The sequence below is a fragment of the Syzygium oleosum genome, unplaced genomic scaffold (genome assembly GCF_021117445.2).
Source record: "Syzygium oleosum isolate NSW1041296 unplaced genomic scaffold, Sole_v2.1 Sole_v2.02, whole genome shotgun sequence".
NCBI lineage: Eukaryota > Viridiplantae > Streptophyta > Magnoliopsida > Myrtales > Myrtaceae > Syzygium > Syzygium oleosum.
Window position 1 is genome coordinate 8,906,778 of NW_026607486.1, and position 70,816 is coordinate 8,977,593.

The 70,816-nt window shown below is 39.7% G+C and overlaps 5 protein-coding genes and 1 non-coding gene across 8 annotated transcripts; 2 read left to right on the forward strand and 4 right to left on the reverse strand.

Moving 5' to 3' along the window:
* The first annotated feature begins 10,486 nt into the window (after positions 1-10,486).
* Positions 10,487-15,777, forward strand: LOC115689498 (beta-galactosidase 5-like). The gene is made up of 18 exons (XM_030615570.2): positions 10,487-11,010; positions 11,147-11,242; positions 11,354-11,466; positions 11,553-11,619; positions 11,739-11,831; positions 12,093-12,236; positions 12,331-12,419; positions 12,513-12,618; positions 12,771-12,858; positions 13,005-13,123; positions 13,280-13,444; positions 13,866-14,044; positions 14,157-14,266; positions 14,374-14,483; positions 14,595-14,705; positions 14,795-14,908; positions 15,294-15,496; positions 15,596-15,777. The coding sequence occupies exons 1-18, from the start codon at positions 10,840-10,842 to the stop codon at positions 15,711-15,713; spliced, it is 2,196 nt and encodes a 731-aa protein (XP_030471430.1). The 5' UTR covers positions 10,487-10,839; the 3' UTR covers positions 15,714-15,777.
* Positions 15,778-16,704: 927 nt separating this feature from the next.
* On the reverse strand, positions 16,705-16,777 carry TRNAE-CUC (transfer RNA glutamic acid (anticodon CUC)). Its single transcript has one exon. It is a non-coding gene; the product is annotated as a tRNA-Glu (tRNA).
* A 6,694-nt stretch (positions 16,778-23,471) lies between these two features.
* Positions 23,472-29,036, reverse strand: LOC115689517 (uncharacterized). The gene is made up of 12 exons (XM_030615582.2): positions 28,731-29,036; positions 28,529-28,635; positions 28,234-28,303; positions 27,835-27,982; positions 27,628-27,765; positions 26,323-26,462; positions 25,855-25,902; positions 25,144-25,254; positions 24,870-25,051; positions 24,661-24,782; positions 23,996-24,072; positions 23,472-23,911 (listed from the first exon to the last, which is right to left on the reverse strand). Exons 1-12 carry the CDS (start codon positions 28,977-28,979, stop codon positions 23,801-23,803), a joined length of 1,503 nt encoding a protein of 500 aa, XP_030471442.1. The 5' UTR covers positions 28,980-29,036; the 3' UTR covers positions 23,472-23,800.
* Positions 29,037-34,999: 5,963 nt separating this feature from the next.
* On the forward strand, positions 35,000-37,403 carry LOC115665499 (probable cysteine protease RD19B). The gene is made up of 4 exons (XM_030587375.2): positions 35,000-35,504; positions 36,062-36,181; positions 36,533-36,779; positions 36,913-37,403. Exons 1-4 carry the CDS (start codon positions 35,025-35,027, stop codon positions 37,188-37,190), a joined length of 1,125 nt encoding a protein of 374 aa, XP_030443235.2. The 5' UTR covers positions 35,000-35,024; the 3' UTR covers positions 37,191-37,403.
* A 1,005-nt stretch (positions 37,404-38,408) lies between these two features.
* On the reverse strand, positions 38,409-44,752 carry LOC115665500 (DNA replication licensing factor MCM4). The gene is made up of 18 exons (XM_056306642.1): positions 44,644-44,752; positions 43,843-44,550; positions 43,137-43,265; positions 42,982-43,063; positions 42,172-42,304; positions 42,024-42,095; positions 41,804-41,923; positions 41,610-41,723; positions 41,292-41,504; positions 41,102-41,200; positions 40,652-40,812; positions 39,933-40,029; positions 39,684-39,845; positions 39,510-39,590; positions 39,345-39,423; positions 39,108-39,244; positions 38,929-38,982; positions 38,409-38,810 (listed from the first exon to the last, which is right to left on the reverse strand). Exons 1-18 carry the CDS (start codon positions 44,657-44,659, stop codon positions 38,736-38,738), a joined length of 2,532 nt encoding a protein of 843 aa, XP_056162617.1. The 5' UTR covers positions 44,660-44,752; the 3' UTR covers positions 38,409-38,735.
* A 2,011-nt stretch (positions 44,753-46,763) lies between these two features.
* Positions 46,764-53,053, reverse strand: LOC115664832 (coatomer subunit alpha-2). 3 transcript variants are annotated; one of them, XR_008814839.1, is made up of 4 exons: positions 52,616-53,053; positions 50,805-51,299; positions 47,393-50,440; positions 46,764-46,994 (listed from the first exon to the last, which is right to left on the reverse strand). XR_008814839.1 is itself a non-coding variant. In XM_030586715.2 (3 exons), exons 1-3 carry the CDS (start codon positions 52,821-52,823, stop codon positions 47,484-47,486), a joined length of 3,660 nt encoding a protein of 1,219 aa, XP_030442575.1. In that variant the 5' UTR covers positions 52,824-53,053; the 3' UTR covers positions 47,230-47,483. The 3 variants fall into 3 exon arrangements, 1 of the variants encoding a protein (XP_030442575.1); XR_008814840.1 differs by lacking the exon at positions 46,764-46,994 and adding an exon at positions 47,022-47,127; XM_030586715.2 differs by lacking the exon at positions 46,764-46,994 and having other exon boundaries at positions 47,230-50,440.
* Between the last annotated feature and the right edge of the window lie 17,763 nt (positions 53,054-70,816).

Below are 70,816 nucleotides of genomic sequence, written 5' to 3' on the forward strand. Positions count from 1 at the left end.
GAGTTAAAGCTTTCTAATTAGAACTTGGATTCTTGAAATTGCTTCACATGATCAAGAGGGGACATTCTTGGAAGACTTTCAAGAAGTATAGAAGGATAAAAATAAGTAACTAAGGTTGAAAGTAATGATAAGCTTGAGTTAAAAAAGTAAGTGTAAAAGAGAGGGATAGATGTTCCAATTCATAATCTACAAGTGGCTATATTGAAGGTGAAAATATGGAGAGATTTGATTGGAGAGAGAGAGAGAGAGAGAGAGAGAGAGAGAGAGAGAGAGAGAGCATCGTTGGCCAAGCAATGAGATGTAATATTTGAGTTGTAATCATTTCAAGTATTAATGAGAGATAGAAGGCCTTGACTTGTGTTTCTTCTTACTTAAAAACAATACATTTTAGTTGACTAAGGTTGAAAGCTATGATGACATTGAGGTTAAAACACTTGATGGAGAATATAAAGAGATGTACACAAATTAAAACGTTACAAGTGGCATAATTTGAGTAGCTAAATGAATATAATGATTGGAGATAACATAAGATCGCATAATTTGAGTAGCTAAATGAATATAATGATTGGAGATGGCATAAGATCGCTCAAGTAGATGCATGAATAAGAATCATTATTTGATTTGTAATTATTGAAGCAAAAGGGTGAGGTCATGCATCATGTAAATCTATAGGTTAAACTTATGGTTGAAAATGAGGGAGATGTGGAGAATGAATGAGGACTCTTGGCTTGCAAGCTTAAAGAGCATTAATGGGCTAAAGTTAAAAGAAGTGATGTTAGGAATGATGTAATTTACAGGTAAGAAACTAAGTGATAAACCAAGGAATGTGGCAATCACATTAATGAAAAGTGACTAATAAATTGTGGTTATCAGAGACAAAGAGAATCATGTGACAATTATCAATGCCAGCATGGAGAAATATAAATCTTATTTCTATATAAAATAATATATGTAATATATACAATAAAATTTAGGATGTTACACAATGATTTTGGCTAACCAATGTACTATGCAGAAGCACGACCTCGACCTCGCAGCCTCTGGCAAGGGTTGCAAGGGGCTGGGTCAAGAATCGCCCATGGCCAGCGAGGCTCGGCCCTCGCCAAATCCGATGAGGGCAAGCCTTGCCAGCCCAGCCGCTGGCAAGGTCAACCTTGCAGCCTTCAACCTCGCTTAGTGATTGGGCGAGGCACGACCTGAATAGAGATTAGGCCTCGCCCATGGCCGAATCTAACAAGGTTGGGCCTTGCCGATGGTCGACGAGGCTCAACCCTCGCCAATGGCTGGGCTAGCGAAGGTCGCCAGCAACAATTAAAATACAAAAAGAAAGAGAAAATAATAATAATAATAATAATAATAAATACAAATTTTAAAAAAATTTATAAAAATTATCAATGCCAGCAGAGTCATGTCAGTGTTTTCTTATCAAAATTAGCCGGATGGATTGAATTGGTAAATTATCAAAAGGTTTAGGACTAAATTGGTCAAATTAAAATATTAAGGATTGAATTGACACAATTGCAATAGGTTTATGACTTTTTTGGTAATTTCCTCGTGGAGATACAAATGGTTACCTAATACTCACGACTTTCAAGTGAAGGCAAGCTTAAAGGTTTAACTGCTCAGCCAAACGTTATTAACCTTTTTCATTTTCTAATTTTATTAATCAAAACCCTCAACCTTTTTATTTCTTCCTAATTACCCCTCTTGATGACTAGCTGCTACCTTTTGGCTAGATTGTTCCAGGGGATGAGAACGATTTGAAAACACATGTAAATCCTTTCATGCTCAATTTTTTCAACCATCAAACTAAGACGTGTCTGGAAATGATTGCTACCAGAAAGGGCAAAAATGAACCTTTTGCCTATGTCAAAAGGTGGGGATAGACCTAATTTCAAGAACCCATTATCAAAGGTGCCCCATGAGGTAATATGTATTATTACACAAAGTATGAGGACTTCCCACAATTTTTTTTCTTCTTTCCAAAATATTCTCAATTAATTATCTCAGAAATATTCTATGAACGAGCAAAAACATAAACTCTTAATTATATCTTATCTCTCATGTAGTTTAAGCATTTGAATATTTTCAGTCTTATGAGCAGCCTTTACAAACAAAAGTTCAAATATTGGATAGTTTTCTCTTTCCCCATGTATATGTACAATTCCTTCGTACTAGCAAATGTGCACAAGCGTGGCGAATATGGCAAAAAAAATTTTAAGGGAAACCGCTTTGTTATGAAAATTTTGAACGATTAAATGCTTAGAGGAATTAGTGATAAAAATACACAACAGAAAGAAAGTTTATAACATTATGTGGAAATACAATAACATTTTCAAGATTTGAATTACTTTAGGAATGTTTTGTAGAATAGAAAAGATATAAAATTTAATATTGACACATGAGAGGGATTGAATGAAATTAATAATGTACACATTTGTGCAAGAATGCAATATTTGGAAAGTACGTAGCTGAGGATATGTAGGGAAGAAATGGAATGATTGATATCTTAAAAGTAGGACGTTCTCTTTGCTTCATGTATTAGTATATATTGTGTCAATAATTCCCTCCATTAATCAATGATTCAAGTTTATGGTAATAAGGTGATTTTGCAAAAATATTTTAAATATCAATTTGTTTTGTATACACGCAACACATGTGCATTTTTGCTAGTTAATATAAAACAGAGGCAATAAATTATGAGAAATCAAACTTAACTTAAAAAATTTCTGAATTTGGTGACATATCGAAGTTGAAATGTAACTTTCCATGATTTGTAATTTTAGCTATGTACGTAAATAATTAGTTAGTGTGCTTACCATGTTTTATTTTGTTGTACAAAAGATATCAAATTCAAAGGGCTTAATAGTAATCCATATGTCTATTTATCTTTTTTATCCACTCATTCGCACTCATTCTTACTACTTCCAAATTAATGAAAATGTAATTATAAAGTAATTTTCATTTTCAATTTTAATTTCCATTATGTCTTTTGAATTGTGTTTTACCTAACTATGTGAATACATCTAGGTAGAAATATGTTTTGCACTAATTTTACACAATTGTGCTACTTTTTTAATTTTCTCCTTTTTATCTTATCCTTTAAATATTTGAATGATGAATGACGTATTGTACACTCATTGCACTATTTATGTTGAAGAATAAATATAAAAACGTGCATTAGTTTTATTTAATTAGTTAAAATGGGAGTCAAAACTATTATTGAGCGATAAAATTGTAAAGGTATAACGAGCAGTTAGATATGATAAGCATAGTTTAATGAAAACGATGTAAACAAACATTTATTGTTAGGTGTAACCAAACACCACTTTCGATTAAGAAATGCCAATCAAATTTAAATGATTTTATTGTTTATAAATGAAAAAAATAAATGTATCCAAAACGGCACCTTAATCATGCAATGTTGTTAAGCTTTCAACTTCTCTCCCAAACAATACTTAAAGATGCATTAAAACGACTAATATCGTTCTTCATCTATATATTGTCGAGTTATTCTGAGTATAGTATGATAATGATAAGTAGATTACACTCAAGAGAATTAATTGAGACTTTTTTAAAAATGCAATAATCGATACACTAAACATTATTAAAACATCTGATTAGGGATCAAGTCAAGATATCGAATTCCCATTTTTCATAGATAAACGTAAATCACCACTAATTTTTTTCCACCACTAATATATTTACGGTTCTTGAAATTACGTAGACAACTCCAAATAGCGAAATGATAAAAAGATTATGTTATCTCAAGAATATATTCTAAATTTGAAAAATCGCATCTAATTTTTGGAAACTTTCCGTCAGTGGCATATTAAAATTTCACTAATAATAAATTCGAAAATCCATTCAATCGTTTACTATTTTGTCCTCGTTTTGCAGAGACCTCAAGTAATTTTCATACAAGGTAAAATTCTCACTCTTCTGTTTTTTCACTCATGCCAAATGATTCGTATGAACCGTACCCACCATAATTAGACGTTCTATTTTGCTCGGCATGTAGTAGAACACGCCAAACTATTTTATTGGAGAGAAAATTGCAAAAAAAAAAAAAACAATAGTAAAATCGATTCAGAGTCTTCTAAGAATATTGACTCATCTTTTGGAATTGAAATTACTTTTGTTTGCTCTCAAGTTGTTAAAGTATCTCATATCGCTTCTATACAAGATTTATATTCTCTTACTCCACTTGTAAACTTAAAATTTTGCGTTGTACTTTTTAAAGATGGTATTAGATCTAGGTTTTACCCCAATTTACTATCCTTGTTTGTCAAATTTAACGTGCCCTCTTGTTTATGGGATTTATATACTCTTTATAGCTTATATACATGCGATATCTCTCTATGTACAAGTTAACGCTTTTGAATTGAACCTTCTAACATATATATCTTTAAATTAATCATCAAAGAAATGGGAAAATTTCCCAATTAGTCATAAACTTATTCTGTAGATGCCAATTCATTCCTAAACTTATTAATTTTGCCAACATAGCCCTAAACCTTTGTGTGGAATATAAATGTAGTCATTTCGGTTAATTTTCGTCGGAAACCACCGACGTTGTGGTCCAGTCATCGTCGCCCGTCCTACGTGGCACGCCACCTTGTCGGCGATTTCCAATGAAAATTAGCCGGAAAGACTTCGTTGAAATTTCGCGCAAAGGGTCAGGACTAAATTAGCAAAATTAAAAAGTTTAGAACTGAATTGACATCGTTATAATAAATTTCTAAAGAAGACAGCATTAGAAAGTTGTTTGCATCAAACAATGAGCAAGCACTCTCACCTCAATTATCAAACATTCTCATCAGCTTCTTTCTCCTCCTAATGTTGATGTGGAACCAAAGATATGGCGGTTAGTACGATTTTTTTTTTGAATTTCTTTACCAACCGGCCATTAATAAACTCCATAAAAGAGTTGGCCTTGGCTAGTCCGGCACGCAGAACTAGTATAAACAAACCGAAACGAGACCTACCCACAAAAATAGAATATATTTCTCATGCACCAACCATAACAAATTTTCATTAACCTAATAGAAATTAATACTGCAAGTTTGCTAGCTGTGATCTAATTCACATAGCTGAATTGGTAATGCACAACGAAAGTATAAAATACATATGATATTATTAGCCCTTTTTTTAATAAAAAATAAGTGGTGGGCATAGACTATTTCGGATGATTATAAAGCGACACGTGGAGGGAGTGGATAGCTCTAATTTCTTTTTTTTTTGGGGTGTCGGGGGTCTTTGAGCTTGGTAGGTTGTGCTAAGATTAATGAATGATTGATTGATATGATTTGATTTTTTTTTTTTTGACAAATGGAGCATTGCCCCCCCTTCAAATAATCAAGCTTAAGGAAACGTGGGCCCCGCACGGTGTGCCCACGTTTTTGACATATGGAAAGACGATGACGTCATCGATGACGTGGATGGGGACCACGTCGTCATCTTGTTTTTTTGGGGCTTGGTCGTCTCTTTATGTATTTTCATTTTCACGTATTCATGAAGAGAAAAACCATGCCACGAGATCGTCGCTCTGCGTGACACGTGGACACGAATCCGTCCGACCAAATCAAACACCGTCCAAACGCGGGGGGAGCGGTCGATGCTGGCGACGGTGGGCCAACGTGAAGCTTTGTGAGTTCCGTCGACGACGAGTGCAAGAGCTCGAAAACACGTCTTTTCGGATTTCCGATGAGTTCGCCACTTCCCCGACGAGCTCGGGGCCCCCGCTTAGAAGTTGGGAATGGAATCGCGTAGTTAGCACTGGTCGATGGCCTCGTCAAGTCGACACGCGTATCGGTTGTTTCGATCCTGCCGGCAGGTTATCATAGCAGAAGCTAATATCTCTCGGGGCAAGTACGTACAGGGGAGTCATTGCCGAGAAGTTCGTGATGATGTCGGGGCATTAGAGACATTAGTTTTCGCCGGATCTCCGTGCTAAACAAAGAATATTACATGTTACACATTTTTTCCCGCGCTTCATTCAATTTATCATGTAATTCTCAAAAGCGTTTATTTCATATACGTCCATTCAATTCGGCAGCCAGAGTTCTATGTTGAAGAAGCTTTTCTTTCCCTTGTGGAATTCGAAAAAACAGAATGAATTTTGGGTGGGTCGATTCATTTAATAGAAAACAATAAGGTTAGTTTGTGGCTAGTTTCCTCATCATCTTTGCCATTTTTTCTCCTCACAAGGTTCTTGCTTAGGGGCCCAGTCTCGACCACTCTATTGCTCCTTGGCCCAAGTTTAGTCCTAGTGTGCATACCACTCGGCCCAATCCATGCCTATGACATCTCATCCTTTGAATGGGCTTGAGTTCCAAAATAATCCCGACTTTAGATCGAATCCCAATTATACCCCGAACTTTTTTTTATTTAAAAAGAAAATTTACCTTTCATTCTAGTCCCGAATCTGCCAACGCGTCCAATACTCGCTACAAACTTCTCCAAAATTATCAACATCAGGATGCGCCAGAAATTCATTATCGGAACATGTATTTTCAACAACGCCCTCGCATTCGTATAGAACAACAACTACCTCATAATGTTGATAATCTTGAAGATATTGATAGCGATTCTTAGACACGTGGGTAGATTTAGAATTAGAGCGAAAGTTAGGGATTTTCTCGGGGTAAAATTGGGATTGGATCAAAAATTGAAGATTTTTAAGAGAATTAACCCCATATATATATTTATTTATTTAGTGATACCTGCAACTTCACCTAAAGCATTCGGCCCCATCATTTGCATGCTTAAAATGGAAGAATACATACGACCAAGAAACAAAGTTACCAACACTCATTTAACAAAATCTGCCAAAAAGTACGTCGGTCCAAAATTAGGTTAAACCCACATCTCTCTCTCTCACCAACCAGTGGAATTTTGCCTCAACCAGGTAAAAGCCTATCTTCTTTTTTTATGCATTTTAAATTTATTTTATTCTTTCGCGAGAAATTCTGACTTATGGATCTTATTATGCTAAATCTTTCAAAGTTGCGAAAAAAGAGTGATTATAATTAAGGGTTAATACCACGAAAAACTCTGAATTGGTATACCTATAACAAATTTACCCCAAACTAATTTTTTGACCATAAAAAACCACAAACTGGTACACATGTGACAAATTTCTCCCAAAATAATTTTTTGACCACAAAAAACTCTAAATTGGTACATTTGCGACATATTTACCCTCTGTTAGTTTTCGTTAAATTGGATTAATACAACAAAAAATCTCAAACTGGTATACCTGTGACAAACGGGGGATAAAACACCAAATTGGTACATCTGTCAACCATCGCGTGTCATTTAACAAAGCAATTTGATAGTAAGATTTAACGAAAACTAATGGAGGGTAAATTTGTTATAGATATACCATTTTGGGGATTTTGGTGGTAAAAAAATTAATTTAGGTTAAATTTATCAAAAGTGTACAAGTTTGAAATTTTTTGTGGTATTAACCCTATAATTAGTAAAGTTTTTGCTATCGATGTAGAAGATAACTTTGATTATTACAAATATCTTCTAGGACTACATAGATTCTTAGGATCTTTTTCTTATAATCGGTAAGTAGTATATACTTAATCTTCATGTACAAAAATTTAGTTTCACCTTGATAGTTAGAGCACAAAAGTTCCTTCCTTGCTCTTGAAGAATTGCGACGAAACCTTATGTTCGGAGCTTTGTTAGTGAAATACTTGTACTTTACATGAAAGGATACATAAATACCCGATGTTTAGAAATACCGGACCCCTAGCAAGTACATTAGGGTTCCATATACCGCGCACTATATAATTTTCGTCCCGTATATCGCTAAACGAAATTTGGAGCTAATGAGGCAAACTAGGCACGGCAAAACCTAAACATATAGTAATTGGCGAGCTTGAGCAATGTTTTCAAGCTTGATGAACGTGATAACAATGATCTGTCCATTGATTGAATCTATCTAATTGGCCGGCAACTGACCTACTGGCTCTTTTTGGAAAGGCAAATTGTGGCCAGGATCAAGGTCCATCCTAATCGTCGTTCGTGTAAATTCCATATATAAAATGATCGTGATAACACTGATCTGGAGACCGAGATCCAAGCAAAAAGACTCAAGTGGGCTCATGGTCTAAAGGGCAGATTTAAGACACTCAAGTTCTATTAGGACAAAAATATGGGGGAAATTACCAAAAAAGTTTTAAATATATTGAATTTGTACTGATTCAGTCCTAAACCTTTTAATTTGGCCAATTTAGTCTGACACGTTTTGACAATTTGTCAATGCAGTCCATCCAGCCAATATTGGTCGGAAACCACCGATGTGGACGTCGGTCGTCCTATGTTGAACCGCCAGTGTTGACGTAGACAATTTTTGCAATTTTTTATTATTTTATTAATTATTTTTTCTCTTTTCCCTTTTTTTTATGTGTTGCGCCATCAAGGCGATGAACCTCGCCAAATCAAGGCAAGGCCCGCCTCGTCCAAGAATATAGGGGAAATTACCAAAAAAATCCTAAATCTATTGCATTTGTGCTAATTCAGTCATAAATCTTTTAATTTGGCCAATTTAGTCCTAAAAGTTTTGACAATTTGCCAATGTAGTCCATCTGATCAATATTGGCCAAAAACCACTAATGTGGAAACCGGTTGTCTTATGTGGCATCGCCAGCGCTGAATTGGACAATTTTTTTGCAATTTTTTTTATTTTTATTTTTTATTTTTCTTTTCTTTTTTCTCTTTTCTTTTTTTCTTTATTGTTGTTGGCGAGGCAATGAACCTCGACAGATCTAGGCGAGGCCCCCTTGTCCAAGTCCTCATTGACCGCAGGCGAGGCGACCCTTGGCCCAATCTGGCGAGGGCCGCCCTCGCGAACCACAAGCAAGGCCCACCCTCACTAGATCGGGCAAGGGTTGCCCTCACCCAGACCTCACCGGCCATCACCTGAGACTAGCCACCTGCGAAAAGAAAAGAAAAGGAAAAAACAGAAAAAGGAAAAAAAAATCCAGAAATATTTTTAAAAAATTGTCCACGTCCGCATCGGCCACGTCACATAAAATGGCCGACATTGGCTAGACCGCCACATCGGCATTTTCCAAACAAAATTGGTCCAAAGGACTATATTGACAAATCGTCAAAAAGTTTAGAACTGAATTGGCAAAAATGCAATAAGTTACGACTTTTTTTATAATTTTCTCCCGAAAACATGTGGAGAATTGATAGCGAAAAAGGAGGGAAAAGTCACGGGAAGAAGCCATGCCTTTCTACGGTTGTGCGTGGTGGGTGATTTATGGGCATCGGTGCTCTCCCATGTGTGGGCCAGACAGCTCAGGACAAAAGAGGGTGGATTGTCCGTTTTTGTCAACGAAAAGGAAAAATAAAGCTTCGTGCATGCATCATGGGGCAGAGCAGCCGATGTTGGGCATCCTATGTTCTTGTTCCATCACTTTCCATGGCTGTTCTTGTTGACATTTAATGGTAGAGACAATTAAGCAATCCGGCTTCCATCGGTTCATCTCTCCCTGCCTAATGGGATTTGCCATTTCTGATCCATGCCAAACTTGTGATATTAGGTGGCCATGGAAGTAGCTTTCGCGCGCGCCCATGATGCTATTGGGGACAAAGATTGCAAAGACCGTAATCTGTGGACCATGCACGATCACAACCGCCGATCTTTTTGAGACCCACATGGGTTCCCCATGACAGAGGGTTGTGATTGACCTGGCCGATGCGAACATGGATTTGGACATGTCTAGTCCCGTAATGAGGCCCCCCAAAGATGGATTCGAACGCTTATTGTTTCTCGTGAATAAGACTTACATGGGTTCTACTGCCTCTTCAACGTGATGAGATCCCCCATCGGTCATGCAAAAGTTGTGCCTTTTGATTGGGTTATGCTCAAGATCTTCGTGAAGTTTAAGAGTCCATCTTACGTGATTTGGGACGAATCTTGTTGACAAGTGCTCCTAACTCGGCAAACATATTTAATGAGGAAATATTGGATTCTCAAAGTTTAAGCATGATGCGAAAATAGTCAGCTGCATTGCGAATTACATTATTTATTCACATGATTATTTAGCACTTTTTAAAAGAATCCTTTTGTGACAATACTAGGTACTTTTTGACATCAATTTATCAGTTGTCCTGTTGCTGAAATTATGGCATGGCACATATATCACTCCTAGATAATAAGTTAAAGAAAAAAGCCTTATTACTTGGAGTTGTCTATTGAAAAAAAAATAAAAATACCAAATTACATAAATTCAATTTTTTTCATAAACAAGAAAAAAAAAGTACTATCCATCAAGGCCAAATTGTTTCAGGACAGAGCAGCACAAAAGTATGGTTTGGACTCAAAGGAGCCTTGTTTCTATTCGAAGTGATTTCAGCACATTTTCTTCCTGCAAGGGGGGGACTTTCCCCCTTTCACTCTTATCTCTGCAATCACGGAAAAACTACTTTCTAGCAACAAATTGAGGATCTGGCCCTCAAAAAAAGAGAAAGAAAATGAAGAAACTTGAGCTGAAAAACGAAAAAGATCAAAGAAAAGCTTCATAATTCATTGTCATACTCTCCACAGAGACAGAGAGAGAGAGAGAGAGAGAGAGAAATGTGGTCGTGGGTTCTTCTTTTAGATTATTTTATTCTATCTAACATGCAGATGACATAATCTTCTAGATGATGATTTCCATATAGAGGCTTCTTCAAGACACAGGGATTGTACTAAAACCCCATTTGTCCTCCACAGATTTTCTTTTTTTTTCCAGATTCTTTGCTCAGTGTCTGTCACTACAACAACCTTCTCTCTTTCCCTTTCCCTCCTCAGGGGGAAAAGAACCAAACCCAATGGCAGCTGCCTCAGCTCCCAAGTGGTTCTTGCCCTGTGTGCTGCTGTGTGCGACTCTATCACTGACACATTGCGGCGATGTCACTTATGATGGCAAGGCTCTCATCATCAATGGTCAGAGGAGGATTCTCTTCTCTGGCTCCATTCATTACCCCCGAAGCACCCCTCAGGTTTGTACACTTTGCCTCTCTTTTTTTTTTCCCCCCATTTTTTCACTTTTTTATTTCTCTTTGAGCTCAGTTGATGATTTTATAAATGTCTGGTGTTTTGTGAATATTTCTTGAACATTATGTTCAAACAATGCAGATGTGGGAAGGTCTTGTGCAGAAGGCAAAAGAGGGTGGTTTGGATGTTGTTGACACCTATGTGTTTTGGAATGTTCATGAGCCTTCTCCTGGCAATGTACTTCTTTCTTTACTTACATATTCTCTCATATTAATCTGGGTTTACGCACGTTCATCATTAGGTTCGATTCATTCGTGCTAAGTGATTTTTACGTGCTGAGTTTTGTAGTATAATTTTGAGGGGCAATACGATTTGGTTCGGTTTGTAAGGACTGTCCAGAAAGCTGGCTTATACGTCCATCTCCGCATCGGGCCTTACGTTTGTGCAGAGTGGAATTTCGGGTGAACGGTCACAGTTTCTTCTTCCTTTTGTGAAGATTTCGCGCTTGTTCGATGTAATTTGTAATGTGTTTCCTATGACATTTCAGGGGATTACCTGTGTGGTTGAAGTTTTTTCGGGGCATTAGCTTCAGAACAGACAATGAGCCCTTCAAGGTGTGTATCAGTGGATGCGCGTGTGCACGCATGGAGAGAGAGAGATGCTTCTCGAATTAGTTTTATCGGAGGATTTGGCTCACTTTTATAATGCTTGATTGCTTTCTTACATGCTGCAGTCGGCAATGCAAAAATTCACTCAAAAGATTGTCCAGATGATGAAGAGTGAAAACCTGTTTCACTCTCAAGGAGGCCCCATCATCCTATCTCAGGTGCTACCTCTGATCTCTGTCATTGGACGACACGAAATATTTTCGAACCTAAAATTTCTTTTTCAAGCTTCCGAATCACCCTCTTGATGCTCGCTGGTATGAATTTTGCCGCAATGGAATCCATAGACATTTGCTCGTCCTCATCGATGGCAAAACTCCTGCATTATATAGTGTATTAGTCTAATTTCTCCAATGGCTTATGTGATATATCCTTTTATCTGATCTGGCCAATCTTCTTGGTAATAATGTCCTTCATAACAGATTGAGAATGAGTACGAGACAGAACGCAAGGCTTTCGGAGCTGCCGGTAATGCCTACATGAATTGGGCGGCGAAAATGGCTGTAGGAATGGGCACAGGAGTGCCGTGGGTGATGTGCAAGGAAGATGATGCTCCTGACCCGGTGGTAAACACGTCATCTTTGTTTAGCAATATGCGAGACGTCTTGTCGACCGCTAATTAATTAGTTTTTCGGGCTCCCGCAAAACTTTATGTGGCAGATAAACACATGCAATGGCTTTTATTGTGATTACTTCTCTCCCAACAGACCATATAAACCGACATTATGGACCGAGGCTTGGAGTGGATGGTAATTTCACGAGTACCCAAGTCTCTGAAACTTTCGATGTTCAAGCAGTGTTGTAGAGTAGACCGAGCTGAAATTTCCCCTTAAACTGCGCAGGTTTACGGATTTTGGCAGCCCGGTTTATCAGAGGCCGGTCGAGGATTTGGCATTTGCAGTTGCTCGTTTCGTCCAAAAGGGAGGCTCCCTCGTTAATTACTACATGGTCAGTGATATTGATGCTCCTGCCATGCTGTTATCAATTTCGGCTCCTTCTAGTCACTTCCCAGAAATGCAGTCGTGCTTTTACCGATTTCGGCTTTCTGATTTTATGTCCAGTTCAATGCCTCTAAAGCACAGACATACTTGTTTTTGCAGTACCATGGAGGAACCAATTTTGGCAGAACCTCTGGAGGCCCCTTCATTACCACAAGTTACGATTATGATGCTCCGATTGATGAATATGGTGAGAGTAGACTAAAGCAGATGCACGGTCCAGTCTGATTTTACTTTTCCTGCACAAAGTATTGGACTATAAAAGTCGTTTTTCGTTCCATTCATTTGTTTCTTCGGCTATTGTCTATTTCTCACGATGTGGTGATTGATTGCTAGGACTGATCAGGCAACCTAAGTATGGTCATTTGAAGGAACTACATGATGCCATTAAGAGATGTGAGAGAGCCATTCTAAATGCTGACCCCGTTGTGCAGTCCCTCGGGAACTATGAGCAGGTACAGGACCTTCTTTGAGCGAATGGTCTGCAAACACTGAAAAACCAGTGATACTAGTTCATATCATATGATTGAAGATCAAAGGGACCATCTTTTATGAAACAATTTGGCACTTCGCCACTTCTTCCGCTTCATGGAAAAATATTTGGTGGGCAGGCGCATGTTTTTTCGTCTAATTCGGGAGGCTGCGCGGCGTTTCTCTCGAACTACCACACAAACTCAGATGCAAGAGTGACTTTCAGGGGAAGGCACTACGACTTGCCGCCTTGGTCCATCAGCATTCTCTCCAACTGCATCGATGTCGTCTTCAACACAGCCAAAGTAAGTAGAGTGGTAGTGGCTTGACTTGCATTGTCAAAGGGAAACCATTTGAATCTAACCTTATCCCCACAAAAAGAAAATTGACCTGCAGAATGCAGATAACAGTAGTTTCTTAACTAGAATGAAGCAATTATTTTTGAGGATGGAGTATATGCAGATGTGTATGTAGTCATATACAATAGTGAAATTAAGTCAAGCTATAATATACATTTTCTTACGCTGAGTTTTTAGAATATCCAGTGTTGACTGTTATGGTTGTGAGTCTTGTAACTCATAATGCGATCTCAACAATGAGCGCGATTATTATGGAAAGGGGGAACTGAAAGGCCAAACTCACGAAGAGACGTAAACTCCCTATCATGTCTTGTAGTTTAGTGCACGTGCAGAAACTAATAAGCCCTTCGACATCCTAAATGCACAGGTTCAGCATCAAACAACTCAAGTGCAAATGTTGTCCACTAAAGCAGGACTCCACTCTTGGGAGACATTCAATGAGGAAGTGTATTCCCTCAATGAAGACTCCACCATCACCGCGACTGGTCTCCTCGAGCAGCTGAACATAACAAGAGATGCTAGTGACTACCTCTGGTACACAACCAGGTGAGATCAAATTACTACGCCGCTCAAACATGATGATGGGAAAAACATGAATTGGAAAGATTGCTTTCATCTTTCTGTGAACATTTTTGCTTGTTTCCCGTGTTGGCTCCAGTGTCCATATTAGTTCGTCCGAATCAATACTAAGAGGAGGGAAACGCCCAGTTCTCAAAGTTCAGTCCACGGGCCATGCTACGCACATTTTCGTCAATGGACATCTTTCAGGTGCATTTTCTTGTCTCATTTCTTTTTTGCTCATGAGAATGAAAATAGAATGGACGAAATGAACTTTGCTGCTATGCTCACTGATACATTGGTGGCCTGTAATGTAGGTTCTGCATTCGGCACTAGGGAAAAGAGGAGATCTGATTTAGCAGTGGACATCGACTTGCGAGGCGGGACCAACCAAATTTCACTTCTCAGCGCCACTGTTGGATTACAAGTTGGTCTTTGAAAACTTCACTTTAGAATTTTGTCCAATAGTAGAAGCTTTCTGAATGTGCACTTATCCTAAATTGCGCTATCACATTTTGCGTCGCCCTGGTGATTCTAGAACATTGGCTCTCATTTCGAGACATGGAGCACCGGCATCTTGGGACCAGTGACATTGGTAGGGCTTGATCAAGGGAACAAGGACTTGTCATGGCAAAAGTGGTCGTACAAGGTACAAACGTATTGACTTCTCTTCTAGTTGCAATTAGTTATCAGACTCGAGAACTTGGTAAAACCTCCACCTGGCAAATGCTTCTTCAGATCGGGCTTAAAGGAGAATCGATGACCCTGTATTCTCCGAGTTCCATTCAGTCAGTTGATTGGACAAGAGAGTCATTAGTCTCGGTGAAACGACAGCCTCTTACTTGGTATAAGGTATGAGTTACGCTATTTCGGTGCATTATCAATTGAGACACTATTAATGTTCTTCGTGCTGAGGAATGATGGAGGAGGCGCATGATAGTATGCATATGGGAAGAAAGAAGCTACTTATTAATGTCGTCATATACCGTAGTCAAAATTCAATTTCGATTTGTGAAGCATGTCTTTTCTGTTTTTTCTTTTTTTCATTGTTCCCGAATCTGATGCAGTCCACAGAACAGCTCGCAGTTCTTCTAAACTCAAAGTTGCATATCACTTGCAACAGAATGTCATGTAAATTTGTATGTTTTGTTTCCCTCAAATCAACCGGGATAGAGAATTTCTTCTTGCTTCAGTTGTTGAGAGCATTTGCCATTTAATTTTCTGCTCGAATGTGCAGGCCTATTTTGATGCACCAGAAGGAGATGAACCTCTGGCCCTCGACATGGGAAGTATGGGGAAAGGTCAAGTTTGGGTCAATGGGCAGAGCCTTGGAAGGTACTGGAGTGTACGCGCCAACGGAGATTGCCGCGGATGCAGTTACTCCGGCACGTTTCGGCCCATCAAGTGCCAATTCCGATGTGGACACCCCACTCAACAATGGTAAAAACATCCCCATGAAACCATAAAACCAACGTGACGAGAGGTCAGTGAACTGAACATTAGGACTTTGATCATCTAACCGCTACTCGTGTTTTACAGGTACCACGTTCCGCGGTCCTGGTTAAGACCAGCCAACAATTTGCTGGTAGTTTTCGAGGAAATTGGTGGGGACGCTTCGAGGATCACTCTCGTCAAAAGAGTGGTGATTGGTGAATAATAATCGAACTGAGTTGCACTCCAATATACACGTTTTCAGGATTTATATATTTTTTCAAGACTAACTACAGAAGTCGTTATATGATTAGCACAGACAACGAATCGCCTCATTTTGCAGCATTTGTGGGTGTGAATTAACACCCCAAGACCATTCAAAATGGTCACAAGGAAACTGTCTATGCTCATTTCCAAGGCCTGTATTGTCTAGCAGATGAGATGGCCTATCAGGCTTCACCCTAGAAATCTTTGTATGTAGTCTAGAGTGAGTATTATATAAACCCCAGCAATTAAAGTGCGAGCGAAAAGATGACCCGCATTCTGTAAAGAGACAGAGAACGAACTCGGAAGTCGGGCAATCTATTGCCGGAAGAATTACTGCATGAATGACCAAGATCATGTTACATTCGATGACGGAACGCTCGTATAGATCATACCTGTGCTCTGTGCACATCTTTTCTAGAGATGATTGGATCGTCTTTCCAAGCACGATGCGTTGTTAAGGGAAGTCCCGAGTAGTTGGAGACTCACGAACCGCAATGGGCCATTAACAACATTAAGGGCAAGAGCTTTCGAGACTGGTCACCAAGTTAGCTCAGAATGATACTCATTTGTCACCTTCAGTATACCGGGAACAAAGTCATTCGCGAATCTGGCTTCGTCGTTTGCAATGAGGAAGTTCTTTCTTGTACCCAGAGCGACTTACCCTATCCGTGTCGGCTTGAATTCAGCAACTTTCTTTGCTTGTGCTGTAACTCCATCTTACAGCTGCACATCAGTAGATGGAGTTTCATTAGAGGGAAGCTCTTGCGAATGGGATTTATGTTCCTGTGTCCTCCTTAGAGAACAAGTATTGCATTAGGACCACCTGCTTCGCGTAATCCACACAGCTTCTTGCAAAAGACAAGGGAGAATTATTGCAGAAGGCAGAAGATATAGTAGCCCACCTTACAAAATTCAAAGACGCAAAAGGAAGGAGACAAAAAAAGAAAAAATTCCGTTGCCGGGACTCGAACCCGGGTCTCTCGGGTGAGAGCCGAGTATCCTAACCAACTAGACTACAACGGATTTGTGTTTACTTCGCTCTTTATGAAATATATAATCATAAATTGTTGTGATACTCTCACAGGAAAATGATACAAATGATCTTTGAACTTTAACCCAATAGCAATATGGTCTATAAAATTTTAATTTATTCAATATGATCCTTAAAATTTTGGTATATGTTCAAATTAATCCCTAGACCATATGATAATGTTCAATGTTGTCCACAACTTAAATTAATTGAAGGATAACATTGGAGGGACTAGTTTATACATTTATAAAAAATTGAGGAATCATATTGAACAAATTGAAAATTTAGGAACGACATTATACATTAAGCTAAAGTTCAGGGATCACATTGCATATAAAGGGACCGTGTGTGTCGTTATTCCATCATAATATGAATGCATGGCAAATTTTTTGAAACGAACAAATGTGATGACATGATGGATTATCGATGGCCTTGGATGTTTTCTAAAAGTAGCGACGACCTATACAACGATGACTAACGCCACGTCACGATTCCCGCTGTGTGGGATCCATTATACCGATCCCGTTATGCCATTGAGCTCAATTCTGTAGATCCATTATACCGTCCCCTTTCATCTCTTTGTAGGTTTCCCATGCACCAGCTCGCATTTCTATCTCCGGATTAAGACCAAGTTATCAAAAAGTGAATCTCTCGTCTTATCCTAAATTAGAGTAGAATTTTCGTTTCTGCTACACTCATTTTGTTCACCTATTAATTGCTTAACTGCCCAACCCTCTGTGCCATAGAACATTGCTATTATCGACTATCAATCTTACAGAATTTTCTTAAGATTAAGTGCGCTAGAAGTCCTATAACTTGCAGTGAAAGTGCAATTGATCCTAAAACTTTCACAAAATGCAATCAAGTCTTAAAATCTATCCAATTTGTACAATTAAGTACTTCCCATTAACGCCGTTGTGCACCTATTAATGCTTAACTGCCCAACCCCTCTGTGCCATAGAACATTGCTACTAACTATCAATCTTACAGTTTTTTTTTTATAAGTAGCATTTGATGAATGTCCGAAACACCAGACACATCTCCACTTCATCTTTTCTGTTTGCACCCTGTTGGTGAGATCCCTTTCGAATTACCCGTCCTTTTGCGACACCAAATCCATGATAGCAAAACCATTCACTTCTCAATCTTCAATTCACGCTACCGTGCCATTCGAACAATTCATCTATGGAACATTATACCGTCCACAAAGGGCACCAAACCAAACAAAAAAGGAAAAAACCGAACAGAAACCGAGCAACCAGAACAACTAAATTCGCATGGCCCCAGAGGACGACTAAATGAGAATGGAGCACCTGTGTTCTGCATCTTTTCCATCTTCCAGACATATATCTGAGATAATCTTCATTGATAAATAAAGTATTCTCATAAGCTGCTCACAGATAAAAAGCATAAAGCCAGTGCTTAGTGACATTGGGGAAAATAAGAAAACAAAAAAGTAGAAAAACTGAAGGAAGTAAATCGGTGATTCTCAGTGACATTGAGTACAAATGAAAAACTAGAGGAAAGTTTATAAATTGCAAAAAGTTTCAACTCAATATCATATTGTCGAGCTGTAAATATCCAGATTATATGGCTGTAAATATGTAGGAAAATTGACTGATTGAGAGGAGTAGATTTTTTCCTATTTAGGAGTTTTTTTATTCTGGTTAAATCCCACAAATCGTGGGATTGTAGCTGTTCTCCTATTTAGGCTTTGTTTCCTATTTTGTTTGCTAGGACTCCTCTGTGTATTAGTCTATAACTATGACAATGTAAAGAAGTAGTAAAAATGAATGAGAAAAAGGATTTCTCTCCATCTAAAAATTCCACGTGGTATCAGAGCTCTAGGCTAGATTTCTGGATTCCAAATTACAGCCTTCATTGCTGTCTTTTATTCTCCAGGAAATTTTTCCTTCGAATGCAGGCTTCATAGCTGCACTACTACTCTTGTTTCCTTCCTGACCTTTACTCTCCAAAAATGTCCAATTCCGAAATCACACCGAAAACCACAGATCCGACCCCTTCTATCAAAAAACCATTGGAGGAGGTCGCCTCAACACACATGACAGGTGATCTTCAGAATATCAGACCAGCCCTCGTTTTGAATGAGAAGAACTATCTCAAGTGGTCACAATTTGTCAAGACGTATCTGAAGGGCAAAGGAAAACTCAGCCATCTGCTTGGGACAGGACCCAAACTAGGAGATCCTGATTTCGATGCGTGGGATGAGGCTGATTCCATGATCATGTCATGGCTATGGAATTCCATGGAACCAGCCATAAGCGATACTTGTATGTTTCTATTAACAGCAAAAGAGATCTGGGATTCCATCCAACGGACGTACTCAAAGGCTCGTGATGCAGCCCAGGTGTATGAAATTAAGGTGAAAACCAGTGGGACAAAGCAAGGAGGTAAGACTGTTACTGAGTATGCTAATTCTCTGCAGAACTTATGGCAAGAACTCGATCATTATCGAGTACTCCATATGCGGTGTCCAGAAGATGCGGTCATTCTGAAGAATCTTATTGAAAAGGATCGAGTCTACGATTTCTTAGCCGGGCTTAATTCTGAATTCGACCAAGTCAGAATTCAAATACTTGGCAAGGAGGAAGTGCCATCATTGGAGGAAACAATTTCCTTGATCCGGGCAGAAGAAAGTTGTCGATCCATCATGCTCGAACCACAAATAGTAGAAGGGTCAGCCTTGACAATCAAAAAGGTTGATGAAAAGGGTGACTTGCCAAGGAAAGACAACCGGGACAACTTGTGGTGTGCCTATTGCAAGAAACCGAGACATACAAAGGAGTAATGCTGGAAACTGAATGGCAAACCAACTACTTCAGGCCGAGAATGGGTGAATCGGGCAACACAGTCAAGGCCCGGGTCCACCTAACTGAGCAAGTTAGTCACGAAGAAGTTCAGGAGAAAACAGCCTTCAATAGTGAAGAAATTGAGAAAATAAGAGGTTTGTTAGGGTCTCTTAATAAACCCTCTGGTGCATGTTGTCTAGCACTCTCAGGTAATTCTTGGGTTGTTGATTCGGGGGCTACCGATCATATGACTCATATCTCATCCCATTTCAGCACCTACACACCTTGTCCTAGCAATAGGAAGATTATTGTGGCAAATGGTTCTCTTGCGACTGTTGCAGGGATTGGAGATATTTCTATCACACCTAATCTTGTCCTTAAAGATGTTCTTCCTGTCCCTAAACTGTCTACCAATCTTATATCCATACAAAAACTCACAAAAGATCTTCATTGTCAAGTCATTTTTTACCCATTCTACTGTGTTTTTCAAGATCAGGACTCGGAGAGGAGGATTGGACTTGCTAAGGAACAAAATGGGCTGTACTACCTTGAGACACCTCTCACTGCAAGAAGAATCATGAATACTCTATCTTCATCGTTTCTTGGTACTTCAAATAAAGAAGCTATTTGGCTTCATCATTTTCGTTTTGGTCATCCGTCCTTTCAAGTCTTGAGTATTATGTTTCCATCCTTGTTTAAAGGTTTGAATATTAAAGATTTCCATTGTGATGTTTGTGAGTTAGCCAAGCATAATCGTGTACCATTTCCTATTAGCAATCGTCGTAGTTCTAATCCTTTTGACTTGATCCATAGTGACATTTGGGGACCTTCCACAATTCCAAACATCTCTGGAGCTCGTTGGTTTGTCACTTTAATTGATTATTGTTCTAGGATCACGTGGACTTTCTTACTCAAACATAAATCCGATGTGAGTAGCATTATTCCTTCCTTTCATTCCATGATTCAAACTCAGTTTGGGGTTAAGATCAAGGTCTTTCGATCTGATAATGCTAGAGATTACTTCAATCAAGTACTGTCCTCGTATTTTCAAAAGGAAGGTATTATCCATGAATCATCTTGTGTGAATACACCCCAACAAAATGGGGTTGCTGAAAGAAAAAAATGGTCTTTTCCTTAACACAACTCGTGCCCTATTGTTTCACGGGCAAGTTCCTAAAACATATTGGGGGGAAGCTGTTCTTACAGCCACGTACATGACCAATAGACAACCCTCACGTACATTAAACCACAAGACTCCTATGGAAGTTCTTTCTCAGTTCTATCCTCACTTTCGTACATCTAATGGTCTTACACCTCGAGTCTTTGGTTGTACTTCCTTTGTCCACATTCATCATCATCAACGAGGAAAGTTAGATCCTCACGCAATCAAACGTGTGTTTCTTGGTTACTCACAAACACAAAAGGGCTATAAATGTTACCATCCCCCTTCCAAAAAATTCTATCTCTCTGCAGATGTCACTTTCGTTGAAAATAAACCCTATTTTTCACAACCTTATCTTCAGGGGGAGATTTCAGTCATGGAAGATAAGGGCCATGGTGTTATTGATAACCTGGATTTACTGTCCAATGTCCCTGTCAACCCAAACTCGTCCACTGTAGCTCATGAACCTACCTTGAATCCTATCTCTTGCCCACCACAATCTCCCACACACCAACCTGATTCTGTTCCTATTCCCACTAGTCCAACTCAACCTGGTTCTGTTCCTATTTCCACTAGTCCAACTCGTATCCATGATTCTGTGAGATTTTCTCAGGTGTATTCAAGGAGGACATCCGTTCCAACACAAGAGCAGGTCCAAAATGCCACTCCGGGTGCTGCCAATGAGAACACAGTATGTCCTGAACCTCCTTTGAATAAACAGCTTAATGATACACCTGAGGCTGATCTTGATTTACCTATTGCTGTTAGAAAAGGGATTAGAGAGTGCACCAAGAAACCAGTTTATCCACTATCAAATTATGTGTCCCTTAATAGATTATCATCACCATACCAAAACTTTATTGTGAGTTTAAACTCTATTGCTGTCCCTAACACTTTGTCTGAAGCATTGTCAAAAGAGGAATGGAGGAATGCCATGGTAGAAGAGATGAAGGCACTGAAAAAAAATAAAACGTGGGAAATTGTTGATAGGCCAAAAGGGAAAAATCTAGTTGGGTGCAAGTGGGTATTCACTGTAAAGTACAAGGCAGATGGCTCTCTAGAGAGGTACAAAGCAAGATTGGTTGCAAAAGGTTACACTCAAACATATGGAGTGGATTACCAAGAGACATTCGCACCAGTGGCTAAAATGAATACCGTAAGAATTTTACTGTCCTTAGCTGCTCATTTTGATTGGGAACTTCAACAGTATGATGTAAAGAATGCATTTTTACACAGAGATTTGGAAGAGGAAATCTACATGAGCATTCCACCTGGTTTTGAAGGACAGGAAACAACAGAAAAGGTTTGTAGACTTAAAAAGGCACTATACGGGCTCAAGCAGTCACCTAGAGCTTGGTTTGGACGGTTTGCTAGAGTCATGAAGGCATCTGGGTATAAACAAAGCCAGGGAGATCATACACTTTTTATAAAACATTCGGACGCAGGGGGAGTTACAGCATTATTGGTGTATGTTGATGACATAATAGTCACGGGCAATGATGAAAGGGAGAAACAGCGGCTGAAACAGTACTTGATTCAGAAGTTTGAAATAAAGGAGTTAGGAAAGTTACGGTATTTTCTGGGAATTGAGGTTTCGTACTCAAGGCAAGGGATCTTTATTTCACAACGAAAGTATGTGACGGATCTTTTGGAAGAAACAGGAAAACTTGGTTGCAAACCATTAACTACTCCGATTGAGCCAAACCAGAGACTAGCAGAAGCACAAGAGGAAGCAGCAGTGGATCAAGAAATGTATCAGAGATTGGTCAGAAAGTTGATCTACCTTGCTCATACCCGACCAGATATCTCCTATGCAGTAAGCTTGATTAGTCAATTCATGCATAATCCAAAGCAGTCACATCTACAGGCTGCTCATAGAGTCCTACACTACTTGAAAGGGAGCCCAGGGAAGGGAGTACTATTCAAGAAGAGTCCTGATCTTAAGCTTGAGGCTTATACAGATGCGGATTATGCTGGATCCGTGGTTGACAGGAGGTCTACAACTGGTTATTGTACTTTCCTTGGAGGTAACCTGGTAACTTGGAGAAGTAAAAAACAGAATGTGGTGGCAAGATCTAGTGCAGAATCTGAGTTTAGGGCAGCAGCTCATGGAATATGTGAGTTATTGTGGCTCAAGATCATTCTTGATGACTTGAAGGTCGAGTGGCAAAGTCCTATGAAGCTTTATTGTGACAATAAATCTGCAATTAATATTGCTCATAATCCCGTGCAGCATGACAGGACAAAGCACATTGAGATCGATAGGCACTTCATCAAGGAGAAACTTGAAGAAGGACTAATTTGTTTGTCTTATGTTCCTTCAGGACAGCAAGTGGCAGATGTCTTGACCAAAGGGCTTAATGGTGGAAGTTTTCACGAGCTAGTTACCAAGCTGGGAATGGAAGATATCTATTCACCAGCTTGAGGGGGAGTGTCGAGCTGTAAATATCCAGATTATATGGCTATAAATATGTAGGAAAATTAACTGATTGATAGGAGTAGATTTTTTCCTATTTAGGAGTTTTTTTATTCTGGTTAAATCCCACAAATCGTGGGATTGTAGCTGTTCTCCTATTTAGGCTTTGTTTCCTATTTTGTTTGCTAGGACTCCCCTGTGTATTAGTCTATAAATATGACAATGTAAAGAAGTAGTAAAAATGAATGAGAAAAAGGATTTCTCTCCATCTAAAAATTCCACACATATATATCTAGAAATTTGCTCCCAAAAATTCCTTTTCACTTGCCTTTGTAAAATGTCAATTGGGGAAAGGAAAATGTTACAGCACCGAGTTCTTCAATTCCCCTTAAAACAAAAAAGCACATAATCTTTCTCTCGAGAATGGAGAGAAAAAGAGAGCGAGAGACAGAGAGAGACAGAGGTATGATCAATCAGCTCCCATTGACACCGTCCACTTTAAAGCACTCTGCAAGAAGTGGCCTTTTGTTCAACAACATCGTTGAATACCTCAAACCTGGTCTCCTGTCTCCTTGGGCATAAGCTTTAGATGTTCTCGTGCTTCATACCCGTCGTGTGTACAAATGTCTTAGCTTGTTTTTGCTCTCTTCCACACAATAACTGTGCCATACAAATCAGATGATGCCAATAAGTTTTCACCATGGTTCCAAGCAACACTTACGACTGGGAACCGATGACCCTGTAATGCAATTGACTTTAGATTCGGTTTTTGATGACAACAAATACAAAAGCTCTGATAACATGCCAAGCAATAAAGGCAGACCTGTAGCTTGTTTACACAGGTATGCCTTGGCCGAGTCAGGTCATAAAAGTAGACGTTTGAATCCTCGCTTCCAGCAACTTCACATAACAGAAAATGTGCTATGTTAGTTACAACAAACAAATAATTGTCCTCAACTTCATGAGAAAGAAATGATTTTATTGGAGTTTTTGGTAATCACTTAGAGTTTGCATTAACACTTGTGTATGAAACATGAATAAGTAAATATTGTGAAAGAGCGTTGGGCTTCATATAATTGCATTCTCAAGTATTAACCATTATGATTAATGCTTTTTCTACGCCCTGCCATTCAACAATAATTTGCAATAATACTACATATGTCTGACCAAACTTATGCATCTTTCAGTACAGATATCCACTCTTATGGCCAAAACAAAGCGGAGTCATTGCCCCAACCAAACAGGCACAAAAGATGAATACATCTCGGTGGCATCCAAGAATGTTTCATTTTCTAAAGAGAAGAAATCCTAGTTATCTGAGCGTTCTACTGACAAATGGTAAAAGAATGAAAACAAAATATTCAGGTAATTAGTTATACTCAATCCTTATGCATGTCTTGATGTATGTTTCATCTCAAAATCAGAAATACCTATGACTATAATGCTCCAGACATACTAAAGAAAAAATCCAGAGAGAGAGAGAGACACCTATAAATTCCCCTTTCTCAAGAGAAAGAAGAGGGCAGAATGAAACCCTGATAGTATGCACTCGTGGACTTAATTTGAGTGAGCAACGAAGGGTCAGATAACCTTGTATTTCCAAAGCTACACTGCAATGACAGCAAAGAAAATTGTATCGGCTCATTAGGATTTACAATAACGTTATTAGAACAAAGGATGTATTCTGCCTCCAAGACCTGTAGAAAGACAAACTTCCGTCTTGGGTACAAGTCAGTAACACAGGACCGTGGGCTAGCAAAGAGAAACTCCGATATTGCACAGTAGTTACAGGAGACCTGCGTTTGCTGCTAGTTCTATCACGATGACTGCGTGACAGTGCCCCCGTGTGGGAGTTCATGCTGACAGAGTATACAGATCCCTGCACATAATAGCACGTTGCAACTAGCATTCGACAAGCAGAAGAGCAGGATTAAAAAAAAAAGTCCATCAGAGTGATTTACAGAAGCATACTTGAGCATCCCCACAGAATATCAGCTGACCAGTATGATCGTGGTCCATAGACGTGACTTCACTATCAAATGCTGTCTTACTTATTATTCTCCCAGTGCTAAAATTGAACACCTGGTTCGCCATCAAAGGAATCTCACATATAAGAGGGATTGCTAGAATATATATTCGAATAGCTCAATATGGAGATGAACAATTTATATAGTAACAAACATGGTCCCACTCGAAAAACTGAGCTTAACCTGAGTGCTTCTGAGATAATCCATCGACAAATATTTTATTCAGATCTTTTGAGGAGCACTTTTAGTAAACTATTGCAAAGTCATCCTTTAGTCATGAAACAAGATCACATGATTGAGCTATCCCCATCCTTTAATCACTCAGATGACAGAGTACACAAAATGCTGATGTGATGTCTTATAAAATCTGGCAAAGCCATATTTATGACCCAGGTAGGTTCTGCAATGTATGTTAGCCACAGTAAATATGGTCACTATGGTCACTATATATGTCTAAATCAGTGTTTTAAAATTTTTGGAACTAAAAAGTTGGTAAAAATGCTAACACTCAAAACTACACAAAAAATGCATTATGATTGTATCTAGTCGGAACTATCTAAAGGAAAAAATAAAACAAAAATTTCGAAGTAAACAATTCAAGCATGGGAGAAGCAAACAACATGATATGCTGAAAATTAGGGCACCCAGAAATTACAGTTATCTCTTTGTTTGCATTGCCAACTGAAAGGAAGTTGTTATTTACCTGCATCAATAATCAAGAGTACAGTTAATGACTTTAATGGTATGTTTTAAACATACAGTCTGTAAGTAAGAAAAAATAATAAAATGGAAGCCTATGATTGGAACTGAGAAAAGAATCCAGTTGACATAGTAAATTTAATTTATATAGCATATTGACTATGACACCACGATCACTGAGCAGGAACTTCTAAGAAAACTTATTGAACATGAAATAAAGAAAACTAGACCAAAGATAAAGCACATTACTTGAGCCATGAGAAAAAGAATGAGATGCTCAAACAAGTCGAGTTGGATACTTCCTAACAAATTAAACGGCATTTAGGGCTTAGATTCTGGAGTAACTTCTTCTAGTTTCAACATCTAGTTGATTGAACTCATAGAAACCTTTTTTAGTTCAAAATATATGTACAGGTGTACTTACAGGGTGAAACTGGATGCACAACTGTGACGATACTCCATATATCACTCTTATGCAAATTCCTTTGGATATCTCCCACACTCTCACTGTTTTATCAATTGAAGATGATGCGATGTACTGATTATTGGAGGAGAAATCAAAGTCTGAAATGAACAAAGAGTATCAGAAAGTTTATGATGATAGGAGGGCCAACAACTACACGAAAAGAGCCACAAAAATAACTTCAAGTAAGGACCAACTTTTATTACCTTGTGGTATTTCACTATATATAGCCTATGCATCCGCACGACAATCCAAAGGAGACAAACTTTTTACTTCCTTGCTATTACTTTTCTGCTATCTTAACAAATAAAAAGGTACAATTTGCAAAGTGTATGCTTCACATCAATCATGATCAAGCTATGACAGGAATTCACAACTAACTGAAAAACTAGCTACATTCAACCTTATGTATTATTAGAAAATATAAGAAATTACTTCTAACTAGCCACAACTTCACTCTGCTTACGAGGCAAAAAAGTATACAGTTCGAAATTTAAGCTTGGTGTCAATCATGAAGAAAATATGCATAATGGATTTCTGTAACTAACTTCTAGGATGAGTGGATTCCACAGACGGTCACTCCAGCATTGTTCTTTGGGTGTCTTTACAGAGGTCAACGTACTTCACATGTCTACATAGGTACCATGATGATAGGATATGCCCAACTGATTTTTCTGAGCAAGCATCATAATGACTCAGATAGCATGATGCATGAAAACAAGATCCACATAGACAACCACCATACGATCATTTGCTTATATCTGCAGAATCTATGAGGAAGACTGAAGACACACATTGGCTTCCACGTGACTTTAAAAGGAAAAGACACACATAAGATATATAAGTGACATGTTTTGGGCAATTAAGTTTCAAAGTCAATTTTCATTTCGTACTTGAATTTCACACGATTGAACAATAAGCAAGCTTCCCAAACATTATTCCACTGATTAGCGAGTATGCTTGTCAAAGATTGAATACCATCATGGCCCCTCGAAAGTGGATTTCGGAGAACCAAATTAGAATAAGGAAATACAGCTTTTCACATAAATAAAGAATTTTATGCTGTAAGTCAGAGATTTGGCATATAAGAGTCCTAAAAAAACTTAATAACTACATTTCCAGCACAAATTCTATTCCGTTGAACCAGCATATGTCAAAAGAATGTCTTTTAACCGACCTTTAATGACATGTGAAAGGGATGCCTTCAAAAAACTGTACATAACCAGACAGAAAGAAAAGAATGGAGCTGATACCAGTTAAGCCAACCTGTGACTTCTTTCGAATGCCCAGCCAATTGCTTAATAACTGAAGGTGGCTCCGAGACAGTGCATACTGTCAAGGTTCCATCGGCTGCCCCATATGCAAGCAGATTGGAACTTGCATGCCCAAACTTCAGAACGGTCACTGCAAAAGATAACTGTTTACACTCCATCCTCGGCCAATGAAAGCAGTCTAGACTATCTGAAGGATTACCAGAAGCTCTGCTTTGATCAAAGATGCAATGCATTCCCACGAACGAGTATGCAGGTTCAGCCCCCTGACGACGTGGCCGATCACTATCGCTCACACTGGAGCTGAAACTTGTTCTGTGACTAGACGCTAGATTGCCACTCCGCAGATCCTGTAATTACAGTCCACATCATGCAATTATCCCTACAGATCAAATGTCCCCTTTCCCACTGACAACATTAAAACCTTGTATTTTCTATGGTTTTAGTTCTGCCCAGTACTCCTTGAATATCATTACCGACAAGTACCATGTAGAATCCACTCCATGGGGTGTTATATATGCAGGCAAACCATAATTGGTTATTCTACCAACAACACTCAATAATTCAAACTGAAGACATGACTTTAAGCTAAAATGATTACCCTGCTCGAGCTCCAGCTCTCCCCTTCATACACGAGGGACAGCGGATTCGGAGAAGACACCCACTGCCCGCTGATGCATCAACCAGTAAACCACCCTGATGTCAGAATTATGCGCAAACATAGACTTTAAAACTAGCACTAACGCGCACGCCAAAAGGGCAGCTACAGCTCACACAGAACTAGCAACATGAGAAGCAAAATCAAAAAGAGGGTAAACCCCATCAAGAAAAGCTAGCCGAAACTCAAAAATTTGAAAAGAAATGACAGCTCCAAGTCCAGCAAAGCGATCGGCGACCTGTTCCCAGGAGTGCTCAGGCTCGGCGTCTGCAAATTCTCCCAGTTCCTCGGCCTCCGGATGTAATTCCGGTACGCGGCGTAACCTTTCCCGTTGCATCTCCAGTCCTTCAAACAAACAACCACAAAAAGAACTCCGCCGAATGAAACACGCGCGCGCACACATTCACGCCGAATTCACAGAGAGAGAGAAAGAGAGGTACTCTTCGGCGGAGACAACCGGAGAGCGCTTTGCGGTGGAGGAGAAGGCGGCGGACGCCGGCGTAGTTGGGATCGCCATCGGCGCTTAGAGGTTGGAGCAGGCAGCTGAACAACTCCGGATCGGCACCGTTCTTCTCTTCCTCGCCGTCGCTCCGCGACGTCTGCCGGGTCGAATCGCCGGTTCCGGCCTCGATCTCCGCCATTGTCGTGCTTTCTTCCGGCGACGATCGCACCAGGCGAGATCGATCCATCGACGAGCCACGACGACGTCGACGCCGACGACTTGAAAGTTCGCCAAGCCACCTGTTCAAGCTCAAGCTGTTGTGCTTATGCGGCGCCGTTTCACGGATATCGAATGTGATTGTGTAAATACAAATTTTGCTATATTACATAATTATTAATAGTTTGATTCAAATAATTATCATATTACAAATTTGAGCATTGATTGATATAATTAGTAATTGCGATAATATTTTTATTATGAATAATTATATATACTAAGTTACGAAAATTTTGATAACTGTAACTAATATGGAGCAACTAATATTATGCTAATTATTTGTTATGAATAACTTTTACCATAATAAATGATTATGCAATATCGAGTTAACATAATTACAAGCACATCAACTATTTAGCTATTATTTAGTATTTTATCTATCAATCATAATATGTGATTAAAGTCGAGATAAGTCTAACTGATGTTATCATTATATAAATAGAATTAATTAATTTAGTTATAATTCATATATATTTTAATTATACGTTTATAATCTTAACATCTACAGGTGAGTAACGGGGCGCCACATAATAGCTATTACTATATGTAATACCGTAATAGACAGTTAACCTATAATAGACCTGTCATGTAATAGTCATTACCGCAATCAAATGTATTGTTAGGCTCCGTTTGTTTCGCGGAAATGAACGAGTGAAAAGCATTATAAAAATGATCATTTATATTGTTTGAAATAATTAGTTAATGAAAAATATTTTTATTATTGACAATTATTTATGTTTATGTATTTTCGTGCGCGATAAAAATATACTTCATTCATTCATTTTTGTAAGTGAAATTTGATTTTCATGAGAACTAATCTTAACGTAAGAAGAATGGGGGCATCATTGAGGTTCTGCCAACGGTTTTATATTGATGTGTTTGATATATTGAGAAGTTGGTTATCGATCTAGTTCTATATTTCTTCTACAGGAATAAGTACTGGAAGTACTAAAACTTATCACGAAAGTGCAATTGATTGCAAAAAGTGCAATCAAGTTCTAAAACTTGTCAAATTAATTCAATCTAGTCCTCCCATTACCTCTATTCAATTTGATAAGGGAAAATGCTGACATGATTTTTTTTAATTATTTCCCCTATTCCACGTGGCGTTAATGTAGCTAAAACAACTTCATTTTGGTCCAAATCTAATATTTAATTCAAATTTGATTTGAATTAAATTTAAAAATAAGCTCAATTAAAAAAAATAAGGGAGAAAGCATGCGGGAAAGGCTACAAGCCCTCACCGTCACTCCACCATTGCTAGGGCTGACAACCCTCACCGACAATTCCCCACCCTCGTTGGCCCTTCTAGGTGATGATGGGGGCGGCGGCGGCGAGTGCTTGCAGCATCCCCACCTGCTTTCTCCTTTATTTTTTTAGTTAAACTTATTTTAAAATTTAATTTAAACAAAATTTGTATTAAAAATCATATTTGAACTAAAACGACGTCATTTTAACATTATGTTTCATGATTTAACCACGTCATCGCCACGTAGGAGAGGAAAAATATTTTAAAAAGCCACGTCAATATTTTCCGTTAGCCAAATTGGATGGAGTTACTAGAAGGACTTAATTGCACTAATTTGACAAATTTTATGACTTAATTACATTTTTTTATAAGTTTCAAGATTCAATTGCACTTTAGTGACAAGTTTTAGAACTTTCACACTATTTCTTATTTTATATTCATAGATTCACTTTTTTAGAGTTCAAGATTAGACTATAAATTTAAATTTCATATTACAATGCTCGTATTTTGATATTGATCCATCTGAACTTTCGAAGAATTTGAAAACAGATAATGACAATCCTTTTGAAAAAAAAAAATCAGATCGAAAATCGAGAAAGGAAGTGAATCATGGTAGTTGGGTAATTTAATTTCCTATAAGTTTTTTATTTTGACCTGTTCCATTGATTATATTTATCCAGTTTAATACATTAAAAGTTATGCCTATATATTCTTATATATCTTTATTTTGAAAAAGTTTATAAGAATTGCAAGTCAGTCACGAAAGCTAGAAAACTACTATAAGTAAGATCCGCACATAACATATGGTTTGTTTAGAATTAAGTTCACGTAAAATCAAGATTTAGAATATTATTCAAATTCAAGAAAATTATGAGCAAAATATATATATATATATATATATATATATATATATATATATATATATATATATATATATTCACATAGATTAGGCCGCCTCCCTTCTAATTGGCCATGTCTCCACGTGAAGATAATGGCCGTGTAGACTCAATCGTCAAGGCCCATAGATTAGGTCACCTTCCTTCTAATTGGCTGTCGTAGCCCCAACCTCTTTGAGATTTGTTATGTTTTAACGTTTACTTGTGAATGTTTTTTGAGTTCTGTTAGTTAAATGAAAGTGGCCCGTTTACGACCATAAATATATATATAAATTCACATGTTAATATTTGCATATTGTGAAAATTTTAATTAAGGCTCCGTTTGTTTCTCAGAAAATGGATGATTTAGAAATTATTTTCCTAAAAACAATAGTTTGTGTTGTTTTCGAAAGTGAATTAACGAAAAATTTTCTCATCGTCCACGATATGAATTGTTGTCAATGATGAAAATATTTTTCATTGACTAATTATTTCAAGTGATATAAACGATTATTTTAGAAAAATATTTTCTAAATCATTCATTTTTCGCGAAACAAATGAAATCTAAGGCTACATTTGTTTCACAAAAAACATTTTCTTACGTTTTGTTCACTTAGGAAAATGAGTCAACGAAAAATATTTTCCTAATCAACAGAAAATCTATGCTTAAATTCAGGAAAATGATTTCCTCTTTTGAAAAATCGAAAAACATTTTCCAAATATATGACTAGTATCGGCATTTGAACCTAAAACTCTATGCTTGGACATGAAAACCCTAATATTGGTTCCTAGGTCTCGACGTTCGGAACCAAGTCTTCGGCAGCAGGGCCTAGGTCCATAAAGGCTGAGCCCGGGTTCCCAGTGTTCACACGTGAATCCATTGAGGCCGGGTTTGAACCCCTCATGCCAATACCCGATTCCTCGGCACCCGAGCCTGGGCCCATAAAGGTCGTGCTTGAGTCCACAAAGGTCGTGCATGGGTCCTCAGCGCTTGGGCTTGGGTCCTTGATTAATGAAAGGGAAAACACCACAAAAAATTTCAAATTATGTCACTTGTGACAAATTTACCCTGAATTTTTTTTGTGACACGAAAAACCCCAAACTATGCCACTTGTGACATATTTACCCCACAATACATTTGTCCATGGGCATTTTTCGTCTTTTTTCTTTTTTTTTCCTTTTTTTTTCTTCTCTCTTCCCCTCCGCCGTGATGTATTCTGGGGTAGATGTGTCACAAGTGGTATAGTTTGGGGTTTTTCGTGTCATAAAAAAAAGTTCGGGATAAACTTGTCACAAGTGGCATAGTTTGGGGTTTTTGGTGGTGTTTTCCCTTAATGAAATGTTCATTTTCATAAAAATATTTAAAAAGAAATTCTTGTATAATAATAATTTTAAATTAGAATTGCTAATTATTATTATTTTTTCTTTCTTTTATAAAAATATTTAGAAAGAACATTATACCATCCACAATAGGCTGAGTGGCGAGCTCGTCTCTAGCCTGTGGCTGGTCGATGTGGCCGGCCACCAGTTGAGGAAGAAGGAAAAAAGAAACGGAAAGAAAAAAATAAAAGAAAAAAAATTTTAAAAAATAAAATTTTGATTTTTTTGGTAATTTTTAGATTTTCCTTACCAAACGGCAAAAAATATTTTCTAGTTCATTTTCAGGTTTCAATCAAATACTAGAAAATATTGTCATTTTCCTAAAAAATGGCTTCCTAAAAAACACTATTCAGAAAGCCTAAAAAAGTCAAAATTCGCCCGCCGCAAGATTTATATTAAGTAAAAACTAAAAAGTTAAAAGTCTACGTCGACATGTTTTCATATGTGTAAAAAGGAGGAGGAAGAGGGAATCCAAAGATCGGCAATAGACAAAAGAGAACAAAAAGAAACGCCGGAAGAGGATAAGAAAACTAAAATCAATTCAATATTCAATCATGATATAAAACTAAGGGAAAATTCTAAACGTTATAGCACTAAGTTCACCTCTTGCTTCTTGCTGGATATAAATTCTACGTCAACTAATACATACAACGTACGCTTCCTAAAATACCAATCGATAAATATATAATTTAATCCGACCCAATTCAATTCTGATTCCACCGTATGTCGGGTTCGATCGCGCCTTCCACGCGAACCTGAGGAAATTTCTAAACCACGATGATATCGCACTGCACAATCACGGATTTTCATGAAACCCTTTACGCCACATCGTCAGGAGGCAATTCCACGATGTGTTCCCACGTTTTTCATACCTAACTACAACGACATGCCCGAGAGTCGAAATCATTGTTTTGCTCGAAATAAATCGGGCATGCAACTGATCACAGGTCAAACGGATTGGTCGGGCTATAATCTCATGCTAAAGGCAAAACTATCTACTTAGGAACTTCAGGGCATGATGTTGATCCTAAACTTTGCTTTCTTAGGAATAACCCTACCCTCTCCTTGTCTTGAAGATTAAGACAACTTAGTTCTTACACAAAGCATGCCAACTTAGTAAGCTTCCAACAAGGAAAAGCCTTTGTCTGTACAAGGGAAAAATTTTTAAAAAAATTAATTCTCGAAACTATATATATATATATATTTATTTATTTATTTTTGCCGAATTTCGTCTCTGAATTATTTTGCCATTATCATACACAACCAAAGATAAAGTCTAGGAGAAGAAACAGTTGCAATAGGATTTATCCAGCATAATAATCAAACAGAAAACATGCTATTCACCAAAGGAAAGGAAAGACCCCAAAAAAAAGGGAAAATGGGAAAAAAAGGACAAAAAATGGGGTAATTTTGTTTTGCAAAAAATCAATTATATAAAAAATGTTTCCTCCAATACATATTTTCTAAAAATATCGATAGGATAGTTCATAAAAATGAATGAAAATAATAATATATTCAGCCTTCGGCGAAAATGTTTAGGCATATATGAGTCTTGACGATGAAAGTAATTGCGGTTAACTAGGGGGCTTTTGTTTAAGTGTTAAACCAAAACTACGTTTTTACTTTATTGTAAAAATTTAAACTACATTCTGAATTTAAAAAAAATACGAAAAAGTTATACATTGATCTACCCACGAATTGTCACGTGTCGTGAAAGTTTCCACTATCATGAATTAAAAAAAGCAAAATACATGATGCATCATAACATTTGAACCAAGGAAAAATAAAATTAGAACAAGAGTCAATTCAGAGACACGCTATTTTTTTTTTACGTGATTATCTTTAGGAAAAATACGGTCCCTGAACTTTAATCTATCGTGAAATATGGCCTCTAACTTTTCATTTGTTCAATACGGTCCACGAATTTTAATCCAATGTGCCGTCCCTGAACATATATCAAAAGTACGGAGATTACATCGAGCAAATTAAAAATTCATGGATCACATCGAACATTAGGTTAAATTTCAGGGATTATATTGAACAAATTAAAAGTTCAGGGATCACATTATACGTTAAACTAAAGTTTAGGGATCGTTTGTGTTGCCGTACCTTATCCTTAAGGAAGCAATTTTCGATTAGTCCTCCTTTCCTGCACCGTCCGACTCCGACGGAAGCTGCGAACGTGGAAATACCCCGAACGGCACGCCACTATGTTCCTGCCTTTTCTTCAATTTTTTAAATCTTGCCGACCTTAAAAAGAAAAAAAAATTAGAAGAAGAAAATATTTTCAGATAACTAAAAAAATCAAAATAAAGAAAACTACCATTCAACCCTGACCTCATCTCATTCCACGTGTCGATCTCTCATTGGCCCATCCCTCTCCTTCTTCTCCTCCTCCAAGCTTTCCCTCAATCGATCAAAAGACTGTTAGCTACGAAGGACGAAACCACCTAACCTCTCTGCAGCTATAAGAGTCCCACCGATCCATCTCTCCGACGCACATCGCCCCATCATGGATCGCCGCCTCTCCCCCCTCCTCCTCGCCGCCGCCGCCGCCGCCCTCCTCGCCGCCGCCGCCGCCGCCCTCGCCTCCTCCGACGACGGCGAAGCGCTGATCAGGCAGGTGGTGGACGGCGCCGACGGCGAAGGGCGGCGGGGCGCCGCCCTGTCCGACCACCACCACTTCTCGCTCTTCCAGAGGAGGTTCGGGAGGTCGTACGGCTCCCGGGAGGAGCACGACTACAGGTTCGGGGTCTTCCGCGCGAACCTCCGCCGCGCGAGGCGGCACCAGAAGCTCGACCCCTCCGCTGTCCACGGCGTGACGCAGTTCTCCGATCTGACCCCGTCGGAGTTCAGGAGGGCGCACCTGGGGCTCCGGGGCAAGGTCAAGCTGCCCAAGGACGCGAACCAGGCGCCGATCTTGCCCACCGAGGATCTGCCGGGGGATTTCGACTGGAGAGATCACGGAGCCGTCACCGGCGTAAAAAATCAGGTGCTTTTTGTTTCGGCGAAATTTGATTTCCGTAGTTCATGTTCTCCGATTGGAATCTTTACGTAGTTTCGTTGGTGTGAATTGGGAATCGCGTTGGAGATCCGCAGTCGGGACATGGGGACGTAGTTTATCATTAGATTCGTACTGGAAGTTGAGAATTCCTGCTTGATTGATAGATTTGTTAAGGTTTTTTGCACCGATTTTTGTCCGACCTTTGAAGTTCAATAATTTCTCCCCTTGGAGATCTTGTTCCCCGCGTCTCGTGTGCGTCCGTTGAATTTGATGATTGATTGGTGAGTTTTTCGCCTGAATTAATGGTCTATTTTGACAAATATGGATCTGTTTCGCCTAACTAGGAAGTGGCATATACGACCCTTGTGATGATATGAGAGTTGACTTTTGGATTTCAAACTTTGCTCCCGAGTTCTGGGATTTTGAATGGTTGTTCATGGACTTCTGTATTGTTCTTTTTAATCTGGAAGTAAATTTCGTCTGCAATTAAGTGGTGCTTTGTCTGGTGGATTGAATTTGATGTGATTGATTTTTTGTGAGAATAGGGTTCATGCGGATCGTGCTGGAGTTTCAGTACCACCGGAGCCTTGGAAGGCGCACACTACCTTGCAACCGGGAAACTCGTTAGCCTCAGCGAGCAACAGCTTGTGGACTGTGATCACGAGGTTTGTAACCATGCCCTTCGTAACGTGTCAAATCATTCTCGTGTCTTTATGCCTAGTTTTGCCATTTTGTCAAATGAGTGAACGACATAGATTGCTTTGGGTCTTAAGTTTTCAGTTATGATGTGCGTAAGCTAGGAAAAAGCACTAGTTCTGTTTTGTCTTTTGCCCATATATCTGGATGTATGTTTCTATGTTAAAATCATGCAGCCCTACAGAAAATGAAATATATTTGGTTTTTGAGCTGATTAGTCTGGGTTTCTTGTCGTGTTGAATGCTGTGATGTTGATTCCTCATGAAGAAACTGTTTCTTTCTGGGTATAGTTCCTTAATCTAGCTTGTGTGCCTCTGTAGTGTGATCCAGAAGAACCAGGTTCCTGCGACTCAGGTTGCAATGGTGGTTTGATGAACAGTGCCTTTGAGTACACTCTCAAAGCCGGCGGCCTTATGCGAGAAGAAGACTACCCATACACCAGTACTGATCGTGCTGGTTGCAAATTTGACAAGTCAAAGATAGCGGCATCCGTAGCCAACTTCAGCGTTGTTTCCCTTGATGAGGATCAAATTGCTGCAAATCTCGTGAAGAACGGTCCTCTAGCAAGTAATGAATCTTTTCTAATCATTAGACACCGTAACAAATTGTTTTTGTTGAGGGCCAAAGACACGCATTGATGCACAGAAAGCAAAGATGTGATCCATTCTTACGCATTTCAATCTGTTTTGCTTGAATGCAGTTGCCATCAATGCAGTGTTCATGCAGACGTATGTTGGGGGTGTTTCATGCCCATACATATGCTCTAAGAGGTTGGATCACGGGGTCTTGCTGGTGGGGTATGGCTCTGCTGGTTATTCTCCCATCAGAATGAAGGAAAAGCCCTACTGGATCATAAAGAACTCATGGGGAGAGAACTGGGGAGAGAATGGATTTTACAAAATCTGCAGGGGCCGCAATATATGCGGAGTGGACTCCATGGTTTCCACCGTCGCTGCTATTCACACCGCTAAACAGTAGGTTAACTATTACCTCCGCAAGCTGTTCCACCGCTTTACAGTAGGTTGACCATAACCTATGCATGTACATAAGGCGTGTTATATTATGGTGGCAATTTGGCTTCATGAACGAAATTTTAGTTCACCGATTCTACGAAAACATTCATCTGATGCAATGTTGATGAAATTGTACCGCAACTGGAATGTTAGTTTATGTTTTATTTCCATTATCATACATCTATGGTCACCTTCTCGTGTGTTGACATTGTTAAGGCTGAGCTGGGGTCTTCATTTTTAGCTGCTAACTAATTTACCCTGTTCAGCCCCATATTTGATATTTCTCGAGTTTCATCAGCTCCAACCCAATCCTGGAAAATTTCATTGATTATATCTTATACCAGAGCCCATGTATTTCTAGTTTCGGCCATTATACGGGATGGATCTAACGAGACATTAACTTGTCTACATTAGTTTTGACCAATTCCATTGGATATTCGACCAATGTGTTGCACATCGGTGGTGATCATTGACTACATTTTAATAAACTTGCCAATGTATCTTTGGTTCGGCAGGTGAAATTGCATGGTATTAGATATGTTCTAGTAAATGGTCAGCCTATCGTTTTGTTATAAAGAATGTGCATCGACCACTAGAGGGATATCATGGATATTTGTAGCCAAATGTCTGTTCGTTGCAATGGTGATGCATTCAGACTGAACAAGTTGGGTGCCATTAATTGACCATCTTTTTAGATGAATTTCGTAGAAGTCGATCTGAATGCTCAAAGGAGCAGCAACCTGTTTGCGCTAAGTTATAAACCCTAGATATATGCGAATACTATAAATTGGAAGATCAAATTTCATTTCTTGAGTTCTAGAGATCATCCTCCACCAAGCATTTTTAACCTGGTAAGTTGTGCTTGAGGACAGCTTTCACACGTGATAATATCCCATGAAACTGCACTATCCATCTGAGGTTAGAGTCTCCCGAAACGGCCAAAGAGAAGTTTCCTGAGACGGCTTAGCTAACACTGTATCAGCCATGGAATTCACATGGCCCTTTCCAGTCAGTCATGTTCTACCGTACCATTCATCTTGGGCGTCTAATAAAAGTGGCAAAACTGAATAGAACTCTTTTATCACAAATTTGATATTCATTCGCTTGTTTCAACAATGACTGGTAGCTGCATCTTTTTCCTGCCTGTGCTCAAGTTAATGAAGTCTTTGTTTTCAGTGGAACAGGAAAACTGAAGTTCCAGTGATTTAAAACCAAGTATCTTACACGCAGCACTAGCTTATTTAGTAGAGTTAAATTACATAACATTTACCTAAAACAGTATAACAGATTGAAATATAGAGATTACACGAAGAATTCGTTTTATCAAACTTAACCCTATGTAACGTACTAAGCATTTACACTCCTGAAACCGAAGCTAATAACTATCTGAGAGGAGTAAAGGGTTTTTCTTTACTGAGTGACTGGGAACTCTAGATGCAGCAGCATCAACAGAATTCCACCGGTGAAAGATAAGGTACTCTCCCGTGAATTTTACCATCATGCCACTCCATCACACTCTTTTGACAGTATCGCCGTGGACAGCTACAAATCCCTCAGTTGTGAGAGTTGCAACTGCATTCCTAAGCTGGATGTATAAAGGTCATGTCAGTTTATATTTGACTCGGCAGTCACTTGCCAAAAGAAAAACAAGGAAAGAAGGACAAGAAAGTGGCACTTGCTCATTGACAAAGTATGAAACTTACATCGCTAAGGTGAACTTCACCAAGAGAACTCTGCTTCTTGAGCTCGTCCAGCAACTGCAGCACATTTTAGCATGTAACAAATGTGAGCGATGACATGCAGTACATCTGGCCTCCCACATTATTAACTATCATGAGTTGTAAGACAATCTGTTCCACAGAACATACATAAAAAGATCTACCTCCATCAATCGAATAGAGGGTCCACCAAGTTGCATTTTTTCCATTATTACATTACGAGTAGCAGCTGCAAGATTATCCCTTCTCATCCTCTCACTAGCCGAAACTCCGGTAGTGATAAGATCCATGTCAATGGTGCCTAGAAAAATTTAGTTCGAGTTTAGATCTTGCCTTATATATACACATACATATGCATACACGGTATACAATGGTAAAGAATCACACGGCTAAAGAAATACCTGTTGAATGATCAGTTGCTGACTGCTGCATTGCAACTTCCAGGAGTCGAAATGCTTCCATCACATCTCGCTTTTCAACCTGTGTAATCAAGATCGTGATAGTTACAGCATTGAATTTACACCCTAGAAACAAGGTCAAATCGCATTATGTGGGCCTTCACTAACCCATTCCGAGAATCGAATCCGTGCTAGCGCTTCACTAAGGCGAATCAAACTTTCAATTTGCCTAGGTGTTGCTGTTATCACCTGCCCAAGCAATTGTATCCTGGAATAAATTAACATTGACGCAGCAAAACCCATAAGAGGGAAAAGAATGTGAGAGAAACATGAAATGTGCACCTTCTTACTACTGCCAGGGAAGTTTCCTCTCCTCCTCATCTCGACGTAACCCCGTGTCAGCTCTTCAGCAGCTTCATCAGATAACTGCGGATGAATGCGTTTCCGAGCATAGCTCACATAGGCAGTTAAAGTAGGGAGGTCCAAAACGTCCTGCTGCACACTCTGCAAGTTGTGAGGATCAAATTAACTGATGTTACAGAGATGTTCCTGATGACTGTAAATAAAGAGAAGTACTGATTCTAACTGTACCTCAATATCCTCAAAATGCAGAGCAACAATATGCTTGGCCAGGCGTCTGTCCATTTGCTCATCAGGCTTGTCAAGAATTAAGTATATCAGATCAAACCTGTTTGTCATGAACCAAGTTATGATCATAGTCAAATTAATCTCTGATGCTGTGGTGCTTCAATCACTGTAATGACTATGGTGCATTAGGTAAATCTTCGCTAACAAAGTGACACATTAGTTCTGAATTTATCACGATACCACAGAAAAAGAAGAGATGCATAGAAGATGTAGCACAACTTATCCGACCACAAAAAGGTCTTTAATAGCAAAAATATATGATAGTAAACTAGGTCTGCATATTACAGTGAGAAATCAATATTTCTCTCATGACTGTAACAGTGGACATGCTTATTGGCATGCACACATAACCTAATATTTGGACAAGATGATCATAACATGTCAACATAGTGCTTACCATTCGTTTTGTATGTGGCTTAGGTCCCAATCAGGTCCATAAACAAAATCCAGGTTTATCAAGTTTATGAAAGAACAAAACAAGCAAGTAGAAGCATTCAAACCTAAAGCAGAATGTGCACACAGCACTCTCCATATTAACATCAATCAACACATGTTGGCCGTATCAGCAATCAGGTCCATGAACACTCAACTTTGCGAGGTAAACTCAGCAGTTAATATATGTACACACAGATACATATAGGAAAGTAGAGCAGTTACTGAACCTGGATAGCAAGGTAGGCGGTAAGTGTATATTGTCAATAACAGATAAACGGGGATTATAGCGCGAGCCACTTGGATTTGCACAAGCTAATACTGACGTCCTCGCATTAAGTGATGCAATGATTCCTGCTTTTGCTATCGAAACAGTTTGTTGTTCCATCACCTGGAAGGGCAAAGTTAAAGTTTGAAGATAAGTCACAATAAGTCCGGTAACTCAATTAACATGACTTTCTTAATAAGTAACATTAACTTTTAGTTATCTGGTGCTTAGCGGAAAGGAAAAAATTTGGTGCTTAGCGGTCCTACTTCCTCGCTTACTAAACAATCACGTTCCACATTTTGGGAATATGACTGAGGAAAAATGTGACACAAAGATTTGATATGAAGAATTAGATAGAGCCGCACGATCCTCTCCTCTGTTGTCTACATAATTAGGAATGAACTTCACAAACCTCATGTAGCATACTCCTTGCACTGTCAGACATTTTATCAAATTCATCTATGCAGCAAATGCCTTGGTCACTCAAAACCAGGGCTCCACTCTCAAGGACCTGCCAGATCCTTTTGTATGTTAGAATCTACTCCACTTTACCTTTTTCTAATAAAAAAACTCACAAAGAAAACAAAAGAAAGGTATCATACAGTTTCCCCTGTTTCAGGATCCTTGGCAACATAAGCAGTTAAGCCAACAGCAGAGCTCCCTCTTCCACTGGTATAAATACCACGGGGAGAAAGCTTATGTATGTATTGAAGGAGCTGTGATTTGCTGGTCCCAGGATCCCCAACAAGAAGTATATTGATGTCCCCACGGAAGGTAGCACCAGACGCTAACTTCAATGCATTACCACCAAAAAGCTACAAGAATAAAAATCAACTTGACATCAGTTATTTAACGAAAAAGGGCTTCGTTTATCTCAATATTTTACTAGTCAACAACAAGAGGACTAAATATTGCATTACCTGGCAGAGCAGACCCTTCTTGACATCCTCGAGCTCCCAAATATTCGGTGCCAAGGACCTGGTTAGTCTATCATATATGTCCGGTTTTTTAGATAAATCTTTTAATTTCTCCACCTACATTGTCAGGCGAGGAATTCTTACAAATAGCAGTAAAGGCAAACACTCTGTCATCCAATGGAAAAAAGAAAACATACCATCTGTTCATCAAATGTGAAATCTTCATTTCTATTAAAACCGTTTTCAACTTCCATTGGGTCATCCGCTTGCATTCTTGACTTGCTGGTCTTCTTTATATGAAGACAGTCGATATAAGTCTGCATTAGATATAATGAGATCACACTGTTAGACTATGCATTCACTTAAAGGGACTGATGGAGTAGCCTCATTGACAGTACTGGAGAGTAAGGAATCCACCTTGAACAACGATTTGACAGTTCTCTGTGTTGGTGCAACTCTAACACTCATTGCCCTGTAAATTCCAGTAACCTGTTGAAATAAAATATGTCAATTGGCCACAAAAGTGTGAGACCTCCATGTTCTTCAGGCACAGTATGATATTTACCTCAACTCTATCCCCGGGCTTTCCTGCATCTACCAACTTATCATGCATTAGCAAGCTAACTGTATGTGGTGTTCCTCCTTCAGGGATTTCATCTGGCGTCTCCTGGAGCCTCACAATCTGCTTATCTGCAAAACTGGTTTATTGCAAGACATAATCATCAGCTATAGTCACAACAGACTCCAAAAGATAATTTCTGACGTAAAAACACCAGCCAGATATTTTAAAAAAAGCACTGCCTTTCTAATGCAATAGATTTCAGATAAAAAAAAATATTTGTCTACTAGATTTTCCAATTAATCAATACCCATATTTTAATTCTCTCCTTTCAAGTTTCTAGCACTCAACAAGAATCATCAGGGGCTATCCTAATCTATCCAGATACTGGGCTTTTCAATAACAAACATGAAGGCTTAGACTTCCTATACTGTCCACAGTGAGCCAGTGTACAACATTTTGAAACTTTAAAAAAGCTTGTGGAGCTTGAAATGTGGACGCTTCTACTGCTAAGACAAGGTCCGAGATGACCATCTTGGAATCACTGAAGACTAACAAGTTTGTTTATAAGGAAAACTTAGAAAAAAGAGAGAATTTAACTGTCAGAATCATTTAATGATGATTAGCTTCCAGATTGCAAATATATGATGGACATCCATAAGGAAGCCACTGCCGTATCTAAGCAAGTGACGGTGCAAAAAGAGGATGCAGTTGACGTTTCATAGCAGCAGAAGAAATGATTGAACGTCACTCAACAAAATGGCTTAACAAAACTCCTGACCAGGTTTGGAAAACCAAATCAGAGGGGTAAACTACCTGCACCGATTGTGAACTAAAGTCATGGAATTCTTGGTAGCGCATTCCTCTTTCATACATCTCTTAGGTTCACTGATTCTTCCTGAGAACAATGAACTGTTAAAAATAAAAACCAACAAAGATCCATTCTTCTCAACAAGCTTATTAGCACTTACCTCTTTCAACACGAACGGGATCAGAATAGTATCCACAGATAAGGCATCTAAAGACAGCTTCCCTTATCTCAGGGATTACTGAACTGCATCGGATTATCATTCCTTTTAGGGACACCATCTTCTCAATATCTAGTCAACACAAGAGACATCATCAGTTACGGGCACCAAAAGCTCAACTACTTCGTCGAGAGAAACAACTAAAAACCATGAAATAAAAGCGATCATCTTCCCATACAAATACCAATTTCACATTAAACTGAAAGAAGTAGCAGATGCATACACAACAAACCGATCATACATGCTTAATGAACTACTTGCAATTTACAAAACATGTCTATGAGTCACTCTGGCAAACTTCACATTAAGAAACTGGAACTAGCCGTATCCTTGCCCACTACCAAGTCTCAAATCCTTTAATAGCTTTATTTCCAACAAAAAGTTAAAGCTGATTGTTTTGATTTCCACAGGAAGTTAAAGTGATAGCTCAAACAAGTCTTCAATACTTGACCCATCCTTCAGCTTAAGTTACACATTTGTGAAAAAACTTGAAGGCAAACACGAACCTTAATTGGTCACACAGACACTTGCCCCTATCCATCAACAAATATTATCCAGAACCACCGATACTCAAGACAGTATTTCATTGAAACAATCAACATTCTTCGATCCTTCAAGAACATTTTATTGGAAAAAGGAAGGTACCCACCTGATGGATTAAGATTTCTCATACAAATGGACGTCCTGAGATTAAAAACCCTTGCTTGTATGTGCTTTTCGAACAGCGGGTTTCTCGTGCTCGCCATGTCCATCAAAACGATCTCGAAAATCGCGAGTACCTCCAGTGGATACCTCACCATCTTATTATACAAATCCTGATCATAATTATAAATATCCTGAGCATCGATATCAATCCACTCCCTCTCGATTTCAAAAACCCTATCCAATTCCCTCATGTACTTCCCTTCCTCAATAGAATCCGCCTGCAACGGGGCCTCCATGAAATTCCTCAGGAACCTCACGATCGCCGCATTCACGTCCTGCACGCTGATGTTGGTGCCCCAGACGTACATCTGCTCGGCCGCGTCGTACCCGTCGCCACACTCCGACGACGGCGGGGCGTCACCGTCCGTCGAGGAGGGAGTGGACGCCGCGAAGGGCCTCCCATTGCCGCCGCCGCCGCCGGACGTCCGCCGGTGCGTCCGGGAAGGGGTCGGGGTCGTCTCCGACGCCGCGGCGAAGCGCGACCGGTGCGCCGGCGGAGTGGTCGCGATGCTGGAGGGAGTGGAGGATCCTCCGCCGCCGCCGCGGCGCCGCCGGCCACCCCCGCGAGCCCCGGGCCGGGCCGCGGGGTTGTCGGGAGAGGACTGCGTGTTGCCGATGGGGCTGGAGAAGGAATCGTCCGGGGAGGAAGGACCTGAAAACGAGAGGAATCGCGTCACATGATCGGAGCGCGTCCATTTCGAGATGCGCGTGTATGCCAATACTACTTAGCAGAGAGAGAGCGTACCTGTGTCGGACGCCATTGGAGGAGAGAGAGAGAGAGAGAGAGAGAGATTAGGGTTAAGGCTGTGTGGAGACTGAGCGGAGACGATGATGATGCAGAGAGAGAGAGAGTGTGTGTGTATGTTTTTGGGGGGGGGGGGGGGGGGAGTGGGTGATCGTATCTTTTTGGCGGGAAAGATGAGGAGGATGCGCGCCAGAACGAGAGAGGGGGGGAGTTGTTTCCGGGCCGATTGTTTTTGGGCCGAACAAGGCCCAATGTTGAGGCCCAAGTATTTCCCACGACCGGGTAGAGAATTCTTTCTTTTCTTTTGTTTTCCTTTTCTTTTTTTGGCTTTTTCCCCAGAGGAAGAAAGAAAAGTTGACTACAGCAAAATAGGGGATAATGACACAAATGGCCCATCGACTTTGGCCTAATGTGTAGCGTGGTCTCTGAACTTTTAATTTGTTCAACGTGATCTCTGAACTTTTAGACCGGTATACAATCTGGTTCCTGAACTTTTAATACATATTCAATGTGGTCCCTAAAAAATATAAAAATATTCGGTGTTGTCTTTTCATTAATTCAAGATCAATGACAATATTGAACATTTTCATAGAGTTCAGAGATTAAATTGAACATGTACCAAAAGTCCAGCGACCACGTTGAACAAATTAAAAACTAAGGGATCACATTGCATATTTGGCAGTTCAGCGTGGTCCCTGAACTTTTAATTTGTTCAACGTGGTCTCTGAACTTTTAGACCGGTATACAATTTGGTTCCTGAACTTTTAATACATGTTCAATGTGATCCCTAAAAAATATAAAAATGTTCGGTGTTGTCTTTTCATTAATTCAAGATCAATGACAATATTGAACATTTTCATAGAGTTCAGAGATTAAATTGAACATGTACCAAAAGTCCAGCGACCACGTTGAACAAATTAAAAACTAAGGGATCACATTGCATATTTGGCAGTTCAGAAACCATATTGAACATTGAGCCAAAGTGCAGGAACCCTTTATGTCATTTTCCTGCAAAATGAAGGGAATCTTTTTATGGGATGAAATTTGAGGTAATCTATTTCTTTTTCCGTTCTCACCTTCCTGTTGTCTTGGATCTGATCACGGACCTAGCAAATTCATTGGCCGATTTAGGCCCGGCCCGTTTACGACATCTCGTATGCACTCTCGAGCGGACTTGGACAAGCCCAGTGGAGCCCAAGCCAGGCCCACCCAATCAGTATAGATATGTTCTTTTAGCAACGGGTGCAGCTGGACAATACTTTCGATCGGATTCGACGGTCCGGCCCCAGCCTCCGCCGATCTATCGATCACCTCCATCGTCGTCGATGCACAGGCTTCTAATTTATTTTTTCTCTTTGGGACTTTTTATTAATCGGTTTCTAACATCCTAAACGAAAATCAAAGAAATCCTCAAAGACGAAGCTATTGAATAGTCAGACATTTTTATTGTCATACATTTTTATTGTCCTACACACGAATATGTTTTATTTTCACGACAAGAACTCCCGAATCGTACGAGTAAAGAACACACGAACACTTGAGCAAGTGGTTTTTGTTCTGTACTCTTGACGTTGCAAAAAAGTGGCTTTTGTTCTGTTTTAGCCCAAAAAAAAGTGGTTTTTGTTCTGTTTTAGCCCAAAAAAAAAAAGTGGTTTTGTTCTGTATTCTTGACGTTGCGAAAGAAGATTCATGTTGAGCTTTCCATCAAATTTCCAACGCTTTACAAACCATCGAAGTACTTTCATCATTTCTGACTTCACATAGCCCTTCTTAACACCTCCATAAATCTCAGTAGCAATTTGTCACCCATACAAACCTCTCATCTCCTTAATACCCCGAGTGATAATATTAGAAAAATTACAGAAATTTCAAGATGTCACGCCTATCTTTATCTGGCGTCTACTTCAAGGTGATTACTGCGAAACAAAGAATTCGAGATGGGAAATCACCGCAACCTCAAGTTGGTTGAGTGAACCGCTAAGTAGACATAAACTCGATACCCTGATCCAGCACACGGAGATGTAACCCTAAGACCAACCTATGTTTCTATCCCTTGGGAGGTCCAGAGACTCTTCTGAAACATGCCAAAAACCTCATAGTAATATTTGGTACATTATAAGTAAGAAAAAAAGGAAACAGTTGGTACATTATACTAGAAAGCGTTTTGTATACCAAATCCACAGAACACCTCCAACCAACACAAAACACGATATGCGTGGTCTTGTTCATTCATTTATTCCCAATAAAGCCAGACGCACCCAAATCAATAACAACAATTGGGTTTAGAAGAGACATCACGTGCTGTTAATCTTGCAAAACCTTCCGAGGCGAATCGCCCGGTGAAGAATGAACTACACAAGACAACAACAGAACAGTACTTCAAAGGAGAACCTAAATACGGTATACATACGATAGCAGGTGCAAAAAGAAGAGGACATAGATCCACTGAACTCTTCAATTGTTGCTCCCAATCAGTATAAACCCCTAAATCATCATAAAATTTTAATAAATTTGCAAAATGCAATCTGCAGTCACTCGTATGAAAGTTGGCCAGCCTAGTACCATCATCAAAATCCGACAAGGGGCTTGACACATTGGTATCTATAAACATCTACGAATTACAAAATTCTGAATTCAATTATTACACTGAAAATCTCAATAGCTAAGCAAAGGAGAATCCAATGATGATGAACAAGAAAAGAAGACAGCACAACGAGCTATTAGCTCTGACACTTAAAATATTTCTTACCTCTTGGCTGCTGCATATATGACAAAGCCAACAGCTGCAACTCTGACGCATGAAAAGGAGGTCGGAAAATTCTTTGCTTCAGCAGGAGAGATCACCGCACCTGAGACGGGGAGCACAGTAATCCTGAAGCATCTGCCCCAATTACAGCAAGATCACACACGGTACAAAGCTGTCCCTCCTGGCTTGGAACAAAACGGGAGCTGCAGTATGGACAAGACACATCCTTCTGCCCTCGGTATATAGGCACGTACGTTGCTCCACAGACCACAAATGGGTTTCTGAAATCGTAATTTAGCTCAGAAGCATCTATCATATTCCTCTCAGCAGCTTGCAAAACTTGCCTTGCCGTCCTTGCTTGGTTTTCGACAGTGGGATTGGTCTCTAGAAGTCGCCGAGCAAAGTTGGCTGCGGTAGCAAGGTTCTTCGCCTTGTAGCAGACAGTCATCGCATTCAGTAAGGCGAGCCGCAAATGAGGCATTTGAAGATTGCAGTGAGTGAAGTAGGCTGCGAGTTCTTGCTGGCGCACTGGATTGTCCTTCATTTCTCTTCTCTTGAGCTCCATTTGCAGACCCAAGACATATTCTTTAACAATGATGATCAGCTCCTTGACTTCATCGACTTCCCTTCTTGATTCAACCACGATAAGCGGAATGGTGTGGAGAATACTCAGGAAAAGCCGAAGAGCCTCAGTAAACTTCCCAGCTGTAGTGGCACGATAACCAGCCCTGAGCTTCTCTTCCAATTGAGAGAAGTTGAAGACAAGTGCTGGAGGACCCCGGACATTCGGGCTAGCAGACTCATTCCAACCACGCTCGACAGCCAGACATACCACTGGAGCAGAAGAGAATGCACGTAGATAGGTGTGGCTGCCACTGTGGAGATCAAGGAACATAGATCGCAAAGGAGTAAAATTCCGAATTCCAAGTTGCCTACTCAACAACCTCATTGCAGTGTCAAAGTTACCAGCGGCTGCATGTTCGGCAGCAAGAGACGATCTCTGTGTCCATATCTGACTTACTGGCATGCCAGGAGTTGGGGCCACAAAAACCGCGGAGCGAGCATTGACAGAAGCTCTTGGAGTTTCTGCCTCAGGAGGTAGCTCCAAATCTTCAAGATCCCAACCTCCCTCCTCATTTTCTTCACCAACTTCACCATCTTCCATAATAACTGTCACATCACCATTTGCTAATCCATTGGCTTCAATCATATCCAGTTCATCTCCCCAATCACCTTCAGCCTCCTCTTCTTCTTCTTCTTCATCTGCAGTAGCCCTGCCAACATTATCCAGCCCACCTTCGAATATGCCTTTCATGACTCTCAAAAGAGGCCAATCACCACCACAAATGACAGGCATTGGGGGTATTAGAAGGGAAGGTTGCTTCCCCTCTGGCAAAGATGGAACAGAATCTCCCAATTCGGCTGCCAATCTTTCAACAACATCCTGTAGGCCATGAGCAGAAGCAGTAATATAAGCAAGAGGCAAGTGCCCGGCATTCTCTAATATCTTAATACGCTCTCGAACATCACCTAAATACAAAGCATTATGAAATTGCCCCATTACATCATTCTTCACTTCAGCAATTTTCAACATTTTGGTCAGTTTGTCCATATTTCCAGTTATGAGATAAAGAAAAGAGAGCCTCTCAAAGTTCTTTGTCCTTTGATATGCGTACTCAACAATTCCCGCATTGCCTTGGCGAAGGGCCTCAACCCCCAATCTATACCAATGTTCCTTCTCATCAATTTCCTTAGCTGATGCAACTGCAATTTGAATATTGCCACTCTCTAGAGCCAAATTGAACCGTGTCCTCTCGTCCTTAACAAAATGAAGAGCCACTTCTGGAAACTCCTTTTGCTGCAGATATGCAATCATAGCCTGTCCACAAAGCTGAGAATTCCTTATCATGCTCATAACATGATCATATCTCTTCTTCAGAAGGGATAACTTGAACATATACTCTGTTGCATCGATAATTATAGATCTATTCTTTCCATCACGATCCAAGCAAAAGATGGTATTCCCTGAAACCTTCGTGATGTAGATAGGGACGTCAAGAGTTCTAATTATTCCACTATCACCATTAGGGAGGCAATACTTGATGTGGTTCAGTGTAGTGTAGATGAATACTCCATTGTCATCCCAGGCTCCACTCTTCACACGAATGGTCTCATGGAGAGTGCATTGGTGGACAAGCTTCTTGCTAGCAATAACAATTGCGTGTTTGCTGAGCAAGGCAACACTTTCCATGTCATTTGACCACACTACGTATTTGATAAAAGGGGTTTGCAGATCACCGAGAACCAACCTCTGCTGGAGATCAAATATGTAAACTCTGTCTTCTGCCCTACACAGCAAGTTACCAGTTCCTGCATAAAAGATTGCATCTGCAGGAGAAGGAAGCCCGCTCTTCTTAACAATCTCGTTCTTCAGATTCTTGACCAATACTTGATTGCTACTTTTATCAAGCACTGCAAACCTATTTCGAGCCACGAAAACAGCAGATGCTCCGGTACCTCTCTTTGCCTCTTGAACACCATCACCCCTACCAGCGCTGTCTTTCGGGATGACATACAGTTCATAAGATCCTCCATCCACATCAGAGCAAATAACAACAGCATTTTCTGTAGGACTATAAGAGAGCGTCTTTGGACTTTGGTTGAGGCTGGTAGATCCAGGGCGTCGAATAGGAATAACCTGTGTGTCCCGTTGACTGGAAAACTCATAACAGCGCAAGAAACGTTCTTTGGTGTAAAAAATATTATCACCACTCACAGCAAAGGCAGGTCGCTCTCTCTCCAACTTAAACACTATCATGCCACTATCATGACCAGCTGCCAAAAGATTCATTTCAGGATGAGAAGCAAGTATCCAGAAACGGTCATGCTCACGTCTAAATGTTTGAATTCCAGTTCGCTTTGTTGCATCCCATACGCGGATACTTTTGTCTTCTGAATTGGATACAATTATGTCTTGTTTTGCATGGAACATAACACAAGACACATTATTCATGTGCCCTCTGAGAGTGTCCACTTCCCAAGCCTTGGTATCTGAAGGCAAACATGTTCATTACTTCAGCAACAAATCAATTGAATCTTGCGATTCATAAATTAAGAAACTTCAAGATGCTCGAAAAATTTGTAAGCAATGAAAAATGATTGCATGGTCACAAATTACATGTTCTGAATTATCTTTTGGCTTTTATTTTTGGGTAGGGAAGCCAAAAGGGTACCAAACCAAGCACCTCCTTCGTACCACTTTAGTCTTAGTGCCTATTTTTGGGGAAAAAAATGTCATTTCGGTGACAATTTACTGCACCTAAACCTAAAGTATAATCAATTCCATCCTGCTAATTATTATGATTCTTTGCAAAGAACAACTTAAAAGAGAAACCAATGTCTGTGGAACAAGTACCATTCATGCGCCATAACTTTACTTGGCGATCATCTGCTCCAGAGACTATCAGGGGAAGGGTGGGATGAAATGCAGCCCAGTTGACTCCTCGGTCATGGCCTTCCAAGACATACTTGACAATAACATCCACACCACCAAATAAGTCCGTATTCATCTGACCCAGCCGCAGTAAGTCATCACCGGGAGACGCTGTCTTGTTTTTTAAGGCACTGATATCCCATACACGAACAGTCTGATCGAGGGAAGCTGAGACAACAAGGTCCTCTTTTGGGTGGAATGAAGCACACATGACATAATGATTGTGACCTGTCAAGACAGATATGCAAGTACGGGATTGCCAGTTCCATATGCGAATAGTTTGATCATCACTGGCACTCACTATCCATGGATGCTCATGATGGAACTGCACAGTACGGATGTAATCAAGGTGTCCTAGAAGGGTAAAAAGACACCTGCATGTCTTGTAGTTCCAAACTTTAATCTTATAATCGTCTCCTGCAATGGCAAGAAATTTATATTATTCTCATTATATTAACTACACACCATAGTAATTATCAAAAGAAAAAGCAGCATATACAGCAGATTTTTTAAGGACTCCAGACTAGTGTAGTTGACAATGAAAAGCGCATCTAAGGCCCTTAGAATAACTCAGAAGCACAAAATAAAACGCAATTTTGTTTTGGCAATACAAAACCTTAACCACTAAGACTATATCAAATCAAAGAGAATTACCGAGGAGCAAGAGCAACAGTATTCTGGACTAGAGTGGTGAGAAACTAAAGAAACAGTTTGCTCTAAGATAACAAAATATGGTTTAACCCAAAATTTACGTTTTCAAACCACCGGTATGGCTGAAAAAAAAAATAGACGGGAGGGTACTTTCGCAAGATGAAACATTTTTGAGTTTCTGAGACCAGCTGAAGCGACCAAGTGAGGGATTAAGCATTTTTCCCTGATTGCTTCAGTGCAAAATGCGTGTCCCTTGCTGAATGGAGTTTGCCCAAGCTAGCAAGAAGCAAGAAGTCATCTCCTTGCTACTCTGAATAGGCCACAGCATCTAGTGCTTAGGATTGCACCAATTGAGTCTTCATTGAATGACGAATCTACTTGGCAATTTGCTGATAAAAGAAAAAGTCACATCCAGTGGCCAATCTAACTAATCTAAGATCACAGACCAACTACACTGAGGTGCTACAGTGAGAAAGTGATATAAAATTTGGAGAGATCCAAAGTTAGACAACAATGATCGCAATGCTTTGACAAATGAACTTCAGACCGAAACTTCCAAGTGCGTGGATCGCTCTAGAAAATGGGAAGAAAACATAAGCATAGAGACACATTTGTCTGAAATCTACTAATGCATAACACTTAGTTGGGATTTGACATGATTAGTCAAGATGCCGGATGCTTTTTACATGGATGTGCATTCTGATTACAGGGCTTGCTAAAGGGTCTTCAGGATCACACAGATACATTGCTTTCGGCGGAACTAATTATATTTCCGAAGACATTATGAAACAACTGTTTATAGTGCATCGTACAAAAGTTTCAGAACATGTGACTGTCCTTATGAATTGCAAAGGACCCACAAAGGGAATATCAGATCCGCGTTGAATATCGCTAGAGTTCCATCTCTTAAAGTAAAATTCGATGAGAAAAGCGGGAATTCAACAAATCCCATCTCGAGCCTCTCATTACTTTCAACTTGCTCTGCGGGACGATGATCTTTCTGATAAAAAATGGAACCAGGGAAATGCATTTCAATCTCACACAAGCGGGATTCACATCGTACGAAGGGATCAAATCGATACCTCCGGACACGAAAAGAGGCTGCGACTTGTGGAAATGCACCCCGCGGACGGGGCCGTCGTGCTCGTCGAACCGATCGATGAGCGTCCCCATGCGGTAGTCCCATAGCTGGATCACGCCGCTGTGGAGCGACGCGAGGATCCACGGCCGCTTGCTGTGGAAGCTCAGCCCCTTCACCCGATTGCTCTTCGTCTCGAACTTCGTCAACATCCTTCGCCGAGAATCGAACGCCGAAATCTCCTGCCCCCCGCCCGCTGAACCCAGTCGCAGACCGGATCGAACCGGACGCCGACCTAGATCGGCGCGAACGGCCGCACGATCTCGAAGCTGCCGGAATCACGCGAAGCCCGACGATCGGAATCCGAGGAGATCTGAACCCCACGGTGGCATCGGATCGGAGATCGAGATGCGCACAGTGTATCGCGGAGGCGAAGATGCGAGCCGAACGGAAAAACGCTACGATCGCTATATATCGGACCTTTGGCTGGTGAAATTCGACCAAACGGCTTGACCCAAAAAAAAAAAAAAACAAATTCGACCAAACAAAAGAAAAAAGCTTTGGCTCGTTAAAAATAAAAAACTTTCGCCAGTATTTTTTTTATGGGAAAATTCCAAATTAGGGTCTGAAATGACATCATTTTTTCAAATAAAGAATTAAAGTAAACTTTGTGTCAAATAATTTAAAAAAAATGAGAGCACTTTAGATCCTTATTTGAAAATTTCTCTTTTTTCGTTGAAGTATCACGGAATAGAGTAAACTAAAATTCATAAATATTTAGGACATATGTTTTAGTGTGAATTACTCATTTAATTGTATTCTATTTCAATATAAGTGTTTCTCTTATGAACAAAATAAAGGTGGCATTTGTACTTCATAGAGATTCGATTACATGACTAAAGAAATTTTTATACGTAATTAATTACATTATTATAATGAAAAATTACTCGATCAGTCCTAAAACTATTACTGTGCCAATTCTTTTTTTTTCTCGAATGTCAATTTTATCTTAAACTTTTTAATTTTGTCAATTTAGTCCTAAATTTTTTGCGCGCAATTACAATTTAGTCATTCTGATCAATTTTCGTTGGGAATCACTGACATGACGATCTAGTCATCGCCTGCCGTCTTACGTAGCACATCGCTACATCAGTGATTTTAAGAGAAAATTGGCTTGAAAAAGTACATTAGAAATTCGTCCAAAAGTTTAGGACTAAACTGACAAAATTAGAAAGTTTAGGATTAAATCGTATATGTACAATGAGTTTAGGACCGATTGGATAATTTTTCCCATAATTATATATTGAGAGAGAAAACATAAATATCTTCCAAAGATACAATTAATAGGAAGAGTTACATAAAATGTTAAAATTTTCAGAATTGCTAATTCTCTGTTATTTGTCATTTTTTATTATTTTCTTCTCTAAATCTTATTGAAATTAAATTAAAAGGCTTAAATTTTTAAAAAAAAAATTGGAAAAAAGAAAAACAAAGGCAGAGGCCTCTTTGATGGGCTCTGTCCATCGCCGGAGGGGTCAATAGAGGTTGCTAGCCCTCGGCAAGGGTGGCCGACAAGGCTCGTCTAGATTTGGGCGACGTTGGCCCTCGCTAGGCCTAATGAGGGTTGTCGGCCCTCAGCGAGGGCTAGTGTCACCTAGATCGAGGCGAGCCTCGCTTGGGGCTATGCTAGCCAGCCACTTTGGCGATGGGTGGCGATGGCGACACCTCACCAGAGAGGCCCATGCCTTTGTTTTTCTTTTTTTCCTAGTTTTGTTTTGTTTTTAAATAAAATTTAAGCTTTGTTTAGTTTTTTTTTTAATTTAATTTTGATAAGATTTGGAGAATAAAATAATAAAAAATTACAAGTAAGAGTGAAAAAGTAATTCAAAATGTTACGTCAGTTTTTTTCGTTAGCTAAATTGACGATGTAAACGGAAGGCCTTGATTACACCAATTTGAAAAGTTATAGGATTTGATTGTGCTTTTTGAAAGTTTTAGAACTAAATTGCACTTTCGCGATAAGTTTTAAGACTTCTAGTGCATGTATCGCAACTTTTTTTTTTTTTTTTTGAACAAAACTTGCCATATTGATATAAGCACAAATTCTAATTGGAAACAAAATAAGTGGAGAGTGAAAGAAAAATACCTATTGCAAGAAATGATCAATTTCTTGCAATTTAGAGTCCTATACGTCACTCTTTGAGACAGTCTTATCATATGTTTATATAGAGACTAATAGATTAGCGATATGGAGAAGCAATAACATTTCTTATATTTTAAGCTTGTCTTTTACATTAAAATTTATTATTGTACAGTAGATAGATAGATAGACAGATATATAAATATTATCTTTCTAGGGATATAAAAAAAGGTAGATTTGTATAAAAAAATATAGAATAGACATATCTTGTCTTTGTCAAAACCAAAATGACCCTTAAATAAATTTTAAAATTGGAAAGTGCAATTTTAAAAGTTAATTAATAACCAGGCAAGGTATTTATTTGTTATAATCCCGAGAATAAAGCATGTGAAATTTTGTTTTATAAGCAAAACTCACGCCTAATTCAATTTTTTTTAGGTTTATTACTTCTAGAAAGAATGTCATCATTATTGAAACGTCTAAATTTGACAGACGTACTTTTATCGTAAGGTTATTATTAAGTCCCCCTCTAGTGCAACAGAAAAATGCACGCATTCACCATTAGATATACGACATACGTGTTTGGAATTAGTTTGGTAATCGAGCCTTTTGCGTGTCAATAATTCAACTTTGAGTACATAAATTATGTCTTACACTGATAATAGACCTAACAACAAAACCATATTGTATCAGGAAATGTAAATTATGTCTTATACCGTCAATGGACCTAACAACAAAACAATATCGTATTTAGCAAATGTTAAGTTCTTATTTGTATTGTTGTAAAAGTGCGGCATTTATTAATGCATTGTAATTTGCACGATCGTTGCGCATTCAAAGGCAGATGCAAAAGTTGCTAACTTCCAATTAAATTAGAGTATAGTTTGATTACTAAAAAAAAGGAAGAAGAACACTATTAGTGCCAAAAGTTGTATACGGCGCTCGCTTTATAGCCAAAATTTTTTTTCAGATCACCTAAGTGCCAATTCCGGTTTCGACCAAAACAAAAGTGTCAATTCCAGCCAAATTGATTACGTGGCATTTATAATAAAATTTTTTAATATGACTTGGCATATTTTTTAAAAAATTCAATCCACATGGACGTCCAAAAAGAAGTCGCGCAATGCAACTAGCACTGAAATGATCGTTTTTTAACAACGACTAGCACTAAAATGATAACTTTAAATAAAATTTGGTACTCAAACTGTGACATCCCGAATTTCGGCCCATTTTTGGGATTTATAAAATGCGTAATTTGTCAGTGTGCTTATAGTAAAATCTCGCCCGGGAACTGATCACTCCCGGTTATCATTTTAAATTAGAGATTTCGCTAGAATCGCACTCGATCAAATTTGGCCGTTATTTAGACCCCAGACTTCGCAGTCGATTTTCGGGAGTGTCGGGACGAAATAAATTGGACGGTGTCGATATGGTCGGGGCCAACGTTGAGATTGTCAGGAATGATGGAAAAATGAGAGTTTTTGATTAAGTGCAAATTTGGACTAGTAGACCTCCTTCGCTATAGTTTGACTTAATTAATTTGGCCTTTGTCCCTTTTTATATGCGAGGCTTATTTTAGACCGGTAAATCGCTTGTGATTTCGAATTTGGGCCATCGGATCGCATTTATTATATGAATGAAATTTATTTATTTTTGTTCTTCTCTCTCCCCCCCTCTCTCTCTCTTTCTCTCTCTCTCTCCCTTCCTTCTGTCGCGCCGAAGACCCCATTGCCCGCACGTTTGTCCTTTTCTCTCTCTCTCTCTCTCTCTCCCCCTTTTCTCTCTCTCTTTCCTTCTCCCTCTGCTTTCCCGAGCCGCGCACATCTCCCCCCTGCCCACGTCCCCTCAGCCCATGCCCATGCAGACCAACCCCTGACACTCTCTCTCTCTCTCCTCTCTCCTTCTTTCTCTTTTCTTCTTCTTCTCTCTCCTTTTTCTTCTCTTCTTCTTCTTTCTCTTCCTTCTCCGCCGGGCGTCTGGTTCTGCTTCGCCTTTGCTTCTGCTCGCCCAGCCGACGCCGCCCGAGCCGCCTGACCGCCGCACACCGCCGCCGTCGCCAGCAAGCCCGACCACCGTCGCGTTGACCACCAGCCGCCGCCCCGACCGTTCCCTTTCTCTCCCTCACGCGCGCGTGACAGCAAGCCGTCGCCGCTGCCCTCCGCCTCGGCCTGGCGTGCCGCGCCGTCGCCGGCCAGCTCGACCGTGCGTCGCGCCGACCGTGGGCCGCCGTTCCCCTCTCCTCAGCCGGCAGCCCTTCCACCCACAGCCATCACTCCCCCTCTCTTTCTCTTGTTTGGCCGTGGGGAGCACCTCACCGGAGGAGCCGCCGCCGCCGCCGCCGGAGCCGTCGCCGGGAACCACCATCCCACGCCTCACCAGCCTCACCAGTCCGTCCTCTCTCTCTCCCGACCGCCGCGACCAGCCACCCCTCCGCCTAGACTCGCGCCGTTCGCCGGAACCGCCGCTGCCGTTACTGTTCCAGCGAGGCGTCGCCGCTGTCCAGCCGCCATTGCCGCGTGTTCGGCTCGGTTTGAAGCTTAGGACACCCGGTGAGTTTGACCCTAAACCCTAATTAGGATAATTTGCATTTCTAAATGGGTTTTAGGGGTTAATTAGGGTGTTTTAGGGGTTAAATGATGGAGGCTGTTAGGGGCTGTTATCGTGGCTGTTTTGGTGGTGAATCGTGATGATTTAATTGAGATTTAGAGGTCCGTATTGTGCTGTGAGTCGGCTGGGCATAGGCGCCTTAATTTGGGCGAAAATGTGAATTTGACGGGTGCAAATTGAGGACCGAGTAGAGGCCGCTAGGGGCTGATTTTTGTGGCCCGTTTGGTGACCGAGAATGATGATTTAATTGAGGTTTAGTGGACTATAGTATGCTGTGATGTGGCGAGGCATAGGTGCCGTGATTTGGACGGAATTGTGGATTTAGCGGGTGAAATCGGGAGACCGAATGGTGGCTGTCTTGGTGGCTATTTTACGGGCTTAGTGCGACAATTTAGTTGAGATTTAGTGACCCGCGAGGTGCCGTGAGAGGGCTGGACAGATTGGTACGGAGCGGTCCAAGTTTGGAGTAAGTTCGGACTTTAAATATGGATTTTAGTGCGCGCCTCATTTGATCTTTGTGGTGGCTGATTAGAATGATGGTTTGGGGAGTTTAATGGGACATTTTGAAGATATTTATTGGCCTAGACATTGCGGTATAGTGGCTGGTCACGACAGGATTTGATTTAGGCGAGGCGTGATCAATTTGAAGTTTAATTGTGCAATTACCGGGAATGATCGCATTGATCAATTGACTGGCTAAATGAGCCTTGTTGTGATTGATTTTAGGATGCCATGTTGCTTGTTTAGCGGGACAAAGAATGGAATAGCTTGGCGGGCCTCGAATGCGAGGGTTCTTGTTATCCCGGTTGTGTGGATTGTGCATGGATTGTGTGTCAAGTTGATGTCATGGCTGATTTGAATTGATTGTCGGATTGGGCATGTTGATTTATGAAATTGAATATGCGTGGTGCAAGTGCGCATGATTGCATCGTGATTTGAGTAAGTGGTGCGGTGCAAGTGAATGCCCATATGTGAACGTTATAGCCATGAGTTTGCATCACGAGCATTGGCACGGCATGTGCATTTATAAGTATGCTCGAGTGACATGTGCATTGTGATCACCTAAAATGCCCTGATGCGTTTAACGCGGGGTTCAGATGAAAATTGGTGCTTGTGAATGTGTGATCACAATAAACCCTGATGCGTTTTACGCGGGGTAGTGAACCCGTCTTGAGGCGTTTAACGCGGGACGATGCCCGGATTGCCGGAAGACGGCCAACCTGATGCGTTTACGCGGGTTCGGTCCGTGTATGGAGATCGGTGTTGCGCCTGATGCGTTTACGCGGGCTAGAGACACTGGGCCTGATGCGTTTACGCGGGCCAGGAAGTGTTGGATAGTGATGGACCTGATGCGTTTTACGCGGGTCGGACCTGATGCGTTTAACGCGGGTCGGAGGAGAAATTGATAAATGGCAAGTATGCTAAAGTGCAAGCGTGCGAAAATGCATTGATGAGGCGTGAGCACGCGTATGAGCACGAGCATAAGCATGACATGCGTTGTGATCAAATGATGTGTACGTGTGCTGCGATTGGGTCCTATGTTTTATGCTTGAACTGTAAGTGCCTAACCTGCAGGGCAAGGTGAGTGTTGGATTTGGGTCCGAGGGCCTAAGTCAATTATTATTTGCTTGGGGTGTTGATTTAGTACTCGTCAGGAGGTGCACTTTGGCCTAATTTAGGTTTAGGGAATTACTCGCTGAGATTTATTCTCACTGTTGTTGAAACCCAATTTTTCAGACCCCCAGCCTTGAGGATGCCAGGCGTATTGAAATGTTTTGGGAGGAGCCCCGGCTAGATATAGTGTTTGATCGCCGAGCCACGTACTCGCTTTTGACTTTTGAGGGTGGGCTGTATATGAATATTGTATATGTTTCCCAATGTCAAAACAAGTGTATATTTATCCGTGCTGGTTGTTGTATGGCTATCCTTGGTCAGGTGTATTTTAATGTACGGGTGGTTTTAATTACTTCCGCATGTGCTTTAAATCTCTGTGTTGGGTGTTGGGTCGGCGACGCGTCCTGGGACGTCGCACACGAATCGACCTTCGCGAGGGATGTGGCGCACCGAGGAGTGCGGGGCGTGACACAAACGATCACTATTTACAACTTTTAGATGACGTCGTTTGGGGGTTATATGCTGATCGAGCATGCCGATGAGCCACGTAGGACTGAGAAATTAATAAAATATGGTCACATTGGATTTCCGACGACCCAGATCGGAATTGACACTAAAGTAATTTTTTTATTAAAAAAGTGACACTTAAGTGATCCGAAAAAAACTTTTGGCACTAAAGTGACCGTACACAACTTTTGGCACTTCTAGTGTCCTCTCAAAAAAAAAAAACCTAGTGATGAAGCCGCGCGTTCACGTGGATTTAATTATTTCAAAACATATATATTTATATACGGTCACTTAATGGTGCCAGATTGGTAAAATAAAGACCTCTGTTCTCTTAAATGATTTATTGGATAGGTAGACTTACCATATGAAAAGAAAATACTACACTGATATAGAAGTTCAATTTCATTTATTATATGTATGATATATATATGTATGTATATATACACACATGGTACAAAACAAACTTCATGTTTTTTTTTTTTTTTGTAACCCGGGAACCCCCCGCATGGCCGACAGCCGGGGAGGTAAACCCGGGGTAACGCTAGCGCAGGACGCACCACCACGACGTCACGCTTAAGAATCCCTAACGCCAGCGCTGGGATTCGAACTCCTACCCTTCGTGGGGGGAGGGGAGCCCGAAGCCAGCGCAGCCGCTGAGGGCGGTGGATATTATACGTCGTAATGTTGAAATTTTTCACTAATTCTTCCTATATTAAAATTAGTTCACGACACTAAAAATAAATTCTATATAAAGCGAGAAAGATGAGCAACATCTTAAACCATTTCGGAGGCAACTTGTAAGATATAAAAAAAATCCTGGCCGTATCGAACAAAATGAATATAAGACCTTATTAAAATGCATTAAGACAGGATTTCTGTGAGCGATGCAAAAAAGAAAGGTAGCAATATCCAAATAAATTTCCTAAAAAGAACTAATGCTAAAGAGGGAGTTAATCGTGCCAAATATCGTATGCAATGTGCAAAGTAAATGATGGATTTAAAAAGGCTCGCACTTTTTCTACCTCATTTTTGACTTCTGACACCCTTTATCACCTTGAATTGAACCACAATATCCATTGCAGGTCAGATGTTTAAAATTACTTCTTACCTTTTTTCTCCTCTTTCTTTGAAAATTTTGATGCATTTAGAGTTGACAAAAAATATGTATTTGCAAATTGTTTGAATGGATTGTTTTATAACGCAATTACAATTGTCATGATTTTATTGTCAACGGCTAATTATTCTATGTAACCAAGGCAAAGATAATATTCCATGTAATATTTTAAGGAGCATTTTCTTTTGAATTTGCATGATAATAATGGATATTTAGAATTTTTAATGTAGTTAATTTTTTTCATTTTTTTAAAATTCTTTAAAAATATCTTTAATAAATTGTGCAGTGATATCATGAAAACTAAATAAAAGTTGGAATATTAGATTCACCGGATAAAACTAAAATAAAGTCGTTAAAATACATAGATTATAACGTAATCATACACTTTAATTATAAATGCATTCATTAAAACTAGTTGATGATTCTTCTCACTCTAACTTGTACTTCGATTATTTTAGAATAATGATTTCCTTTCTTAGTAAAAGAAAAAGAACTATACAACTCATTAACACAATAACTTATTAGTTATCTCTCATATAAAATATTTTTTGAAAAAGAGAGACACCAATTTTCCCAGATGAGCGAAAAACAAAAAAGAAGAAAAAAAGGGTATGGAATGATCTTAAGTTAAGAGTAGGACTCACATTTAATCTTTGTTGTTTGAGTTGAACATGGCAGATTTGTCTTTAGTAAATTTGAAACCAAAGAAAAAGAAGAAAAAAAGGTAAGAAATAATATAAAATCAAGAGTGGTACCCACAAGGGATAATTTGGTCAGTTCAAGATGGTAGAGGTGTCCGAAGCCAAAAAAAGGGGTGGAAAAAGAGCGAGCCTTTTAAAATATGATCTAAAAATATTCTACCCGTAATGCAAGCCTAAATCTCATGCGATGGTTTTACTTTTTTTCTATTATATGAATTAAAAACAAGTCTATTCTAAGTGGTAAAAGATGCAGATTGGATCTATATGGAATCCTAAAAATATCTTGTTTAAATTTTTGATAGATGAAAATGCTTTCTAAATGATTAAGTATGCAATACATAATTTTTATTTATTTTTTTAAATGCCGCGAAAATTGGGATTAACTAATAATAACGAGATAAATAAATAACTTAAATGTTCCTAAATGCGCACTGAGATTTTTTTTTCTTTTCTGATGATAAAATTACTTTAACTTATCAAAAAGATGGAACTACTCCTATTATTCTATGCGCACGAATAACTCTTATTTGTTACTTTGTTAAAAAATAATATGTATCACATGGAAGAAAAAAGAGTGGTAGATATAGGTCTTATTTCATAGCAAAATACGAAACTTTTTTTATGATAACTGTTTCGAGAAAAATCAAGAAATTGTTAATAGGCTTGCATCGCTAATCACTTGGAACATGAAACTTTAAAACTCAGATCACTTATCTCAAATGGAATGTTGTGCAAGGACGAAGAGGACCACGTCGAGGCTTGCTTAGGTGAGAAAACGCATCAAGACGAGTTGCCAATCCGACGGCCAACGATCCCGACTCTCATTTACTCTAAAAAAAAAAGTTATACTCTTCTCTCAACCATTTTCTTTTTTCACCCGAGCTTTTATCTTTTCGGTTTTCAGTCCCCTAAAACTCTTCAAGGACTCCCTTTTTATAGGAATAGACACTCTACATTTCCCTCTCAAACTTGAATATAAATTTGCCCCCAAAAAAGCCTCATGAACTTACCTCAAATCCTCCCTTGCTAATGAAATATTATTCAGCCGAAGAGGAGCAGAATTAGGCTTGATTTTGGGCCTGACTCGCTGCATCAGGCCCATTCGCACCTAGTTCGGCCCACGATTGATCTTATCTAATAATGTAAGGGCAAAAGAGTAATTACTCAAAAAGGGAGAGGGGCATTCTTGTCCTTCAAATTTTCGGTCATACTGGGTACTTCTCAGTCCCCCGACTTAATCCAGTCCTCAAAATTCATTTGCGGTCCCAGGTGCAAAACGGTCATTTTTCCGGTCCCGGAACGAAATCCATTTTTTTGCAGAAATGGGTGGCCCCAAGGTTGGCCAAGCCAAAAACGTCATCGGCCGCTCCAAATTGTCACTTTCAAAATTCTCGATTCCCGAGCCCGAATTCCAAGAAATGACTAGAATCGGACAATTGCGACTTTAGCTTATCTCTCGCTAACATGTGGCTAACTGGAATTACACGCTCTCGACCTGTGACCGACACTAAGTCAAATCACGTTTAAGTTTGCTCGAACCAGGGCGACCTCGATTGTCATGTAATTGCGAGGGTCTGTCGCTAGTTCCCTTCGGACACGATCAATCAAATAGATCGCTCTCTGTTGGCCCAAAACATTCCCTCGTCAATCCTTATGGTCGAAGGTCGAACTAAAGTCGAGTTCTTTGGTCGTGCGAACTCAGTCCCGTAATGGCCTTACCCCTAAGGTTAGCATCCCGAGAATGCGCAGTTCTGGGTGAGATCTCACTATAAGTGCATTGGCCAAATATTCATTTCATAAATCCTGGGAAAAGGATCGAAAATTCAGACTGTTATAGTCGTTGTGTCTTGCATTAAATTTTTTATGTCATGATACATGTGATTATTGTTATGTTATGTCATCTCGTCGTGATGTTTTTGCGTTAGATTTGTCATGTCATCTTGTTGTGATTATTGCCATGTCATTTCATCGTTATGGTCTTGCATCTGATGTACCATTTCATGCTTCATGTGACTATTTACCATGTACATCATTTTCATTGTCATGTTTTGCATCTTATTTGTTATATCATGCTCCATGTGATTCTTGCTTTGTTATGATGACATTTTATCATTATGTTTTGTATCTGATTAGTCATTGCGTGTTTTTTTTTATAATTATTGCCATATTATGTCACTTTATTGTCCTCTTTGGCATTCAATTTGTTATCTCTTGCTGCATGTTAATGCCATCTCGTACATCATGATTGAATTTTGCTTTTTAATTGACTTTTGCATGCACACTTTCACACACAAGTGGAGTCAAGCCACTATATAAGAGAAAGCGGTCTCATTAATCAATAGCGAAGTCGAATAAGTGTTTTAGCGACATTTCAATATTTTCTTAAAAACACATATCATGCATGCTCAGGAAATTAATGACCAAAAAAAGATCACCACTATTTCAGATCTTGTAATTCCAACCCAGCTACCCCTAAGGGGTCCACCGACAACTCTCAAGTTGGTGGTCAGGGCACAGAGGGACTCGTCTCCCCTGCAAATCGAAGTATCGATTGGGGCTAATGTCCCCCTTGTGACACTTGAGGAAGAACAGAGGAAGAGAGGAAAATGAAAGACATTCGGCCAAAATGGGGGTAAGTACAGCGCAAGTGCCATAACTTTTGTACGGAGGACACTTAAGTACCATAACTTATTTTTGGCTCACTTGAGTGCCATAACTTTCAAAAAAAAGATCACTTAAGTGTCACTTACGAGCTGGTCGTGAGGGCCCGAAATCGCGGCTTTTCCGGCCGAACAATGACCTTCCCGGTGAGGTGAGCACCACCAGCTTGAAGAGGGGGTGTCGGTGAATCATTCCATGGCCTCCGTTCGTCTTGAAATTTCCGTTTTAGCCTCTGTTGACGAAGGTAAAAATGCTTCGTAGTCACACATTTATCGAGCCGATTTGTGTGACTACGAAGCATTTTCACCTTCGTCAACGGAGGCTAAAACGGAAATTTCGAGACGAACGGAGGCCATAGAATGATTCACCGATACCCCCTCTTCAAGCTGGTGGTGCTCGCCTCGCCGGGAAGGTCACTGTTCGACCGGAAAAGCAGCGGTTTCGGGCCCTCACGACTAGCTTGTCAGAGGGGTTGGTCGTGAGGGCCCAAAACCGCGGCTTTTCCGGTCAAACGGTGACCTTCCCGGCGAGGCGAGCACCACCAGCTTGAAGAGGGGGTGTCGGTGAATCATTCCACGGCCTCCGTTCGTCTCGAAATTTCCGTTTTAGCCTCTGTTGACGAAGGTAAAAATGTTTCGTAGTCACATAAATCGGTTCGATAAATTGTGTGACAACGAAGCATTTTTACCTTCGTCAACGGAGGCTAAAACAGAAATTTCGAGACGAACGGAGGCCATGGAATGATTCACCGACACCCCCTCTTCAAGCTAGTGGTGCTCGCCTCACCTGGAAGGTCATTGTTCGGCCGGAAAGGCCGCGGTTTCTGGCCCTCACGACCAGCTCGTAAGTGGCACTTAAGTGATCTTTTTTTTGTAAAGTTATGGCACTCAAGTGAGCCAAAAAAAAGTTATGGCACTTAAGTATCCTTCGTACAAAAGTTATGGCACTTGCGCTGTACTTACCTCGCCAAATTGAAATAAAAGCTAAAGGCCATCCAATGGGCCGATGAATTCGCCAAGCTGATTGTTCGAAGAACTGATTCCTTGACTTGAAAATCCCTAAGAAATTAAAAAAACTAAGGGAAAATGCCACAAAAAATCTTACGTTATGCCTATTATGAAATATTTACCCTGAACTTTTTTTTGTGACACTATAAACCCCAAATTATGCCCACTGTGACACATTTACCTCAAACTTTTTTTTGTGATACCAACAATCCTAAACTTGTACTCGTGTGACATATTTACCCTCCGTTATGTTTTCGTTAGAAATCACCGTTAAAAGTCTTATGTGACTGCTGACTTGGACGACAGACTTCAAACGGCGCTGACGTGGTGCCAACATGGACTAAGTGAAGGAAAACAACCCAATTTTTTATATGACGTGGCTGGAATATTAGAGAACGTCATTCTTTCTCCCTTGCTCCGTGCTCAAAATTCTCCATGCTCGGTTTCTCTCTTTTGAAGCTCTATGCTCTATCTCTTTCACTTTGTCTGCTCGAGTGCTCTCTAAATCGCCATTTGTTAACACGAATTTTGTTTTCCTCCCTCGCGTTTGCTCCACAGAATTCGATTTTGGGCTTTAAGGTTAGTATCTCGCTCGAATCTCTCTCTCAAGGAAGCTCAATTTGTTTGAACTTGTTTGATGGCTAACTGGCTAAAGGCAGTTTGGGGCTTCAGGCTTCTGTATGTTCGTTAATTCTCTCTCTCAAGGAAGCTCGACTCGGCCGAAATTCAATTTGTTCGAAGCTCGATTGCTCGCTGAAGGCGATTTGAGTTTTTTTAGAGGTTTCCTGTTTGTCATCTCCATAGAGAACGTCGACTCGGTAATTTGGGGCTTTTTCTAGTGTTTCTTGCTGGTCTCGATTCACCAAAATTTTGTGAGTATTCTCTTCACCGATGTTTACTTTTGAGGTTCTTGTTTTGTCAATTTCGCTGTTGTAGTGAATCAAAGCTTGATTTGTTCGAGGCTCATTTGCTAGTCTAAGGAGCTCTATTCGTGGCTGAAGCATGAGTGCTCTCTCACTCTCGCCCTCGATTGCTCCTCAAGAACTCCACAAGAACTCGATCGGTAGCTGAATTCCATTCGTGATTGAACTCTCACTCCCTGCTCAACTCGGAAGTTCGATTCAGTTGGTCAAAGTCATTAATTCTTGGAGCTCTCGATTCACCAACAGTCTATGCTTGAACTTAAGTTGATAACAATCTTGTGGATGGTAATAATTATTTTTTGAGGGTCTTGTCAATATTACAATTTCCATGTGTTCTTGACAGTAATGAAAAATAGGTTGCTATTGAGTCTGCACTTGGGAGACATTGAGAGATGTTCATCCTAAATATATATTGAGATCTCATGAGGGTTCGCTCTGTGTGCTTATGTGCATCGCATTCTTTTCCTGTTGATCTTGAGTTCGCTGTGTAGTTGGTAATTCTTAATGAGCAAGAGTTATTTGTTTTTAGTCGTTGACATGCAAATCAATTAGCTAGATTGAAGGAACGATTTCAACAGTCATTCCCTTTACCTTTTTTTTTTGCTAGAGTTATCAATGCATTCAATTGCGAGTAAAAAGTGTTTGATGCTTTTGTGATCCATATTGCTGTCCTCTTACCACTGTCCACTGATTGGAAGTAGTATTAAATTCTCTTATGGCTAGTTGCGTACTAGAAGAACTGATGTAGTGGCTACATTTTGATTTTGCAGGAAATATGTTTATCTCATCACGTTTCAATCGTATCCCTATTGCACTTCGACAGCTACAACAACATTTATGCGCTGGATGGATGCAAAACCTGAACTCAGACATTTCTATAATAACCTGAGAATAGATAGAATTTGTAGGCCAGTGCCTTGCCAGAGGATATGTTGTATAGTCCATTAGTTGGCATAAAAATTTGTATCATTCTCCTTTCTCTTGTGGACTTGTAGAGATAAGATAAACTTTAGGAAAATGCAGTTGTAACAATGTTCTTCTTTATATTTTTCCCTTACTAGAAAGATGAATGTTGACACCATTACTCAACTTATTTCACTGTCAACTGTACTAAATTTTATCTGGATTTGTTACTGCAAAGGAGATAGTCTCAAGGGAGCATTGACTTGATGGCTAAGAGTGACCCTAGTAACTAGGATGGAGCAAAAACAGTGCGAGAAGAGAGCTAGGATAAAACCTGGGTCTTGCTTATGGGTCACTAAAATGCAGAAATACATGAAAATCTCGACAATAGCATTCTCGACCATTCCATATTGTTCGAATAATTACAGATTCAAGGAAAATTGAGCAAAATAGCCTTTTCATCTAAGACATTAGTGTTGTCACATATTAAGCTTGCACTGAATGGAATCTTTCTTGAAGAACATTCATCTCCAGTCTTGACCATAGCATCCTGAACCATTCCATATTGTTCGAATCTTTTCAAGAAGTAAACAAAAAAAAAACAGAAAAAAGTTTGTGTGGAATAATTACAAGGAATTTTTCAAGGATAATGAGCAAATCGACCTTTGGACTGTCTTCTGATCAGCTACATTTGCATTAATAGAAATGCCAATAGCAAATAGTACTCTGTAATAAAACAACAACTGAATTAGTTTCATAACAACATCATTAATCAACTAATGGATTTGTCTGAAATAGCTTAAGTGAGGGAAGTGATTATTCCAGCATAAGCCTTATCATAGGGATGCAAGTATAAATTCTAAAGCAACACTAAATTCTCATAGGAATCAACCAACATTGAATATCAGAAATGCAGGTATAAATCCTATTAAGATTAGTCTAAAGCACATTCATTCATGTCAGCCAACATAGTATGCAGTAAACATTCATCCTTGTACATACAGACAAGGTAGAACTTACACATGCAGACCAGTTTGGGGCATGATTTGTGGATTCTTGAGTTCCACATGGTCCACAAGTTTGGGTTGAGACATGTTCTGTTCGGCCTGCAAAGGCTCCTGCGTGGCTTGCAGAGGCTTCAAGAGCATTGTCAATATGAATTTCACAGATTACGTCACTTCCAAGACTCTAAAAAATTACAAAGAGACAACTGGTGATCATGGAGGTCCAATTTAGGAAAACACCTTAAACTTTGACAAGTTGTTACCCCAAAATATGAGTTTCCGGTGGATTCTGATGCATATAATCCATATCCTTGTCGAACCTGTGAATAGACAAACAATAAGCACATTATTCTTATAACAATGGCCAAGTTAGGATGCGTTCTTGTGAATCACTACTGACCCTTCTTTTCTCAGCTCTGATAACATTGGATTGGGTCTTGAGAGTTGCAGTTCCTGTATCTCCTTGTTCGGCAGATGTCCCTTCCACCGTGGCTGGTCTCGGATATTTTTTTGGTCTCCCCTTTTTACCCAACAAAGAAAAACATACATAAGTTATCTTGAATATTCTGAGCTAACAAACATATAAAAATATATGCAATTTTCGTTCTAGAGGTTTAATTTGTGTGGGTGTTGGAGGCGTGGGCATGTTTTCTTGTTATGTCCCAAGTCATGATAGTTTGAGCATGAGATGATTACCCCAACCTTTGTCAATTTATTTGGATGAGCATTTGGATTAACTTTAGCCTTTTCTTGTCCTTTTCTCAACATTCTCCCCCTGCTTATTGTGTTGTTTCTTGATTCTCCCTGGAAGCTTTCTAAATGGAGGAGGTAATATTGGCTCATCAGTAGACACTGGCCACATGTCCTTCCCATTCAATGTTGGCAATGGAAATTGGTAGCATTTTTCATATGCATCCTTTTTGAAACAATCATCAACATAATGATTAACCTCGTACTTCATGTAATTGATGCATGACATAGCGTGGCTACAGGGTATTCCCGATATATCCACTGCCTACAAGCACATGTCCTCCCTCTGAGATCCACAACAAATCTACCATCATCCACTTCAACTTCAAACTGTTCCCCAATACATGGTTTTGCAACACAATACCTATATTTCATCTTTGCTTTTTCTACCTTTGCCCTAATTCTTGGACATAATTCATCTCTAGAACCTATCATCAACTGACTTCTCTCATACATTCTCATCATCACTGTTGTTCTCATCTCCTCTAGCATATCAACAATTGGAATCTCTCTTTGCTTGTGGATATACGCATTAAAAGTCTCGCTCAAATTATTCTTGATGGCATCACATTTTCGATCAGCCTTTATGAATGCCCAACAGAAGTGCTCTGGCCCTTGTCTCATGAAGTCTTCATAGGCATCAATAGACTCCTTCTTCATTCCTTCAATTGCCTTGTTGAATTCAGTTTTGTATGTGGCATATGTAGCTCTCCAGAAGTAATTTCGAAACATTTTTGCCTTGTGCAATTTTTTCCAATTCGCGTAAATATGCCTCAAACAATTTTTGTGTTTTGCACAAAATGCCAATAAAAAAACTGCATTGACAAGGCCCTACAAGACATAATTGAAATGTTTTAATAAGGCCTTACCAGATATAATTCAACTACTAGTACAAAGGAACTAATGAAAATGGAGACTAATTCTACCTTTTGTTGATCACTTATAAGATCCAACTATCACCTGTACCCACTTGAAGGTCTTTAAATAACAACCCAAGGAACCAAGTCCAACTATCTTGTGTCTCTGCTTCAACAACAACCCATGCAACTAGAAACATTTAATTGTTTACATCTCTTGCAACAGCACAAAGCAACATTTGCTTTACTACAGTCTTAATAAAACAGACATATGGTCCTATTAGTTTCCTACAACTTCCAAACAAACCCTTTTCAGCCCTTCGAAGCTCACATAGAATCTTGAACATATTATATGGGTGTCTAAAGATAATATCAAATGTGTTGTTCTTACTAGATTGCTTTAATTGATTTCTATAAGTGTCAACAACTTGTATTGCTCGGCAAATGGACCCCTAATGATCTTAAGAGCTCTAGCAATTGCTCTATAACATGTTCTTTTGTTGAGTGTGAGTCCCTACATCTTCATTGCATCTGCCTACAGTCGTGCTGCTGTATATATTAGATTAGCTCTAATCTAAAGCAATAATTATTACGCAATCCAATCGTAAGATGCTTGTTTGTTTCTCATGCTTGTGGGGCAAGTATGTTCTTCTTCAATCGTCTTGATAACAAAAGTTTTCTCTTTCTTCAACCAACTACTGTAAAGGGACCATTTACATCCAGACACACACTTTGCATACATCTTTGTAAATTCACTTTTTTTCCAACCAATATTGTAACCATTTGTGATTGCATATTTTTTCACAGCTCTCTTAAACTGAGTATGAGACTCAAATCTCATGTTCTTCTTCAATCGTCTTGATAACAAAAGTTTTCTCTTTCTTCAACCAACTACTGTAAAGGGACCATTTACATCCAGACACACACTTTGCATACATCTTTGTAAATTCACTTTTTTTCCAACCAATATTGTAACCATTTGTGATTGCATATTTTTTCACAGCTCTCTTAAACTGAGTATGAGACTCAAATCTCATGCCTAACTGAAGCTGTAATGATGTATGGTCACAATTAGGGTCATATCTAATAGTCAAAAATCTTGTTGGTCACACACCTCCTCATCTATGCAGTTAGAAGGACTGAGATCTTCATATGCTTCCATGGCCTTATCATCTTCACCCTCATTTATGTCTTCTTCTATTGCATCAATGGCTAATGGCACCTCCCTTACCAGTCTCATCTCTTGTCCCGTTTCCCTTACTTGAAAGTAATCCCCATTATCATATAGGATCAGCTCATCATCACTCCCGCCTAATGCATCAATCTCACTTTTATCATTCTCACCATCATCACTCTCAAAGAAAAGGCTATCATCACTCTTACTATATATACTCTGGTTAGCACCCATATATTCAAG

Coding starts and splice junctions, on each gene's coding strand:
- LOC115689498 (XM_030615570.2), top strand. CDS start 10,840: ATGGCAGCTGCCTCAGCTCCCAAGTGGTTCTTGCCCTGTGTGCTGCTG. Junction 11,011..11,146: donor ACCCCCGAAGCACCCCTCAG/GTTTGTACACTT, acceptor CAAACAATGCAG/ATGTGGGAAGGTCTTGTGCA. Junction 12,859..13,004: donor TGCTCCGATTGATGAATATG/GTGAGAGTAGAC, acceptor ATTGATTGCTAG/GACTGATCAGGCAACCTAAG.
- LOC115689517 (XM_030615582.2), bottom strand. CDS start 28,979: ATGGATCGATCTCGCCTGGTGCGATCGTCGCCGGAAGAAAGCACGACA. Junction 26,463..27,627: donor GCATTCGAAAGAAGTCACAG/GTTGGCTTAACT, acceptor TGTTCATTTCAG/ACTTTGATTTCTCCTCCAAT. Junction 25,903..26,322: donor TGTGCATCCAGTTTCACCCT/GTAAGTACACCT, acceptor TTATTGATGCAG/GTAAATAACAACTTCCTTTC.
- LOC115665499 (XM_030587375.2), top strand. CDS start 35,025: ATGGATCGCCGCCTCTCCCCCCTCCTCCTCGCCGCCGCCGCCGCCGCC. Junction 35,505..36,061: donor TCACCGGCGTAAAAAATCAG/GTGCTTTTTGTT, acceptor TTGTGAGAATAG/GGTTCATGCGGATCGTGCTG. Junction 36,182..36,532: donor TTGTGGACTGTGATCACGAG/GTTTGTAACCAT, acceptor GTGCCTCTGTAG/TGTGATCCAGAAGAACCAGG.
- LOC115665500 (XM_056306642.1), bottom strand. Junction 43,266..43,842: donor GAGAAATCTTAATCCATCAG/GTGGGTACCTTC, acceptor TGTGTTGACTAG/ATATTGAGAAGATGGTGTCC. Junction 39,245..39,344: donor AGCAACTGATCATTCAACAG/GTATTTCTTTAG, acceptor AAATTTTTCTAG/GCACCATTGACATGGATCTT.
- LOC115664832 (XM_030586715.2), bottom strand. CDS start 52,823: ATGTTGACGAAGTTCGAGACGAAGAGCAATCGGGTGAAGGGGCTGAGC. Junction 51,300..52,615: donor GCCTCTTTTCGTGTCCGGAG/GTATCGATTTGA, acceptor TTGCCATTGCAG/GAGACGATTATAAGATTAAA. Junction 50,441..50,804: donor AAAGTTATGGCGCATGAATG/GTACTTGTTCCA, acceptor GTTTGCCTTCAG/ATACCAAGGCTTGGGAAGTG.